Genomic DNA, 72,089 nt, shown 5'->3' on the forward strand with positions numbered 1-72,089 from the left:
AGATTACTCATAAATATAGATAGTCATCATAATAACAAAGCTAGCACTACAACACACTTAACATGTTTATAGATTACTCATAAATATAGAGGAGATACTCTGGTAAGAACATTAGCCCAACTTGAACCTATATCCACAAATGCACTAAAACAACATATGGAGCAAAGTTGATTGTAAAAATGTATAAAACAAACTACATGAGGCAATCTATTGAGAGAATTCTTTAGTACAGATCAAAATTATCCATTGCACACCTTTTTATGCATAATAATTTCTCACATATATTATTTGTTTTGCATGTTTATTATTTATTTCACTTAAAACTATTCTTAACAATGTAATAGGGAATCATAGTTGAAGATCAACATGCATTAAACTGTTTTTATAAAATACTTTTTTCTTATTAAAAATATGTTGCAAAGTTTTCAGCGTGTGCGATTTGAAATTTATCCATCCGCTATATTCTTATAAATTAGCCAACCCGCATATGAATTTAGTTGATATTGTGATTGCATGTCATGGCAAACACTAATACAATTTATTGATTGGTCAACATGAATATGCATTTAAACTAATATTGCAAATTTGTGTTGTATTAAACCTTCCATTATGTCTTGAAATTTATTGCATTCAATGGCATCTTAAGCATGGCAAAATATAAATCTGCCCAATTTTATGAACATATTTAACCCATTATATTCTTTCCACGGATCACACCTAGTCCAATCCACATGAGACTGCTTTGCAAAGACAAAATAGTGTACGACGGGCAAGCATAATATAAGTGAAAACCAACCTGGGTAGGATGACTAGCCCAATCCACATGAGACTGCTTTGCAAAGACAAAATAGTGTACGAGGGGGAAGCATAATATAAGTGAAAACCAACCTGGGTAGGATGAGTAACGACACTGTAAAACCACTCAATAGATCTCATTAAGACATTTTGCAATATATATTGATTTTGTTATTTTAATGGTAAGATATGTTTATGCATTGTTGGTGCTTGATATTAGTAGTTTAAATGGTGCTATTTATGCCATGCACCTTTTATGCATTTACAATATGGCTAGAGATGCAAAGAAATCAAACCTTCTCCAATGTTAAATGATGTCTTGTTAAAATTGGCAACAAGGGCCAAATTTCATGTGGGTCACCTTATTTGTGGATGCTGATATTTTTCCTAGATTCCTCTCGTAGAGAGGTGTAGGATTGACCTAAAGATCATCCAATTCCAACAAGTATTTATGAAGATCTGAATTTATTTTGATTATGGACAAATTGTCAAGGTCAGCCAGCGACTTATGTAAGCTCAAAAGCCCAACAGTCATATCTATTCAACCCCAATGTTTTGCATATAAATACAAGGAGCATTCTCCTCATTTGCACACGTCACTTCTTATCACATTTCTCTCTCTCCTGCGCAGAAAAAAGAGTCTCTTCTCTCTCCTGCGCAGAAAGACTCTCTCTCACACGTGTGAAAAGGAGGACGCAGATTTCTAGGGCTAAAGCTGCAAAAAGGTATTTTGACCAGCGTTGACCAACGAGGACTCCTCTTTGACTGCGAGTTTGGTGTGGCTGATCTTCCCTGGAAAGCCGCAATTTTTGGCACATGAATCAAGGTGATCCGACCTCCGGTTTGACAGATATTGACTGCCCTAGTTTACGGTTGATCCAAGGTTTGCTGCTGTTGATATAAATCAAATTTTTGTACTATTTCTCTCTGTTGAATTATTGAAGATAAAAGAAGATTTGATCAAAGGATTTCCCCATATTGGGGTTTGTCCCTGGCTAGCCGCCACATCTTGTGTCTCTTGTCTTGGCTTGTTTTCTGTTGATCGTTTAAATGTTCTATCTGCACTTTACTTTATTTACATGTGATTGCTAATCTGTGGATAATAATAAGAAAGATAAGTAAACTGCTCTTAGCATAGAACATACCATAATTTAACATGGTATCAAAGTTGAGGTGAAGAGAAAGCCCAAGCAAGAGCAAGAGCAATCACCGAACAGAAAGTTGGCAAGGCTATCTAAAAAGAACTATGGGGTCCTCAACACACTTCCCTGTTGAAGACAAACTCCGTGAAAAGTCTGACTACCACGGATGGAAGATGTCTCTCGATCTAACATTAGAAGAACAAGAAGCGTTGGACCATGTGAGAGGAGGAGTTGTTGAGCCTCCATCAAATGCATCCGCTGCTGCCAGGAACAAATGGACGAAGGGAGAAGTCAAAGCAAAGAAGATCATCCGAAACTCTATCGACAAGCGCTTGGTGGCCTATCTTTCTAAGTTGAACACCTCCAAGGAAATCTACAATAGACTGGTGAGTTTATTTAAAGTTAATGATGCAAATCAAATCATGTTTCTTAGAAATAAGCTAAAAGAAATTAAGAAGGGCAAAGATGAAAATATGCAAGCATATTTCTTAAGGATCACTGAGATCAAGAACGATCTCCTATCTATTGGGGAAGTAATTCCTGACAGGGAAATGGCACTCACAACTCTTGGAGGACTACCATCTCAATGGTATATATTCAAGACTACTCTCCTCAACAATAATGCAATTCCTAGATTTGAGGAATTAATGGCAAGATGCATTCAAGAAGAAGCAAGGATGGAAGAACAAGAAATGCCCACACTTAAAGGTCATCCCGCTGCCTTTTCTTCTCATGCTAAAAGAAAAAACAATTCCGAGGCTAAATCCAAAGGAAACACTGGAGCAAAGGGTGGAAGAAAAGGACGATGTTATCATTGCAATAAACCAGGTTATTATGCAAGGGAGTGTCCTGATAAAAGGAACACACACCGAGATGATGATCAAAATCCCTCTCAAGGCAATCAAAGAAATGGCAGGACAAATGGTCGAAGTAAAAGGAGGGCTGGATGTAGAAATTTCTCATTTCCCACCCCGGTTTTCAGTTTCACCTTATTTCTCCCATATAGTTAAATGCCCTTTCCCATATCCATACATTAAACACGCTGGAAAAATAAATTTTGTTGAAAACACAAATTCTGGAAATTTTACAGAATGCTGAAAAATGCAGAAATAAAAAATCAGCAGGTACAAACAGCCATTTAACACATTTGAACACAGTGATTTTTGGTCAAGATGACCCTGGAAAAACCCCCTACAACTCTTGGAGAAAACCAGTTCGAGAGCTCTTTCTTATTTCTGAAAAAATGCTTTTTACAGTGAGAAATATTCAGCAAGCAAACTTTACAACTTATCTCGTTTTCCATGCCTCACAGCCAACTGAAAACACTAGCAAACAGCAAAACAAGACAGCAATAAATGTTGTACGGCCTCCTCAATTTTCGTGCCCACTTTTAGCCTTAAATGTTGTTGTACATCCTGCAACAAATGCGCTGCACAGACCTCGATTTGCATGTAGAAAAAACAGCAATACGATGTACGGATTTCCTTGGAAAATGTGCCAACAAACTGTTCCTCGATTTTTGTGCAAACAGCGCCTCGATTTCTATGCAAACAGCTGTACGGATTTCTAGAAAATCGTGCCAAAATCTGCCTTTCACTGTGTGCTAAGTCAGCTGTACGGATTTGCTAAACTGCTGCCTTGGAATGTGTGCCAAGCTGCTATCTCTTTCTCCTCCCTGTCCAGAAATCTCCCTTGCTCTCTTGCTCTCCTTCTCTCAATCTGCTCATGAAAGAATTAATGACCTTTTCCTCCTTTTCCTCATTTAATCTAACCCTAAGTGACTTTTGGGTGATCCCTAAATCCAATGGCTGAAATAGATTGAGATCTAGGGCTGAGATTAAATGTTCATTTAAATCTCACTTTCTATTTTTAATTAACCCCACTTTAATAAAGACCCACTTAATCATTTATTTCCAAAGTCACTTTTTCGTTCTAATTTTTCATTGACTTTAATAAAGTCATTTTAAAATTAGACTTTAGTAGCTTTATCACTTAAAGTCACGTTTAAATTAGATTTGACTTTATAAAAATTATAGTCACTTTAGGAGAAAAAATTAAATTCTTTTTGGATACTTTTCCCTAGGCCAAAGATCAAAGCCTTAGGGAACCACCTGTCCTCCAGCACCAAATTTCAACACTCCCTCTTACCGAGGAAGGTGTTCCTCACCACACCCATCTTGTCTCTGAAGTAGTCATGCTTGCCCCGTGGTAAGGCTTTGGTAAGAATATCTGCAACCTGCTCATCAGTGGGAATATACTCAAGCTTCACAACTCCTTTCTGAACACAGTCTCTGATGAAATGATATTTGATCCCGATATGCTTTGACCTGTCATGAAATACTGGATTCTCCGTGAGTTTAATGCAACTCTGATTATCACAGTAAATCACTGAAGGTCTCAACGGCTGACCAAATAAGCCAAACAACATCTTGCGAAGCCAGATGGCCTCACAACTAGCTAGATTGGCTACCATATACTCTGCTTCCGCTGAACTCAATGCTACTGACTGCTGCTTCCGGCTGAACCATGACACTACTGCCGAACCCAACCCAAAAGAGCACCCTGAAGTGCTCTTCCTATCAAAAGCACAACCTGCCCAATAAGAATCAGTATAACCTGCCAATCTCACTCCATCCCCCTGTCTGTAGTCCAGACCATAATCCACTGTCCACTGCAAGTACCGCAAAATGTGTTTTGCAGCCACCCAGTGAACCTTCTTAGGCTCACACATAAATTGACTCATCGTGTTGACTGCAAAACAAATATCTGGTCTAGTGTTGACCAAATACATCAAGAAACCAATCAGCTGCCTATACAATGTGGGATCCACCAACTCGGAATCTGAAGCATGAAGCTTCTTCCAGTTGGTGATCATCGGTGTCGACATGGGTCTACAATCCTCCATGTGAATCTGCCAAGGATGTCCACAATATACTTCCCCTGCCCCAAGAAGAAATGCCCCTCCTCCTGCCACACCTCCAAACCCAAAAAGTAATGCATCAAGCCGATGTCCTTCATCTCAAACTCCGCCGCAAGATCTCTCTTGCAGTGCTCTATGAGTCTCTCTGCACCTGTAATGACCAAGTCATCCACATACAGCACCAGAATGAGAGGCTCCTCGCCTATCACAATAAAGTAAAGGTTCGGATCTGCCTCACTCTTTGTGAAACCCATCCCCTGCAAGTATGTATCTATCCTGGAGTACCAAGCTTTGGGAGCTTGCTTTAGGCCATAAAGGGCCTTCTTCAGTCTGCACACATGGGACTCCTTCTCATGCACCTCAAAGCCCTGTGGCTACTCAATGTACACCTCCTCCTGTATGAAGCCATTGAGAAATGCAGTCTTCACATCCATCTGGTGGATCTTCCAACCCATCTCTGTTGTTATCGATATAATGGAGCGGCTCGAAGTATATCGAGCCACGAGAGCGAAAGTCTCCTCATAATCAACTCCCTCTACCTGGGAGAACCCTCTAGCCACAAACCTCGCTTTGAATTTCTCAATGCTGCCATCTGCAGCATGATTTACCTTGTAAAGCCATCTGGAAGTAACCACGGATTTGCCCTCAGGCCTCATCACCACCTCCCAAACATCATTCTTCATGATAGAAGAATACTCCTCCTACATGGACTCTCTCCAGACCTGCTAGCTAGCTGCCTCCTCAAAGCTAGAAGGCTCAGAGTCAAGGATGCTGGTAACCATTGCCATATAGCTACAAAACCTCTCAGGTGGTCTACTCTCTCTGACCGGCCTCTTAGGCTCAGTGATAGATGTGGCATCTCTCAAGGTGTCCTGAAGCCACTTGGGCTTCCTCTTCCCTGAGTGCACTTCTCCCATAGGAGAATGAAACTCCTCCTCCACATCATCATCAGGAGCCTGAACTCCTGACTGTCTGTCTACTGTCCTCCTGCCTGCACCTGAACCTGTAGAAGCTGAGCTACTGTGTGAACTGTCCATCAGTGGACTCCCTAGTGCACTACTCTGTAGACTGCTCTGCATGTTGCCCGGAGCACCACACCTCTGGCTCGGCGAGCCACAGCTCACTGACGGACCTGACATCCTCATAGATGTACCTCCGGATCCTCCTGATCCCTGCCCACTGGATCCCTGCGATTGACTCAACTGCTGCTGAGGGTCTGGCTGATCCAGATACTCTAACTCCCGTGATCTCCTAAAGCCCTGTCCTCTTCGAACTTCACATCCTGTCTGACAACAACTTTCCTCCTTGCAGGAATGTAAATCCGAAAGGCCTTTGAGGTCTCACTATAGCCCACAAAGATATCCTTCTCTGCGGTGGGCTCTAGTTTGGTCCTCTTCTCCTTGGATATGTGGGAGTATGTAATGCATCCAAAGATATGAAGATGACCAATATCAGGATTCTTCCCAAAAAAATCCTCCTCCGGAGTGATGTGCCCCAAAGCACGATGTGGACTCCTGTTCTGCAAATAAACAGTTGTGTTCCAAGCCTCTGCCCACAAAAACAATGGCAACCCCTGATCATGTAACATGGCTTTGGCAGCCCCTACAATGGATCTGTTCTTCCTCTCCGCAACCCCGTTCTGCAGGGGGTTGTAAGGAACAGTGAACTCCCTCCTAATGCCTGCCTCCGCACAATAGTCAACAAACTCTCCAAGGGTGTACTCTCCTCCATTGTCCGACCTCAGGGACTTGATCTTCCGCCCTGTTTGTGTCTCCACAAGAGCTCTAAACCCCTGAAACCGCTTGAAGACCTCACTCTTGGTCTTCAAGAAATAAATCCAGGTCCTCCTAGAGTGATCATCAATGAATAAAACATAGTACTCATATCCACTCAAGGAAACATGAAACATCCGACCGCTCACATTGGAATGAATCAAATCAAGTATCACAGTCGCTCTGCTGTCACTGCTGGGAAAAGGGGATTTGGCAAACTTGCCCATCGCACATCCTCTGCAAGTATCAAAGTGATCAGTACTGAAATCTGGCACACCTGTAGTGATCTCCCGCAATGTCCTCAAGGCTCCATGATACATATGTCCCATACTGTGGTACCAAATCTCACACAGCTCAGAACTGCTAGCTCTGTTGTTGGAACTAATGCTCAATGCCAAAGGGAACTGGAATGCAAACTTTTACACCTATCACTCTTGCTGAATCAACGGGAGTCCCCCTGGGATACATCAACACCTGTCCTCCCCTGAACAGTACCTCATATCCTCTGTCCTCCAAAGCTGAAACGGATATAAGGTTCTTCCTCATCCCTGGCACATAAAGAACATCTGACACCTTCAAGGGAAGTTTGGACTCCCTCTGAAATGTCAGTGTCCCCACCCCGACTGCTCTAACAACTCTGTCATCACCGAGTACTACCTCAATATCAATGCCAATCTCTGAAAGCTCTGAGAAGTACTCACGGACTTCTGTCATGTGACGTGAAGCCCCACTGTCCACATACCAGATACCCGAAGATGCTCCGCTAATCGAGGGAAAAGCATGCTCCCTCTTAACCTGTGTGGCAGGTGATCCTGCACTAGAGGACTCTTACGCAGTGAACCCAAACTCTCGGTCAAAACGAACTGCAAAGTCCTCAACCTCTACTGAAGCTGCCACGTTCTGGTTCTTCCCTTTCTTCTTCTTCTCCGAACACACAACTGCATAGTGTCCCATCTTTTGACAATTCCAAACTTCACCTTGGAATAGTCCTTCTGTGTGTTACCCTGTTTACATTTACCTTTGCCTTTGCCCCCACCGTTGCTTATGGAAGCCTGCTTCTTCCCTTTGCCTTTCTTGCCCCTGTCGACAGTGCTACATCCTCATCTTGCTCAACTGGCTTGGCTGCCCCAAGCTGACCTTTCTTGATCTCTCTCTGAATGCAATCATCCCAAAACCTCTCCCATGTGGGAAGGGTCTCACGTGCACAAACCCCATCAGCAAAGTTCATCCATGAACGAGGGAGGCCATTCACTGCAATCTGAACCAACTCAGTGGGTGGAATGTCCTCTCCAACTACTGCCAACTCATCTCTCACATTAGTAATTTTTGTGAGATATACAGCTGCACTATCATTACCCACCTTAATAGTCTTCAGCGTCTCCTTCAGGACCATTTTTCGGTTCTCATTGGTACTCTGGTAGAGATTGGACAATGATGTCCACATCTGATGGGCATTTCTCTTTCCTCTCACGTGAGGAATGCAATGGTCTTTGACTCCGTCTAGAATCAGTCTCTTACCCTTGTTGTTCTTTTTATTATACTCAGTCAACTGAGTAGCATCAGTAGGCACAACAACAGGGTTCTGTGTGGTATGCACCATGATGTCTCAGACTTCTGCCTCCTCAAAGATACTCTGCATTCTCTCCTTCCAAACGTTGTAATTGCTATGCCCATCCAACCTATCCTCCACCCTCAATCCCAATGACATCCTGTTGTCCTAAAACTGAAAAATAGCACTACTGTAGTAAAGATAAAACTGTTGTTTGTGAAAAATCAGCGTGCTGGAATTTTCTGAGTGAAAAATCAGCAGGTTGTAATTTTCCTCCTTGCTGTCCCAAACTGCACTTCAGCACTCAAGCTCTGATACCATGTAGAAATTTCTCATTTCCCACCCTTCAACCAGCTAGAAAAATAAATTTTGCTGAAAACACAAATTCTGGAAATTTTACAGAATGCTAGAAAATGCAGAAATAAAAAATCAGCAGGTACAAACAGTCATTTAACACATTTGAACACAATGATTTTTGGTCAAGGTGACCCTGGAAAAACCCCCTACAACTCTTGAAGAAAACCAGTTCGAGAACTCTTTCTTATTTCTGAAAAATGCTTTTTACAGTGAGAAATATTCAGCGAAAAATTCAGCAAGCAAACTTTACAACTTATCTCGTTTTCCATGCCTCACAGCCAACTGAAAACACTAGCAAACAGCAAAACAGAACAGCAATCAATGTTGTACGATCGCCTTGATTTTCGTGCCCACTTTCAGCCTTAAATGCTGATGTACGGCCTGCAATAACTGCGTTGTACGGACCTCGATTTGCGTGCAGAAAAAAACAGTAATACGTTGTATGGATTTCCTTGGAAAATGTGCCAGCAAACTGCTCCTCGATTTTTGTGCAAGCAGCGTCTCGATTACTATGCAAACAGTTGTACGGATTTCTAGAAAATTGTGCCAAAATCTGCCTTTCACTGTGTGCAAACTCAACTGTACGAATTTGCTAAACTGCTGCCATGGAATGTGTGCCGAGCTGCTGTCTCCTTCTCCTCCTTATCCAGAAATCTCCCTTGCTCTCTTGCTCTCCTTCTCTCAATCTGCTCATGAAAGAATGAATGACCTTTTCCTCATTTTCCTCCTTTAATCTAACCCTAAGTGACTTTTGGGTGATCCCTAAATCCAATGGCTGAAATAGATTGAGATCTAGGGCTGAGATTAAATACTCATTTAAATCTCACTTTCTCTTTTTTAATTCACCCCACTTTAATAAAAACCCACTTAGTCATTTATTTCCAAAGTCACTTTTCCTTTCTAATTTTTCATTGACTTTAATAAAATCACTTTAAAATTAGACTTTAGTAACTTTATCACTTAAAGTCACTTTTAAATTAGATTTGACTTTATAAAAATTATAAAGTCACTTTAGGAGAAAAAATGAAATTCTTTTTGGACATTTTTCCCTAGGCCAAAGATCAAAGCCTTAGGGAACCACCTGTCCTCCGGTACCAAATTTCAACACTGGAAATCAAGGAAGAGGACAACCATTCAAGAAGGAAAGAAATTCCAGGTATGAATCTAACATCGTTGACAATAAGCAAGATGAATACTATCTACCAGTTGCTCTATCTACCACTGCTCCCCCGGACTCGCTGGGAAATTGGCTTATTGATAATGGTGCCTCAAGGCACTTCACTGGTTACAAAGAAGCTCTCTATAATCTGGTAGAGAAAGAAACCAACCTGGAAATTGTTCTTGGAGACAATTCAAAATATCCTATGAAAGGCGTAGGGAATGTCACTCTTCAATTGAATCAGGGTAATACCATCCACTTACAAGATGTATTATATGTACTTGATCTCAAAAAGAACCTACTGTCCATTTCGGCAATGGAAGACAAAGGCTACAAGGTGGCTTTCAGCGATGGCAAGGTACGTGTATGGAAAAAGAACTTTAAAGATGCTTTCACTCTTGGGTTTCGAGTTGATTCATTATATCAAGTTGGAGGAAGTCCGTTGGGTGTCATGTCTTGTGACACATCTCTTCAGTCAGAACTATGGCATCGGAGGTTTGCTCACCTTCATTATAAAGCTCTACCTAATGTAAGAAAAATGGTAATTGGGATGCCCGAGTTCAAATTAGAGCAAGAAGGTGTATGTCCAAGATGTGTCGAAGGGAAGCTCAAAAGGGGGCCCTTCCCCTCAAGCCAAAGCAAGACCTTCGATATATTGCAGTTGATTCCCTCAGACATATCTGGTATGATGCTTGTGAACTCCTTGGTAGGATATTTATATTACCTCACCTTTACAGATGATTATTCTCGCAAGACTTGGATATATTTCTTGAAAAAGAAGGATGAAGTGTTCTCCCGGTTTCAACACTTCAAAGCCTTGATCGAGAATCAAACTGAAAAGAAGATCAAGATCCTAAGGACTGATAATGGGACTGAATATGAATCCAATGAGTTCCATGACTTTTGCAAAGAGGTTGGCATTAAGAGGGAGACTACTACACCATATACTCATGAGCAGAATGGTGTGGCAGAAAGGAAGAACCGTACGATTGTGGAAGTTGTCTGTGCTATGCTCCATGATCAAAGACTTCCGAAGTTTCTATGGGCCGAAGCTGCAAACACTGCCGTATATGTACAAAACCGATGCCCTCATCAAGCATTAGGTTCCAAAACTCCTGAAGAAATGTTCACCGATAAGAAACCTGACGTATCTCATTTTAGAATTTTTGGAAGCCTTGTATATTTTCATGTGCCGAAAGAGAAAAGGAATAAATTGGGTGCATCTGGAAAGAAAAGAATCTTTGTGGGTTATAGTGAAAATACTAAGGGATATAGAAATTATGTAGTTGGTCAAAGGGAAGTCGAGATTAGTCATGATGTCACCTTTGATGAAGACAAGACCCTTAGCAAGGTGGACAATCTTCCTACGTTGAGGAGCTCTCAATAAGGTGACATCAGGGAACCGAAAGAAAAAGAAGATGAGACAATGCCCGATGTGGAAGAACCCTTGGATCCTATTGATTCTCCACCACTTGAGCCTTCCTCTTCAATAAAGAGGCCTTCATTGCTTAAGGGGACACTTGATGATGTTGAAGGACACAGCTCCCCGAGGAACCTTCCGTGAAAGTAAGAAACCGAACAGGTATCAAGGATACCTGACCATCATGAGCACGGTCATCCAAAATGAGCCTTCATCATTCACAGATGTCGTCAAGCATAAAGTATGGAAGGATGCTATGACCGAAGAATATGAGTCTATTATGAAGAATGATGTCTGGGATGTGGTCCCCAGACCCCAGGACAAGACAGTTGTCACTTCAAAATGGCTTTACAAGATAAAGCATGCAGCTGATGGAAGTACGGAAAAGTATAAGGCTCGTTTTGTCGCTCGTGGCTTCTCCCAGAAGGAAGGTATAGACTATGACAAGATATTTGCACCTGTTGCCCAATATACCGCCATCCGCTCGATTATAGCCCTTACTACTTCGCAAGGATAGAACCTACATCAGATGGATGTCAAGGCTACATTCTTACATGGTTCGATCAAAGAGGAGGTCTATGTGGAGCAACCCGAAGGATTTGAGATCTATGATCGAAAATCTCATGTGTGCAGGTTGAAGAAGGCCCTCTATGGACTAAAGCAAGCACCCCGAGCATGGTATGAGAGGATCGATAGCTACTTGATGAAAGTTGGGATTCACTAGGAGTGAAGCCGACCCTAACCTTTACTTTAAGGTTATAGATGACAAGCCTCTCATACTGGTGCTTTATGTTGACGACCTCTTTCTAACAGGTGCAGACCCTCTCATTCACAAATGTAAGAGGGAGCTGGCTTCTTAATTAGAGATGAAAGATATAGGACTCATGCACTATCTCCTAGGACTCGAAGTCTAGCAGAAACCAGGGGAGACTTTCCTATCTCAAGGAAAGTATGTGGTGAAGATACTGGAAAGATTCGACATGGTGGACTGTAGGCCCGTAACTACCCCAATGGAGCTTGACTTCAAGAAGTTAAGCGGTAGTGCTACTGGACCTATTTTACGAAATACCACCGAGTATCGTCAACTCGTCGGAGCGTTGATGTTCCTAGTGAACTCTCGTCCAGATATATGCATTGCAGTCAACATGTTGAGTCAACACATGGTTGACCCTCACCACATACATTGGATTGGTGCCAAGAATCTGTTGAGATATCTTCCTGGCACAATTACTTATGAGTTAAGATACATTGTCGGAAACGTGAGACTAATTGGATATACAGATGCCCACTGGGCAGGCAGTGTGGTGGACTGTAAGAGCACTTCTGGGTGCTGTTTCTCTTTGGAATCTGCTTCGATATCCTGGATGAGCAGGAAGTAAAAGTCGGTGACTTTGAGCACTGCTGAGGCAGAGTACATTGCTGCTAGCATGGCCTCTTGTGAGGCAATCTGGTTACGAAAGCTCTTCAATGAGCTATTTGGATTTACATTGGATACCACTGTGATCATGTGTGACAACCAGAGCGGAATTCGTTTATCAGAAAATCCCATATTCCATGATCACTCCAAGCACATCGATATCAGGTACCACTATATTCGAGATATGGTGGAGTGGGGAGCTATAAGGCTCCAACATATCGGTACAATGAACAAGTCGCCAACATTTTGACAAAGCCCCTAGGAAAGGTCAAATTCCTGACTTTCCGAGAACGACTTGGAGTCGTTCAAAGACCCTCTTTTGAGGGTCAAGTATGATGTACTGAGCTCTGGGAGCTCCACGGGGGCACGCGGTACTTCTTGGAGCGACACATGACCACAGGGTGACTCATCATCCCCTGTTGGTGCACTTTGTACAAGGTAAAAGGTTCAACCTTCCGCTGTGACACCCCGTGGTGACAATGGAACAAGATGATTAGTTCTCCTGTGGGCCAGGATGATTCGTTCTCCATGGCGATTGTGGAACAAGATGATTCGTTCTCCTGTAGGCCAAGATGATTAGTTCTCTGTGGCATCCACTGGACAAGATGATTCGTTCTCCTGTGGACAGGATGATTAGTTCCCCTGTCGAGGCATCCTACCCATGCAGTCTGGGACTCATGGGAAGTACCTCTCATCTGATCAATGAGCAGGGAAATGAGGATAGGGACCATAGTAGTTCTATCGATGGATGCATCATCGTATCTATCGTACTCCCTATGCTAGGATGACCTTCATTGATATGGGATCAATGATACTGGTCTGGGACCAGTAAGAGTGGTACACACTCTGAGACTGACTTCGGGTCAGTGGAGGATGGTATGATACATCCTTGATCATTTCTTCTTCTTCATAATTCGAGCAAAGCAGAGCAAAGCAAAACAGAGCAAAGCATAACAAAGCAGAGCAAAGCAAAGCAGAGCAGAGCAAGTAGGGTCAAGCCATACAGGACAGTGCATTTCATGGATGGACAGTAGTGACGATCTCACAGATTGCAGATGAAGTTTTCCCTAGTTAAGAGGGAGTGTTAAAATTGGCAACTAGGGGCAAAATTCATGGGGGTCACCTTATTTGTGGATGCTGATATTTTTCCTAGATTCCTCTCGTCGAGAAGTGTAGGAATGATCTAAAGATCTTCCGATTCCGACAAGTATTTATGAGGATATGAATTTATTTTGATTATGGACAAATTGTCAAGGTCGGCCAACAACTTATGTAGGCTCAAAATCCCAACAGTGATGTCTATTCAACCCCAACGTTTTGCATATAAATACAAGGAACATTCTCCTCATTTGCACACTTCACTTCTCATCACATCTCTATCTCTCCTACGTAGAAAAAGAGTCTCTTCTCTCTCCTGCGTAGAAAGACTCTCTCTCACACGTGTGAAAAGGACGAAGATTTCTAGGGTTGAAGCTGAAGAAAGGTATTTTGACCAGTGTTGACCAGCGAAGACTCCTCTTTGACTGCGAGTTTGGTGTGGCTGATCTTCCTTGGAAAACTGCAATTTTTGGCACATGAATCAAGGTGATCCGACCTTCGGTTTGATAGATATTGACTGCCCTAGTTTAGGGTTGATCTAGGGTTTGTTGTTGCTGATATAAATCAAATTTTTGTACTATTTCTCTCTGCTGAATTATTGAAGATAAAAAAAGATTCGATCAAAGGGTTTCTCCATATCGGGGTTTGTCCCTGGCTAGCCGCCACATCTTGTGTCTCTTGTCTTGGCTTGTTTTCTGTTGATCGTTTAAATGTTCTATCTGCACTTTACTTTATGTACATGTGATTGTTAATCTGTGGATAATAATAAGAAAGATAAGTAAACTGCTCTTAGCATAGAACATACCATAATTTAACATTCCTTGTGTAGTTGCAGTTCAGAAGGCAATCAAAGAAAATTAGCCACCATATTTGTTTGTTATTTGAGAAAAGAAATAAAGAATCTCTATTGACCTTTCAACAATGCTACATTGATATGCTTCATCCCCTGCAAAAGTTCAAGTTTCAAAATCCCCTATCTATAACCTCTTGGATTAAGTATTCATCTTTGCAGTGGACCTCATTAAAACAACCTCTAGAAGGTAAGGGTTGCCATGTCACAACAAGCCAAAAGGCATGGTAATGTCAACAAAATGATGACTATCTAGTATCCTATTTAGGATCTGTTTGATAATGACTATCTAGGATCCTATTTGGGATCTGTTTGATAACAAGATGCTTTAGCATGGATACAATGTTGCATTGTGTCCATACAATATCTTTCGTTGTACCAAATTGTTAATAAGAGCATTGTTGGTGCATTAAAAATATACTACAACATCATTTATTTGTCAAAATGTTTTCGAATTTGAATTTATGAGTGCCTCATTCAAAACTTTGATTGACCACATCTATCTAGTTAGAGTTGACAGATAAGAGATGCAAGTAAGCATTGTGGATACAATCCAATCTCATTTTATTCTTGGCTTAGGAAGTTGATAGACAAAAGAGGCAATCAAGAATTGTGGATACAATCCATTCTTATCTCATTCTTGGTTTAGGATTTTACATTTGCAAGCCAAACTATAATTGTCTAGTTGTTGATTGAAGATGACGAGTAAGAGGGATGCAATATCCTAAACGATATGTCTTTTCTATTGGATATAACGAGTAAAGTGGGATGCAATACCATAAACGATGTCCTTTCTATTACTTTCACAGAAAGCACCTAATTTTTGGCTAGAGGGGGGCCATAACTTGCTTATCGTGAACAAGTGGTTTGAGTTCCATATCTTATATAGACTACATGTTCCAAGTAAACTGCTGTCACCAAGTAATAAAGCTCATTACTGCTCAACCAGCTCTCTTGGATATGTTCAAACCACACTATAGGTTGATCACAGTTAATCCTTGGATGTTCTGCTTCAAGGACTCTTAGGCAGAACGATTACAAGGTCCACTGACACACAGCTACAGAACTAATGAATTCCAGCTGATGTTTTCTTGTATCATGCTTAAGGACCATGAAGCACATATCTATCAAAATGCCAACAAGATTTGCAACGACTGGATGGATCAGATTAGGCTATTAATTTTTTTAGAGACGCAAGTGCAAATGTTAAGGTCCTGAAGTCCTCTGGCAAGGCATGTTAAAAAATCATAGCTTCAACTGCAAATATGTTTTGAAGGAACACGTCATAAGACTGTCAAATACAAGTTGGAAGTTCAATTAGCTGATTAATAAGTATTTTCAATGGAAACTATAACAAGAATTTCATTAAATATAACATCAACATGATTCCTTCAGAAATACTTGGCAGTTAGACCAACTCATGGAATTTACTACCAAAAAAGGCCCTGAAAAATTCCCAACCGGAACTTCACCTTGAACACTCAAATAAAATTAGAGTACGTCAACAACATTACCAATACCTAGCAGAACCATCTAACAGTTGAAATGTAGAAACTATTTCACAATGTCCTCAGATCTGCCAGACTATATCGTGCACATGATTTATTTCCCACTGCAAAATAAGGTGAACAAAACATAGAAGCTTGTAAGTTCGCAATAGCATAAACTAAGCCCTGTCTACTGCATATATGCTGTCAAAATAATAAAGAAAACAATCAATTTTGATTTTTAAAGTGCAAATATGAAGTGCTGAAACAATAAATCTCACGTGCTCATCATTAACGTAATGTTGTCCCCTTTCAAAAGAATTCGTCCTACAAAGCAGATAAAAACGATTAGTTCGCTCCTCTTAAAACAGTTATGCACATCAAATCCACAAATATATAGAAGTGTGTAACAAAATCAATCAACTTAGATCTCTGCATCAACAAGCCTACACAATAATTTAGAAGCGTGCAACAAAATCTATCAATCTGTGTCAACAATCCTTCAAAATATGCTCTACAAATAACATAAATGACTGTAGAAGACAACAATGCAAGATGTAAGATAAGAAAACAAAGATGCATCAGATGATTATAAATTTCTCCATTCCAATTGAAAGATATATGCAAAGAAGTAGACAAATTACCTAATGGTTTGTGTGTCTTTCTCTTGACAGAGATTTCTTCTGCATCTTCCAATACAAGGTTCATGTACTCATCAAATCCCTGACAACAAGGAAACAAACACATAAGAAAATAAGCAATGGCTAAAAATATTTTATTGAACACTATAAATGCCATGCCATTATAATGATTGCTATTGCAGCTGCTATATAAACACAAATTCTTAGGGAGTGATGCTATTGCAGCTGGCTATATAAACACAAATTCTTAGGGAGTGATGCTATTGCCAGCTTAAATTTCAAATCACAGTTTTATGTTTTTACCAGAAGTTGCATGTTTCTCCAATCATTGCAGGTACCTACAGACTATGTCACACGGTTCGGGTTCGAATTCGAGTTCGGCAACGATTAAGTTCGATTCGAATTCGAATTTTCTGATGAGGTTCATATGAAGTTCGACTTTAAGTTCGACTATACATATTTTTCAACATATATATAAATACATATATGTGACATAAAATAATAAAAAATCAAAATCAATCAATAAAGCTATATGAGTAGCAGTGAGCACCCACGAGCCACAAATCACGACCACTATTCACTTCACACTTTAGGTGGTGGGGACAAGCAACATCTAGAAATTGAATTCATGAAATTGCAGAGAATACAACAGGCAACAACAACACTGACCACAATAGAGCGATTACACTCGGACTGAAGTTGGCTTGTGAAAATCTATTGATAGCATGGTAAATAAAGCCAAACTAGTGGCCACCGAGGGAAACTAACTGGTAGGAAGCTCTGTTTTAAAAAACGGCCGTTTCGATACCGAAACGGTCGAGTTGATCTGAGCCGATACCCTCAGCCATGACTCGGCCTTTGAAACGGTACGTTTGGCCGAGTCATTCAATGACTCGGCCGAGTCATGGCTGACTCGGCCAACTCGGCCGTTTCTGTTATGACTCGGCCGAGTCACAAAAAGCCGGCCCAGAACACGTTAAACAGCAATTTAATATTTTTTTAATGGATTTTTAAGGTGATTTCTGATTGGTTTGGACTCCAAGGTGTTATATGAATTTGCTAAATGTCATTTGGGGTCCATTCCCCATCCCAAACCCTATTTAACACACTCAAATGCTCTCTACTATTGATATGCTATTCAAATTTCATGGTAATGTTAAATTCTTAAAGTAAAAGTGACATTCTCCTTAATCTTCATTTTCATCCTTATACTTAAATTTTTAACATTACCATGAAATGACTCAGGATGTTTGAGAGTGGTTTCGACCTCATTGGATTTCATATGGAGAAAGTAGAATTTTAGATTTCATTCAAAATCCAGCAGACTTATCAGTTTTTCAGGATTTCAGGATTGGAGGATTGCAATGTTTCCATTGAATTTTGTCATGTATTAGGGTATGGAACTCTTATTTAATCAAGAGCACCAATCCCTCTATGTACCTTGATGTTAGTGACATTGGTTGTCGAACTCCTTTGGGATTCGCTCCCAAACCAAGAGCTTCTGAAAATGTCGCTCCCGCTCCCATTTTCGCTCCTGCTCCCAAGTAACACAAAGAAGAGAAACCGTTTGGATAAAAAACAGTTAAATGATCTAGTTTATGTCCAATACAACCTCCGGATCAGACGAAACCATTTGCTGAACAAAAGACCTGATTCAGATCTCATTGTGTTGGAAGACATTGATCCAACATGAGATTGGGTAGTGGAGAGTCGTCCAACAGAGTTTGATCTTGATGAGGATCTTGATTTAGATTTAGATATCGAGACATCAATTAAACTTGAACATGCTGTTCAGTTGAATGCAGATCACAATCCACCATCCTCAGTCTCACAGCCAGCAAGGACTCCAGTTGTAGGTGTGTTTGGAAACATGAATGAAAATCTCTAAAATTATGTTTAAAATATTTAAAATTATGTTTTTTTATAAAAAAAAATAAATATTTAATGTATTTTTCACAACGACTGAGTCACTGAAATCGAGCCGGCCGAGTCATTACCGTTTCGGAGTCGGAGTCGGAGTCGGAGTCGATCCTCGGCCGAGTAGGAGTCGGAGTCGGAGTCTTAAAACATTGGTAGGAAGCGAAACAAGAGAAAACCATGTATTGACCATGGTTTTTCTCATAAACCTTGAAACAACTGACAAAAACAGCCCGAACTCTAACCTCAAACGCCAAAAAAAACATTATAATTATAAAATTCATCTTCAGGTTCGTCTTTAGGTTCGTCTTCAGGTTTGAATCCGTTGAGGTTAGAATTTAAGGTTCGACAATCAAGTTCGCTGAACCTGAACGAATTTGAAAAAAAAATTGGGTGAGGTTCGAAATTCAGCGAACCCTGTGACATAGCCTACAGATTGCATTCTTATACCACAATATATTTTGCCAGACAATTGTTCCACCAAAAAACTTTAGACAATAAGCAATTGTTTTTGCAATGAATTTGATTCTGTTCAGTCATTCAAAATGCCAAACCATGTTTCTTTGTTTCTGGCATATTTTATTTTGCATCATGTTTTACATCGGTATACATTTTGCATCTCCTTACGCAAAAGAAGAGGAAATGAACCAAAAAAAACACCTAGTTATAATTTGATATAATATAATCTTTACAGAATATATAAAGAATTTAAAATTAATATATATAAACATTTGTAATGACAAAGCATTGATGCTCAAGGCGCTAAGCATCCCGACAAAGCATTTTGCCAAACCATGTTTCTTTGTTTCTAGCATATTTTATTTTGCATTATGTTTTACAGCAGTATACATTTTGCATCTCCTTACGCAAAAGAAAAGAAAATGAACAAAAAAACACCTAGTTATAATTTGATATAACATAATCTTTACAGAAAATATAAAGAATTTAAAATTAATATATATAAACATTTGTAATGACAAAGCATTGATGCTCAAGGCACTAAGCATCTCAACAAAGCATTTTGCCAAACCATGTTTCTTTGTTTCTGGGATATTTTATTTTGCATTATGTTTTACAGCAGTATACATTTTGCATCTCCTTACACAAAAGAAAAGAAAATGAACAAAAAAAACACCTAGTTATAATTTGATATAACATAATCTTTACAGAATATATAAAGAATTTAAAATTAATATATATATATATATATATACATACATTTGTAATGACAAAGCATTGATGCTCAAGGCGCTAAGCATCCTGACAAAGCATTTCGATGAGGCATTCCTTTCACCATTTCCAAAAACTCATCAACGATTAACCATTCATGAACGGCATGTGCTCTGCTATGAAACTGGATTCGTCCCCCTGGCCCGTCATGTCTCGAATCCGGCGAATCGGACATGATTCAGTCAGATTCGTGTCCGATTGGGACACGATCGTGTCCCAATCGGAAATGATCATGTCCCGATTCTGGGACACAAACCACAAATTTGGGCCCTCCACACAGCATTAAAAGGTCGTTTTGCCTGTTCTTTTTTCACATTCACTTCTTTTGTTTGTTGTGGGTTTGCTGTGGGTGTTTGCCAGCAAAGAGAAAAGGGTGTGAGAGCATTTTCAAGGAGATTCAAGCAACAAGTAAGTGCATTTTATCTATTTTTTGCATTTTTATTACAGCAGTTTGCATGTGCATTTCTTTTACAAATTTGTGCATTTTTTGTTTTTTTTTTTTTACAGCATTCATGGCTCAATCAAGGGCAGCAGGGAAGGGGCAAAGGAAGGGGAAGAATGTCCCCATTGGAGATGCCCCTCTCCCAATTTCATCAGGGTCTGCTGCAAGTGTTCCCTCTATTGCAAGTGGGGCTGCAACAGCAACTTCAAATGTTGAGGGAAGACATCCTCCTCAAGATAACAAATATCCCTTGTGGAAATATGTCACAAGAGAGCAAGGGCCAAGCAACAAGGTGAAGGGAGGAGGCAATGTGAGTTGGAAATGTAGCTATTGCAACACTAATTTCACGAGCACATATTACCATGTGAAAGCTCATTTGTTGGCTTTACCAAGTTGTGGAATTGCAATGTGTACAAAGGTGTCTTTACCAAAGAGGAAAGAATGGAAAGAGAGTCAAATGTTGGTATGGAAAATGTGTCTGCAAAACCTAAAAAAAAAAACAAGAATGATAACCCCCTTCCATTCTTGAGGAAAAGCAACAATAAATTCGCATTTGAGAGTTTTGGTGGGGACAAGCCGCAAAAAGAAAGGCAATTTCACTTGGTCCAATGGACAAGATTTTTCAGAAAAAAAGAAACAGGAAGGGCATGATCTCACCATTGCTTTTTTTTTATCAAAACTTCATATCCTTTAATGTTGCACGCTCATCTCTATTTATTGAGATGTGTCAAGCTCTAACTCAAAGGGCTCCATCAGGGTAGTATGTGCCTTCTAGGTCAAAGAAACTTAGAACCACATTGTTTAAGAAGGCAAAAAAAGAGGTAGAAAAAATACTTGAGCCTATTAAATCAGCATGGCCAACATTTGGGGTTAGCATTGTTTCTGATGGATGGACAGATGCAACACATCACCCACTCATCAACTTCATGGTGTCTTCCTTGAATGGTCCAGTGTTCTTGAAATCAATGAATGCACTTGGACAATACAAGGATGTACAATATATGGGTGAGTTGTTTATTAAAGTTGTTGAAGATGTAGGTGTTGATTCTTGTGTGCAAATCATTACAAATAATACACATGTTTGCAAGGTTGTTGGCATGATTATGGAAGCTAAATATCCACAGGTGTTTTGGACACCTTGCATTGTCCATTCATTGAACTTAGGACTTAAATCTATTGCTTTTGATGTGCTTTGGATTGGAAGCATTATTGAGGATGCATAACATATCCGCAACTTTGTACAAAATCGTACAAATGCCCTCACTATCTACAAGGAGTACACCAATCTATCATGTTGAAGATTGCAGATACACATTTTGCATCTTCATTCATCATGTTGAAGAGGTTGAGGGAGGTCAAGACCGCTCTTGGGGCCATGGTTATTTCAGAGTTTTGGTCTTTTTGGAGAAAGACAGATTAAGCAACCTCTAAAAGAGTGAAGAACACACTATTAGATGATGCTTGGTGGGAGAGGGTAGATCTACTTATTTAGATCATGGACCCTATCATTTCCTTGCTTCGATTTGCATATACAGACCAACCCATCCTAGGAGAGGTTTATGAGGGGTGGGATTCCATGATTGACTCTGTGAGGAGCATTATTTTACAGAGTGAGTGCCCCGAGTATGAGACATCATCAGAGGCCTTCTTCACCATCATACAGGATATTCTTGTCAGCAGATGGGACAAGAATTGCACACTTTACATTGATAGGCTCACTCATTGAACCCAAAATACTACAGCCATGAGTGGCTGAATGGTGGACCTTCCCGCAGATTCCCTTCTCACATGGATGGTGAAATCTCACAAGGGAGGGAAGATGCATTCAGGCGAGTTTTTCAAGATAGAACATCCCTTGATGAGGTGGAGGACGCCTTTGCAGAGTTTTCCACTGGCACTGGTCGATTTGCAGGATATAATCTTATTAGAGACAGGGGGGTTAAGAAGCCTTATTCTTGGTGGGCAAATCATGGGGAAACAAGCCCTCTACAACAGTTAGCCATGAGGCTCCTTGCTCAAGTGACTTCATCCTCTTGTTGCGAAAGGAATTGGAGCACATATGGGAATTTGTATAGTGTCAAGAAGAGTAGGCATGAGCAGACAAGGGGAGAAACAATGGTGTATGTGCACACCAATCTTCGTCTTATTTACAGGTAGAGGGATGAGTGGTTGAAAGGATAGAAAAAGAAGCAGGATGTCTTTCCTGATGATATGGGTCTGGACAGTAGTGTTGTGTTGGCATTGGCCAACTTGGATTTCAACGATCCAGTGCTAGAGCCTGTCACATTTGATGATGGTGATACTGTAGAGGGGTCATCCTCCACACCAGCAGATGCAGAGATGACTTTGGATACAGGGGAGGAGGATGCAACAGAGGAGAGCAGTGGTGACCATGATGATGAGTACAGTGATGTTGATTTTGATGATGAGGATTGATGAATCATGAGCTACCTATTGCCTTGAGGCTTGTATACTTGTAGTTGTTTTGTATTTGTTATTTATATTTGCCATTGGCATTGCACTACCTATGTAACACATTTTGATTTTGATGACTTAATGAAAAAACTACAGTATCTTACTACCTTGTCTTTCTCCTATTGGATCATTGATGAATAGAATATGTATTATGATTTTTCATTTATGTCACAATTGTATTTGTATACATAATGTTACTTTGTAACACTTACATCTAGATAAAAATCTATGTTTGATTCAATGAATTTGTATCATGAATGAGAATTTGTGTAAAAAATATCTATTTTTTAATATATATATATTTTTTTCACAACTAGTTCACGGATACCCATGGTCAGTGGGTCCACTACATCCAGGATCGAACAACGCTAGGGTGGACCCCACCTGAATGGGGTCACACCCCTCGGCCTATTTACTGACCTGGCCCCAAGAGCTTTCAGGTTTCGACCCTGTGACCTCCCATTGGCGAAGCACTTGATTGATTGATTGAGCTAACTCTTGGGGCTATATATATATATATATCTGAACATGTCATATTCCAGGGGGTCAACGTGTTCGTATCCGACACTCGAATCCCTGTGTTCATCGTGTCCCCGTGTCAGGTGACTTAGGTGCTCTCTTGTAAGGGGATATACATTCGACCATTCCAAAAATAATGCACAATCAAGAAGTATTTACTAAGTCACGACTCAGTTCTCATACACGAGTAACACAATTCATTAATATTTAATGAATATAGATGAATTTAATATGGCCATTTTAATTTCCACGCTTTCTACTTCGGAATAATCCAACTATTGAATGGGAAATTGATAATTAATTGCGATCATTGTTGAGTTAGTTCCTCTTTGTATCCAAGATAAAATAATTTTATTGATGTCAAACAAATGACCATGAATAGTTAAATGGGACTGTTACGTATGATAAGTATTAATTCATTGTGGAAATGCAAAGGCTGCTCCCACAAGAACCAAAAGAAGATCTAATTGTGATCAATGTTTGTTTAGTTCCTCTTCATATCCATGATAAGATAATTTTATTAATGGAAAACAAATGACCAAAAATAGGTAAATGGGACTGTTAAGTGTGATAATATCAATACATTGTGGGAGTCTACTCCCATAAGAACCAAAAGCAGATCTAATTTAGACTACTAACAATCCAAATATTGGATGGCAAGTTAATGAGTAACTGTGAATTACCAAACATAAGCCTATTGACATGCAAATGCCTACAAATCACACCGGAATATTCAACATTACAACTAATACTCAATGCCAACGCTGCACTTGTACATGTGATGCCAAGATATTAAATATTACATAGCATTTAATGTCCATTTGCTCATATTTGTGAACAAACAAGAATAACAGCTGCACATTAAGATACACCATTCAAAAACTTAGGAGAAGTTAACTCACCAAGTTGTTTCATCAAATTCATATATACCAATCAAAGAATGTCTAAAAATGAATAGAAAATATGCATTTGAAAAAACTGATAGAAAAGCTAAAATATACCACTAATTTTATCAACACAATAGTTAGCAAGAGAAATGGTTTTTATCAAGTGGGTCTAGCTTGAGGGCTGCAAGGAAATTTGTTATCCTCCCCTAGGTTCAAATCCCATATTATCGTCATGGATATCACAATCATTATGGTCCCTTTTGGCCATTTGATGAATATCATGATCATAAGACTATTGACAAACCCTCAAGCTTTCTGCAGAATCCTGTTTACCCTGGGTATTCAAGCTTTCTGTAGAATCCAGTTTACCCTGGTATTCAAGCTTTCCGAGGGAGTGTGCCTGAGGAGTTTCCCCCAAGATTTATAATTCAAGTAAAAAACAAGAAAGAGACATGCTTATTTGCTTAAGCAAAAATGCAATAATAAATATCAGCAAGATATTTGGCAAGCATCTTGCATCAGAGCATGCACCAGAAACAACTATGGCTAAAAATTGACACATCAAATCTTCTTATCTACACTGGCATGTATCATATAAATACCACTCTTAGAATCCCCACAAGTTCTAAGAACTAGCACTAAGACTGTTTTTTACGAGCTGTGAATTTTTTGCCTGTAGATAGTAGATTAGGAACAGGCCTCACATCCATTCCATCTTTCATTGGCAACAGTAAATCAACTGCAGAGATGGAGCAACAGTTGGAGGGTTTCAAAACTAAATTTCAGATTTGGGATTTTGAGATAGATCTCAAAGATGGCATCAGCTAGCCTCAAATTTGAGGACAGATTAGATGATGCCTCAAATCGCTTATCATGGCATCAGCTAGCCTTCCCGGTTCCATACGGTCGTGGTTCCATTGAAATGTGCTACATTCACACTTTATGCTATGAGCTTTGCATTAGGAACAGACCCCACATCCATTCCATCTTCCATTGGCACTCATTAGCATGGCCTTCACACTTCTGTGATCTAAGAAGTATGTCAAGTAAAGAAAGAAAAGACAGACTTACTAACACTTCATCTCTCCTGAGATAAGAGTGCAGAATGTAAATGTTGCCTAAAACCTAGAAGCAAATCTAACAGCTGCCTGCCAACTAATCTATTCAGAAAATCTCAAATCTGAAAATACTGCTGCTGTTGCTATAAACTGAAGACAGAATGCAGAGGACAGAAGTCCAGCAAAAGTCCTATCCAAAACTGAGACAGAAGGGAGAAGGGTCAAAGGCCAAAAGCCAGCCATTATCTCGTGTATTATTGTATTTATGGGTTGCATGGAATATTCTAACACATGGATATTCTCTCAGTATCTTCTAAATAATTTAGTTATGTAGTTATCTCATGATCAGTCAACTTTTCACTAACGGATAATCTTGTTAGTCTGGTATATTCTTTGTTAGAAGTTTTTTTCTCCAGGTTGTTTTGTTGTGCTATCTTCTCACTTCCTGTTATGCTGCCCTCTAACCCATGGATTCTTAGGGTATCTTGGTCATTGCTCCCTCTTCTCCCTCCGCCAACAGAAATAAATCTTTGCTGGAATAATTCATTCTTTTTATTCTTGTTGGACTGTAACAGTAAAAGGGACACTTGCATATCTTATTTGAAAATAAATTCTCTGCACTATGATTTTGTATAGTGGACAACAACATTTGGCTCCATATCGAGGGATATATGGCTGGTCAAAGCCAAATATATTAAACTTTTCTTGGTGTTTCTGCTAGTGGTGCAGTGTTTATTGCATGTCATGACTCCTCCACCAGTGCAACTTCCCAAAACATTGCAGATCTCCTATTGCAATCAATCAAAGACGTTGGTCCTAATAATGTGGTTCAAGTGATCACTAATAATGCAGCAAATTGTAAGGCAGCAAGAAAAATTATTGACCGCACTAATCAACACATATTTGGTTTGGGTGTTTGGTGCACACATTGAACCTTTTGATGGATGATACTGTGAGGCATAAAGAATGAGGATGGATTAATGAGCTTTACAAGAGAGGGAAGCAACTCATTAAATTTATCACAGGGCATACAAGGGTAAACTACTTTTATGGCACTTACTCCAAGTTGCAGTTGCTTAAACTTGCAAAAACAAGATTTGCAAGTTATTACCTCACCTTTAGGCGGCTAGTGAAGGTGAGACAAGCTTTAACTAATATGGTGACCTTTGAATCATGGGAGGACATTAACACTGATAGTGATTGTGCTAATGTAGCCAAGGAAACTATTCTTGACAATGACTTTTGGTCACGAATTAAATATGTTTTACAATTCACCAAACCAATTTATTACATGATCAAATTTAAAGATTCAGATCGGCCAATAATTGGGGAGGTGTATGCGCAAATGGATAGCATGTTGGGGCAGATTAAAAACATTGTTGAGCCTAGAGATATCACCTTGTACAATTATATTCGTGCAAAGGCAGAAAAATGATGAGGATATGATAAACATTCCATTGCATACCTTAGCATATGTTCTGACACCTAAATACTATCATCCATCATGGCTTTCAACACCAGCACCTGGAGGGGAGGGGAGGGGGGCGAGTATGAGAAAACCACACCTAGATACAAAGGTTCTATCTGGTTATATGAAAGCATTGGATAAATTAGTCCTTGATGAGGAGTCGTCTGCCATGCTATGGCAACATTTGAGCAACTATACCCTTAGCACTGGTCCACTCCTACAAACTTCGACATTTCGGGTGCTATCACAAGAGGTAAACACTTCTTCCACAGAGAGGTGTTCAAGCTCTTATTCTTTCATTGACAGTGTTAAAAGGAACATGTTAAATTTAGACTGGGAAAAGAGCTTCGTTTATGTTCACTACAACTTGCGATTGTTGTCCCTTTATTGTGATGATGCAAAGACTAATAAAGACCTTAAGGTTTGAGACAAAAGTCCAGAGGAGCCCAATTTGGAGGATGGAGTGTTGCGATTAGAGCAATTGGAAGATGCTCTTATTCAGGATGACGATTATCAAGATGAGATGCCACCCCCATCCGGGCCCTTGGTTACCAGGTTCCATGCTTCAACACCAACAGCAAGGGCTTCATCTTCATCAGTTCCACTGCCACAACTTCTAGAGCCACCATTTTCTTCATTGCCACCACATGGAGGCTCACGTCCTATTCGTGGTGAAAGGAGGAGAGGTTAGTAGATATATTCACAATTTACTACTTTTGTCATAAATTAGACTTGTAGTCTTGTTGTGAATTTGAACTTTTTTGTCTTACTCTTCCTAGTTCAATGTGTACTTGAGTCTTGGTGGTGGCCAAGTGGCTTATTTTGTAAACATTATTATTTGAATTTTGGACATGACTCATGTTGACAATTGCTCACTTGCTAGATAAGTTACTTGAATGTTTGATGATTTTATCTTCTAAATATTTCATGTTTTGTGATATGCTTATAAATTTGATGTATGTTTGTAATTGCTAGAATCTAGATGGTCGATGCTCAAATAATTAATTATTGATGTACAATGGAATAATGGATGCCATATCTATCTTGATTTATGTAAAAATATGCATGTTTGCATGTCTTCTACGTCTAATTCGGTATTTGGATTTTTTTAATATAAATACAAAAAAATATAATATTTATATATAGTAGACGCTTCACTTCCTAGATTTTTGGGAAATGACGCTTTTGTATCCACGCTTCGTGCAACAATGTTCAAGTTATCCGAAATCCTGTAATGTTTTCTAGACCTCTGGTAAATTAAGGTTGGGTTCTTGGCAAAGGTTGAGTTTTGAGTGTAAAAAATTCATGCTTAAAATGTTATCACAGTGCGAGTTTGTTAATTTTAGATAACAATGGTATGTTCTATGCTTAAAAGCAATTTACTTCAATTTTCTTATTAGCCCAATATCAATTTCCAAATTAGGAATCACATTAGCATGACAGTAAATGCAGAGAGAACATAAATAAAAACAGTGGATGACAAGCCAAGACAAGAGGACACAATATTTGGCAGATGCAAGGGAAAAACCCCAATGTGGGGAAACCCTTTGATCAAGTCTTCTTATTATTTTTCAAAAGTTCAGCATAGAGAGAGTACAATATACAAAATTCACTTGCCCAATTACAGTCAAATTTGTCCAGTCAAATTGCAGTTAACAAGATGCCCTAACCAGAAAGTCAATGTGGTATAATATCTCCTCCAAATTAGCTCGGTCAAACCCAGTCAACTCGACCTCCAGGGGCAATCTAAATCAGCCCAAAACAGTCCTAAAAATATCAATCAAACTTGGTCAACGCAAAGTCAAACATGCGGTCAACACTGGTCAAAAAGCTCTAATTGCCTCAATTTTTGTGCCCAAAAATGTGGCATGCCTGTTGACCACTACCGGTCAACTGCCCATAGCAGTACCCCCCCCCCTTTTCTTCGCAAAAAGGGGGTAGCGGTTGATCGACATGTCTGTGCCATTCTGCAGTGATCGACATCTTGATCAATTTATGTTGTAAACCCAGTCTGCATGTATAAATTGTAAATAATCTTAGCAGATATGAGTCATGTTTGTCAATTGCCTAGGTGGACCTAATTTTCTAAGTGATAATCTACGTCCCGGAAGGTTTTTCGTCTCACCGATCCATGATCGACAGAGTTTTCCTTCAGCCTAACCCCAAAGCCGGGATGGATTTTGTCACTAGAATTTTAGGAGAATCCTAGTGTGTTAATCTGCTAGATTATAGTTGTGTCGCAGAACTGGGTGGTTTATGAGGGTCTATGTCAAATGGGTTTTCCCCCTTAAGATGTAAAGTTGTAAAAGTCATGATGTAAGGTGTCTTGAGGGTTAGAAAATGTTTTAATCCCCTCATAAGTCTTAAGTCCTAGGTCCTAGGTGATTTTTCCAAAGGCTAAGTTCGAGGATCCATTTAAAAATAAATTAAAAATTAAAAAATAAAATAAAATAAAATAAATAAATAAATAAAAATAAAAATAAAAATAATAAAATAAAACAAAAACCCTAAAAATAATAATATTTTTGAGTAAATAAATGCAAATTTTCATTTTTTTAATGAATTAACTAATTCGACGGATGAGATTAAGAGATATCTTGATTCTCATCGACGGTCGAGATCATTTCAACATGGATCACTCGAACTAGCCGTTGGGATTTTTTCCTTTAAATAGGGTGCTAGGGGTCATTTGAGATCAGATAAGATCTGTGAGTCTTGTGCTGAAGAAGCTCTCTTGTAGATCATTTTTTTGTGCAATAAAGAAGACTTTGGGGTTAAAAATCTTGCTGGTGTTACTCTTCTGAAAATGCTGTAAGATTGTTCTATTTTTTTTCTGCATAATTTTATTTTCAGCCATTGATGATAGCTTAATGAAGATTGATCTAGGCACAAGTATCTTGTCTGATCTTTGGGGTTTGAATGGTAGTTTAGATTCTGAAATATAGTGGCAGGTATCTCCATTTGATCAGGGTTTCACTACTGTTTTCTCCTTCTATGTTAATGGTTGATTTTAAGCTGTGCAGGAAATCATTTTTTTCAGATTACCGGGCATTAGGGGAAGTTCTCGGCTGAACCAGCCAACTCCTGGGTTGTGTTTTCTGAAAGAGCCCAGCCGGTCCTTGATCCCAGGCTTATCATTCAAAATATTTTTATGAATGCATGCAGGGTTTTCTGAAGCATTTTACATTAAAATTAAATTCTGATAATATTACTGTGATTATTAATAAATCTGGCTTCTTAAGAGCTTTCGGTTTGTAAATACTGTAATTCTTTTGCTGGATCTAGGGTTTTGATTTTGTTTACTGCACATATTATTTTTGGCGATTTTTTTTTTACTACAGGTTGCAGGGTTTTCTGGAGATCTCTGAGGATTTATCTGCGCCGTTTTTGCTGTCCAACGGTTTCAGATATCAGTTGTTTTCAGATCCATTTGCAGGAAGTTTATTTTTAGTTGTTCCCCATCAAATTCCAACTCCTGTACGCTACCCCCTCCATTTGCTACAACATTTTTTTTACAGTCCTCCCACGCTCTTCCTATTCACCTGAATGTGCATCCCTGCTCCAAACCTGCAAACAACCTACATCCTGCAGATTCCATTTCTCTCCACGTCATCGCCCAAATCTATTCTTCAACGCAGATCGGTCACCACAATCAATCCTGCAATCACATTAAGCCAACAAAATTCGATTTCTTGGGTCAGCAAGTGAGTTTGTCTGCATATTTGCTCACAGCACGTGGAGATTACTCGCATGAGGCTTTCTACGCATCGGCTCTTCATTGCCTTCACCAGGGCTACTGTGGGCCTCCACGCAGCTCTAGTCTTGCACGCAGTCACGTTTTTTTGCCTCTCTTGTTGCTGTCGGGTTAACAAACGCAATAGAAAAAAGAGGGAAGGAGCAGTAAAATCGTGACAATATCTGGTGCGTTGAAATATTTTATCCCTGCCGCGTCTATCTGTCAGTTGATCTTTCAAGTCGCACTGCAATCATATGCATGAAGGCCAGCGTCAATCTGCCTACGTTCTTGGGGTCTCAGCGTGGCTTTCTCCCACGCCGTCGGCGTTTGCTGCCTTCTACCCACTGAAAACAATCTCCAAACCTGCGTGTGGGCATCAGATTCAGTCCTGCCATCGAGGGAGCTCCAAATCTGCTAACACTGGAGCGTTTACCTACGTCCCTCTTCACCTGCATTTGATTTATGTTCACCGTCGAAATGCTCTGCAGACAAAACGCGTTTATTCTACCTACCTATCACTGCGTCCAGCGTGAAAGATTTTCAAGTGAACCAGCGTTGGGTATTTTGCGTGGGGGGTTCAGGTGAGAAAGACATCGACGGAAGCCTTTCAGCGTAATCCAGGTAATAACCCGCAAGCTTAAGCTGTCCGCCGTCTTCATTCTCGGGCCAGGTAATTTCTTTGTAAGTCTGCGTATCGTTTTGGGTCCTCAGCGTGAGTTGAGCATTTTTTTTATTTGATTGTATTTCATTGTAGTTTAGAGCTTTAATTTGAGTTTTTAGTTTGATCTTTTTATTATATGGTTAGATTTTAGATTTTAATTTTAGATTAAGGTTTAGTCTAGGGTTTTAGAAATGGAGGGTTAGATATTTTTTGATTTTAGATTTTAATTTAAATGGTAGGCTTTATTTAACTTAGTTTTATGTTTAGATTTGTTTTCTTTTAAATAAAAAATATAACAAAAAAAGGTTAGACTTGTCTTTGTTTTATTTAGATTTGGTTTTATTTTTTTTCATTAGTTTAGCTTAGATTTAATTTCTGGTTTAAGTTTTGATTTTAAAAATAATATCAAAAAAATATATATAAAATATAAATATCATAAAATTTCATAAAAAAATTTCTTGTGGTATTAGATTTAATTAAAGCTTCCCTTAGTCTTTAATTTTTAATTAAAAATATTTAAAAAAAAAAATTGCAATTTCAGTCTTAGCTCAGGAAATTTTTAGGTTTCATCTTTTATGCTAAGGCTAAAATTTTGATGTGGAAGTTAATGTTTGATATGATTTAATGTTCATCTGAAGATTAGCTGCATGAATAGGATATCTGGTTATTGTTCATAATTGCGTGGTTGTCTAAAGTATTTATCTTTCAAAATTTTATTTTTTTTGCTGGATATCTTGCATCGTTCAAAGTGACAGCCCCCGGTCTAAGCCTTGTCGTGACAATCTGTGCGACAACATTAATCATCATATACATTAAGCACAGGAAAGATAAAAGCTCTTCATTTATTAACTATCTAGTAACATGAAAAGTAAATCTAATCCTAAAACAGAAATGAAAACGCTGAAAAAATAAGGAGTAGGGTTAGAAATACAGCGGATGCCCCTGGCATCAGATGTGTTCAATATAGTGTATACTGAGCATTTGCCTGCTTTCAAGCAAATCTGTCGGCTGCTTGTCGGATGTGCCATGTCCAATTATGCATATGGTAGGACTTTTTCCTATCCAAAAATCAAGCTGCTCGCGGCCGTCTGATGCATCAAATCTTCTTCTCATTTTCTTTCTCTTGCGTTTTTTGTCTGTCAGGCTGTATTACTGATGACGTGGAACTTTCTGTTTCAAAGCTATCAAATGAAGTATGTAAGATATGCGTGACATGTCTTTCTTCATCCTGCATCTGATCTTTATCGTTTTTAATTTTATCTGGATCACCTTCAATTAACCACCTTTCAATCGAACCAATGACCTCCTCATAATAAGATGGAGCTTGTTGCAACAAATGAGAAGGCTCCTGATCTATTGATGTCTCGTGGTTTCTCTCATCCTCTAACCATTGTTGAAGTTTTTGAACCTGTATTTTAATGCCATTTATCTGATTAGAGTGTTCAACCTTTATAGCACTGATTTCCCTGACATGGTCTTCTTCCATATCTTTTATTACTTTATCATTTTTTTCCTTTACGTTCATCAAGCAATACTGCATAGAGTTTATTTCTTCTTTATGATTTGCTTGCATGGTAGCTAACTGATTATTATGATTGAACGTCATGATAGTCATTTCTTCATCCATAGTTAATAACTTGTTCTGCATAGAATTAATTTCCCTATCATGATCAGCTTTCATGGTCGTCATATTTTCCTCTAAGCCTGACATCTTGCTTTGCATGAATCTAATTTCTGTGTCATGATTAATCTTCATGGCTTCAATTTCCTTACTATGTTGATTTTGCATGATCTCCATCTCCCTATTACGCTTTTCCAGGTGAGTGCATAAAGTTCTCACATCATTGGCGTAATTAGTTTGATTTATCTCCATATTTCTTACCAGTAACAATAGATCTTGTATAATTTGCTTATGATCTTCCTTTTCATTGTCAACACTACTATGATCTGCAATGGTATAAGTGAATGGCACATTCTGATATGAAGCATTGTCTTGAAATCTTTCTTCGACAGCTGAACCTTTTATAAGATTACTTTCATTCTGTTGCACGATTTTAGGGGCACACGGCCAGCTATCTGGATCACCATATCTATCTTTAAAAGCATCGACAATGTCTTGCAAAGAAATGAAGGAATCTTCAGGACAACTATTAAACCAGTTCAAAGCATCACCCTTTAAAGAATGGACAAATAGACGCATCTTGACATCTCCATGATTATATTGAGGAGGTCTACAATATATGATCATTACACAAGTAAACCTGTTTAAATGTTGTCTAACAGCGACTGAATCACCACCTGAGAACTTAAATAATTTAGAAATGGCCTCTTTCGGAAAATCATGGAGATTATCAGTAAAATGACATGGTTTAAATGAATAATCCATGATGAATAATAAGAGATCAAATGGATGATAGAAAGAGATTTCTGCTCAAAAAAATTAAGATATGAGAGAAGTGGAGTCGCCACTTGAACAATGAATCTAATTCTAGGATCCAAAAAACAACAAACAAGCAGATGTGAGAGAGGCTTCTTGTCTGGGAAAAATAAGAAAATGGAGTCGCCACCCAAACAAGAAACAAATCGAAAGATAAGGTGATGAAAGAGATCCAAATGATGCCAAAAAAATGTTGAATCTGCCAGCTCAAATGCGAGATGAGAAAGAATGATGAGAAATGAGAATATGAATGTCGTTGAAACGCCAGGGACAGAAAAACTCTTTCCCTGGCAACGGCGCCAAAAAATGTTGGCGTTGCCGGCTCAAATGAATGATAGAAAGATGAACGATGAATGATGAAAAGTCGTTGAAACACCGAGAATAAAGTATCCCCGGCAACGGCGCAAGAGAGAACATAAATAAAAACAGTGGATGACAAGCCAAGACAAGAGGACACAATATTTGGCAGATGCAAGGGAAAAACCCAATGTGGGGAAACCCTTTGATCAAGTCTTCTTATTATTTTTCAAAAGTTCAGCATAGAGAGAGTACAATATACAAAATTCACTTGCCCAATTACAGTCAAATTTGTCCAGTCAAATTGCAATTAACAAGATGCCCTAACCAGAAAGTCAATGTGGCATAATATCTCCTCCAAATTAGCTCGGTCAAACCCAGTCAACTCGGCCGCCAAGGGCAGTCTGAATTAGCCCAAAACAGTCCTAAAAATATCAATCAAACTTGGTCAACGCAAAGTCAAACCTGCGGTCAACACTGGTCAAAAAGCTCTGACTGCCTCAATTTCTGTGCCCAAAAATGTGGCATGCCCAAACAGAATATTCCCCAAAGAAAACGGAGTCAAACTAGGTCAATTGTTGCTTGGTCAAGGCTGGTCAAACCCTCCTACAATTCGGTCAACGCCCAAAATAGAAAAATGCAAAAGTGCAAGAGAGGCCACCCAGAAATTCGTATGCCCAATCAAATGAGAGAGAGAGATGTGTGAGTGATGAGAGTACAAATGAGGTAGATGCTCCTTCAATTATGCAATGTTGAGGATAAATAGACGTGTCTTTTGGGCTTCTGAGCCTACATTAGATTGTCGGCCGACCTTGACAATTTGTCCATAAACGAAATAAATTCATAATTCCATTTGTACATGTCAGAATGAGATGATCTTTAGATCAATCCTACACCTCTCGGAAAGAGGAATCCAATAAAAATATCAATTGCATCATATGAGTTAATTGCCAAATTTAACAGAGTTCAAGCCTGAAGTTCTGAAGGAAATCATGCTTGATGATCATGACAAGTTTAAAAAACAAATCTGAAGTTGCAAAATCAAGGATCTATGCATAATTTTGTGTTCGTGTTAAACGGCAAGATAAAGACTAAAGTCCAAGCTCACTCATGAAATCAAATGGAGATTCTAAGATCGAGCCTATGTGGCATACGAAAGGCATCAGAATATATATATATATATATAAACCAAAAATTTAAAGCATCCAAGCTCTGTAGCACTATTGTATATTTTTTTGTTAGTGGTAGTATTGTAAAGCCATCCAAGATCTATGAAGAGTCAAGTACAAGAACTGAGCCAAATTAATTTCTATTCGAGTTTGTAGAGTACGTTTGTCATCTTGAAAATTAAAGTTCGAAGATTTGTGACTGAATAGAAGCCCATTGTCTCTGTGTTTGAGAACAAGTTCGAAAAAGATCATACTCTGATTGTAATGCTCACCTAAGGTACTACACGAAGTTTGAGGTATGATGAAAAATTTGCGAAGTTGAGCTTGAGAACGAGTTTTGAAACATTGATGTTAGCCCTATCCTATTCATAGAAGAAGGACGATGGATATTTCTAGAAGACGACTCTTTAAAAAGAAAGACCCTCTAGTCAAAATCTCTATGATTTCTGAGAAGTATTATCCTATAGCAACAAAGTTTGTCACATCCAAATTAGGTGTGCCACATCTCTTTGATCTTCTAGCTCAGTCTCCAAATGGAAGTCGAAGGAGTCATGTGTTGAAAATCTAAGATACGGCACAACCCACAGGTCTTTGAAGATTTGAATATCAAAGAAAGAATCATATCTAACAAAAGGCATTTTGATTTGCAATCATTGTTGACGATTTTACTAAAGGGTTTCCAAAATTGGAGATAATGCACAATGAACATTAGATATCTAGGGTTTTATGACCTCTGTTTTTGAAGGGTTTGGGACTTGAATGTTGAAGGGTTTCCTAGTTAAAAATCTCTAAGATTGCCAATATGTGTTGCTCTTATAGAGTTTGTAAACTTTAGATCAATCCTAAAATATCATTAGAGTTTGAAGTTAAAACCCTAGCAAATCGATAGGTAACTCTAGGGTTGTTAATGAAAGTTTAATGCACTAATTGCGTCCGCTTAAGAAGATCTGACATCTTGATGATGAGATTGATTTGCAACTTGATAAGTCTAAAGATTAAGAGGGAGTTATCATGAGCTCAAAAGATAAGTATCTTATATTTCTTTTATTGTTTTAATCATTAATAATATTGGATTGTTTATGGTAGGGCTTGGAGATGAAAATGTAACAAATCCTAGAACTAATTATGTTCGTTTGAAAGAAGAAACCCTAACTTCTTGATGTTGATACGAACTTCTTATGGAAGCTGATATGGAATTCTTGATATTGATATGAACTTCTTATGGACGCTGATATGGACTTCTTGATGTTGATAAGAACTTCTTATGAATATTGATATGGACTTCTTAATGTTGATATGAACTTCTTATGAATGTTGATATGGACTTCTTGATGTTGATATGATCTCTTAATACTGATATGAACCCGTTGATGGTGTTGATGATGATCATCTAGACTCGTTGATGATGTCTGAGATAATGATGTGGACTCGTTAATGATGTAGACTCCTTGATAATGATGTCAACGTCTTGTTGAGGATGTGGATACATTGATGATGTGGATTCCTTGATGACATATGAACTTCTTATGATGAACTCCTTGATGATGTGAACTCCTTCACGATGTGGATGTAAACTCTTTGATGCTAATATGGACTTCAAGATGATGTGGATTTCTTGATGATGATATGGACTCCTTGAGGATGTTGATGTCGACTCCTTAATGATGATGAAGTGGACTCATTGATGTGGACTCCTTGCGACGATGTGGATTGGACTCCTTAACAAGGAAAATTTTAGGGGCTAATATTCGCAAGTGGGCTAATATTCCATGCTTTTTCCAACAACAACAAAAAATCGCCAATTTCCATTTTTCTAAAGATGAATTCGCCAAAAATTTATATTATAAGATTATTTTACCATAAAAATCGCCAATATTATATATTGTCTAATATAAAATAATTAGAAATCTAAACATTTTTACAAAATTATCATCAATCATTTTAAAATTTGGATATTAGGGACTAGCAAGATTCGCCAAGGTTGCTAAAATTTAAGATAAACTTCCATCCTTAAAATTTTCTCTGTCCTTAATGATATGAATGATGATATAGACTCCTTGATGATATATGTACTACTTGATGACTTCTTGATGTTGACGTAGATTTTGTGCTATGGTGATGATATGGTCAAATTCTTGATGATGATATAGACGAGGTCAACTTCTTGATGATGATATGATGATGCACAAGGTCCACTTCTTAATGAAGACACTCTGTGATGATATGATGATGATGATAATGTGGATTCCTTGACGATGTGGACTCTTTGATGATGATGATGATGTGGACAAGATTAACTCTTTGATTAATTCAATGAGGTTAATTGGAAGAATAAGATCAAGAGGGAGCTGACACACTCTTACAAGATAAGTACTTTCTTGCTTGTCTTTATTAATATTTCATTATGAGTCTCTTGCCTATGTATGTCCTACTTGGTTGTATCTATTCTTCCATGGCCTCCCAATAAGAATTGCAGGTACATAATGAAGACTACCAAGGTGTGGCAAAATCGTTGGATGGACGTGTGACAAGAAGACTCGTGATTGGATGAGCTCTGTACTTAGAGGGGACAAACAAGATCAGCCTGATTGAAGCACGTTCTTGATCTATGAAGGTGGCTAGAAGTTTTAAAGACCAATGTTGATCTAAATATGCTAAAGATTAACCCATGATTTTTTCTACTATATAGAGGAATTTTGTGTAAGAGGGAGTTGCTTTTGTAAAGGCATGAGCTTGGTGATATATTTGGCACAATGGACTGCAGGTCCATCGACATCTCCCTGATGAATGATTTGAAGAAGTTGCAAGACAATGATATTAACTTGGTTGATTCTCTGATTGGTTCATTGATCTATCTGATGATGTTTGTTGCTGCCAAAGTCTACTGTGATCTGTTGGATTCTACTATGGTTGTTGATGCCTGCTTCTATGAGAAGCCACTTATTATTTGATGGATTCGATTATGGTCTGCTAGATTCTACTATGGTCATTGATGTCGTCTTTTGTGAGAAGCCACTTATTATTTGTTGGATTCGATTATGGTCTGTTGGTGCCTACTTCTGAGAGAAGCCATTTATTATCTACTAGATTCAACTATGAATATTGGTATTCGCTTATGTGGTTGTTGATGGTTGTTTCTGTGGAAAGCAACTACTAAAGTCTATTATTGTCTGTTGATAATTGTTGATGTTTGCTTCTGAGAGAAGCCCCGGTTGAAGTTGGATGAACAGCTAAATGTTCTTTGCTACAATGTTTGAGATCCACCATGGCTACAAAAAAAAAAATATGTTGAGTTGGTTGCTAATGTTTATGTGAATAAACTAGAATGAATGAGAATTCCTTTGGAGAGGGAGCATTGATTACGTAGCATCCTAAATCTTCCTTAGGATGCAGTTGTGAGACCAATGGATTGGTAGGGAAGATTGTAACTCTCGTAGCTTGTGTGTTGTGAAACCTTGTGGTCTGGGAGGTGCTTTGATGATTTCTCCTGTAGGTTGTGTGCTGTGAGACCTTATGGTCCGGGAGATGTATTGATTTGATGATTCCTCCTATAGGTTGTTTGCTATGAGACCTTGTGGTCTGGGAGATGTATTGATTTAATGATTCCTCATGTACGTTGTGTGTTGTGAGACCTTGTGGTCTGAGAGATGTATTGATTTAATGATTCCTCCTATAGGTTGTGTTGTGAGACCTTATGGTCCGGGAGATCCATTGACTTGATGATTCCACCCTTAGGTTGTGCGCTGTGAGAACTTGTGGTCAAGGAGACACATTGAGATGAGTTGGATGTTATGTATCTTTCCTTATGATGAGACTAATGATCTCTCCCTTATGTTGTGAGTTGTGAGACCTATGATTGGTCGGGGAGATTGATCCTAATAAAGAAAGAGATTTGTATTTGTGATCTCTTCTTTAGGTCATGGGTTGTTAGACCTATGATTGGTCGGAAAGATTGATCTTGAGGGAGAGAACGAAAAAGACCTCTCTGGCTATGACGGAGTGTTGGAAAATATGGTAGCCATGGTCGGTATTTTCATCTAGAAAAAGTAATTGGAAATTTGAATATTTAAATTTGCCTCAAAATTTATTTCAAATCGGCCTCGTGATGTTTTAAGTCAATTGGGCCCCTAAGAGGCACCCATTTGATGCCCACTTGAAGGCTACATAAAGGAGATCATTTCTCCTCATTTGGACACATCAATTTTTTGTCTCATACATCTCTGATCCAGCAAAATTAAAAGAGGGCCGAAGTTTCAAGAGGAGGTTGAAATTCTAGGGAGGGCTGAAATTTCAAGAACTTGGTTTTTGACATGGCACTTGATCATGATCTTGGTTATTGGTTTGACTATTATTTTGTAATGGTTATTTCTATTGTATTGGTGAATCTGGAACTCTCTCTCTCTCTCTCTCTCATAAGGAAAACATTTATGGGTTTCCCCTTGTGGATTTTGTCTTGACCTCAAGCCTAATTTTTGTGTCTCTTGTCTCATTGTTACTTTATTGCTATTCCATGTTTATTAGTTGATGTTTTTTTCTATGTAGTTGCATAAACGATATTGAATTTAATACCATATGAAATTAATGTTTAATTGATCATTGAAGTAGTTATTTGTTGAAGAAAAACTTAATTCTAGCATGTGCCCTAGAAAAGCACCAGGGACAACTTGCCATGTGATTTTTCAAAGAGGCTTTTTTGAAAAATTGAATGATAATGTAAAAGTTGCCATAAGCTTTGTAGATGTGTCTAGTCTCGAACCTACTTGGGACTATCAGGATCAAATTGCCTAGATTCCCATATTTTCTTTTGCATAATGTTCTCTATTTTGCAAATTTGTGAAGGAACTTGATGTCTTTTATACACATTCAACAACAAGGCCATTCCATTCACATGTTTGATGGAAAAGTTGAAATTAGGAGGTCTTCTAACAACATGGTCCTTGAAAAGTAAAAGTAGCATTCTCCTTTATCTTTCATTTTCATCTTTTACTTAATTTTTTAACATTGCCATGAAATGACTCAGGGTGTTTGAGAGTGGTTCTAACTTCTAACCTCATTGGATTTCATATGGAGAGACTAGAATTTTAGATCTCATTCAAAATCCAGCAGACTTAACAATTTACCAGCATTTCAAGATTGGGGGGATTGAAACGCTCCATTGGATTTTTTCATGTACGAGAGTATGGAATTAGTATTTAATCAAGAGCACCAAGCCCTCTATGTACCTTGATGTTAGTGGGATTGGTTGTCGAACTCCTCTATCATGAACCTACTGAAAAAAAGTAACCATCACTCAAAGAAAATTTTTACTTGATATGCTATGCTTTTTCTATCTTATTTTAATGCTTAGAGGGTGATATTGATGACAAAGATCCCAATATAGGCAATGATTTGAAGATATGAGGTATTTGTTGTGGCATGATTCTAAAGGCCATGTGGAGCTTGTTTATCGATGTATTTTCAGTTCAAAGATGGATTACACTCGGTGCTATTTTGGTTATGTGCACCCTTGCATGCTAAATAAAGGATAATTTTTGCTTATGTGTATAAATGGTTTGGATTCATGTGGATGCACATGAATATATATGTTTTTCTTTAAAATTTGAATATTTTATGTGTTTTTGGTTGACCGGTTTTTTGGTCCAGTATTTTTACCAGTTCCCGGTCCAAGGGGTCTAACAATTCAATGACTGGTCCGGTTCTGATAACAATGGTCATGAGCATGGTCACTATGCATCATAGTGTCTGGTGAAAACAATGGGTAAAGGGCAACAACAATAGGAACAGGTAACAGCCTCTACAAAAACTCCAATGAACTCAACTTGAGAAGGATTTCTCAATGATATCTTGCCTTTCCACCAGCATAATTTCGAGGGATGTGTGCTATGTGGACAGTGGGGTGACTCAATGTATCACATCAGCCTGACAATTATTTTCTAGTATGAAGAAACAAGACTCAAGGGTATGGGTTGAGCTTGCTGATGATGCCAAGTACCTGGTAACAGGAGTTGGTACTAGTCCTTTCCAACCAAGTCAAGTAATTTTTTAGATTTTGAGGATGTCTTATTTGTGCCAAGTCTCAAGAAGAACTTGCTTTCAGTTTCTGTCATGGAGAATAAGGGCTTTGCAGTGAAGTTCAAGAACTAGCAAGTCAGCATCGGGCCAAAGGATTCCAGCCCAGATACAACTCAGGTAATAGGTGTTAGAGAAGGCAATTTGTACAGGTTGCAAGGTAAACCTATTCAAGTCTCAGCACAGAACAGTAACAGTGACAGCTTGTACAAGCTGTGGCACAAGAGGACAGAACACCTGCATCACAGGGCATTGCTTATTATGACCCCTCAAGTCCCAGCTATGAAAAGGATTCCTCCAGCTAAGATTATCAATGATGGAAGCAGAGAAGCTCAACAGTGAGAAGTTCTGCATTTCCTTTGTCTACAGTTCGTAAAATCCAGAAAAAATGGTCTATTTGGTCGGCTACTTCTACTAGTCTACGTGGATGCACTTTACAGTTACGGTATTTTTTGGAGATTATACTCTATGTTGTCAGTTTGTGATATGGTACAGTTTGCAACTATCATCCTTACCATACAGGTTTATGTCCTCTGATCATTGTCATGCTCTGCCCATACGAGCTATTTACAAGCATATTTAATTTTACCACTTAATACAATGAGTCATCTTACTGATAAAGGAGGGTATACCTTCTTAAACCCTTTAAAAATTCCACTATAAGCAACTGAACCAGTTTTGCAAGACAAGCTTCCGGTAGTGATTTAAGACAAAAATTCCCTCGAAAACCTAAACCCTCAGAAATATTCAATAAAATGAAATGTAAACACTTCTAGAACCCTCAACCGTAAAGATGGCGATTTCAAAGAAAAAACCAAAAGATGAAGAAATAAGTTTAACTTACGATGATGCGGCCTTCGATTCTCATATCCTTTTGTTCAAACAGCCAAATCTGAATGCGAGCTTTCTGCATTTGACAACCAAAAGCCAAAAATTACGTGGAACTAAACTAAGCTGCCCCCATTTTGCACCATCAGAAAACCCTAATCTATCTATATTTCTGCTGAAGCCCCCGCTCCTAACAAAACCTTGATGAAAAAAAACGCTATTTTGACGGAACAAAATTAAAAGATAGATATGGGGATAGCTTACGCTTTGCAGGAAGCGAAAAATCAGATTCTGTACACGGAAAAAACAAACAAGCATCAAGTAAGTGAAATGAAATGAGCAAAATATTAACTTCATTTCTAATGAACGAAAAGATAAGAAAGACTACTTACGATGGGCTGGGTCATAATCCTCTGCACTCGGGTAGTCGCCATGGCTGCTCTGCTTTGGGGTGGATCTACTGTTTGCTCGCAGTGAGGATAACTTGAAAAGACCGATTAACTTCCCCCTCTAGTTTGCTGAGATAAACAGAGAAAGAATTTCGCTCGGTTTGGGTTTTCTTCTCTTCGCGGTATTGGATTCTGAACTTTCTTGTTACCAAAAAAAATTGGTTTCCTCACGCTTGCGCATATGGACAAAGGTTTTGGAGGGTTCTTGGGTACATCTTTCTATTTTTATTTTAATAGAAGGATTTTTTGGGATTACATTTTGATTGTAATCTAAGTGTTTCAAAGTGTTATAATATATGATATATAATGTTATATATATTAAAACAAACAAACAAAAATTAGGTAGATAGTTTAATCTTAAGGGTGTCGATGAGAATTGACATGTGATTTTTTATTAGCCAAGTGCTTTAGTGACAAGAATTTGACCAATTAAACTAACCTCGAGGATTAGTTTTTAATTTGTAAGTTAAATTAATTTGATTTTAAATATATGAATTTTTACAAAGTTTTATACTATATTGTATTTATTCAATAAATTTTAATAATATTTATTTAATTTTATAATTGGTGTAGAAGATTTTTAATGGGATATAAATGCTTGAAGTAGTGGTTCTAATTATTGGAATTTAAAAATAAAATAAATAAATAAATTTTCCGAAACTTCACCTTATCGTGATGTTAAATATGGTTTGACACAAAGGATTTAAGAGTGATGTGGATTGTAACTCTAAATACAAGGATCATCTAGCAAGGCAATCTCATTTAGGTAATGCCCATGACCTACCACTTTAGCAAAGCTTCCACTATGTCAACACTTCATTAAAAAAATATTTAGGGTCCTTGGGTTATGGATGCACACTAATAGAAATGGGTATTCATATGGACATCCTTTAATAGAAAATATTTTGGCTCAATGTTGCAAAGGGTCCATAAACTTTTGATGGCCATTGTTTGATTAGCCTAACAACTCCACTTTGACATTGAACTTGGGTTTTATCAAAGACATCCCCAAAAATCTTTAGGGGCTAAAGATGCATTGTAGTCTAGTAGTGGTATAGATTAAAAAACATAGGCAAAGCAATTTCTTTAGAGCATGGAATTGGTCTAACAATGCTATACAATAATTAGGGTTTGTTGTTACTCCTCAAATCAAGTCTGATTTCTCATTACCTATGGTAGTGGGTAATGATGCTAATATTTGGCAAACGTTTTCCTAGTGATGTGAAACTCTCGCATAAAAGGGGTTTTGATCTTAATATTTACAATGAATGGAAAAGCTCAAAGAAACAAGAGCAAAAAAACGTTGTCAAAATTTAACCTTCTTCATTCCGATGATTATTTTAAAAATTATAGACTTTTCTGGCTATATCGTTGTGTTCTAGTGATAACAACATTTGATTTTGGTGTTTTTGTTTCCTCTAACAAAAGAAAGTTTGTTTGTGATTGCAAACACCATTTGTAGTTTTGTTGTGCTTAACATGTGATTGAATTTCAATTTTGTTATAAGTAATCCTTCTAAGTATTTAGTGGATTTTACTAGTATGTGTTGGGAGCTTGACCACACGGGGTGGGGGGCGGGTGTGTGGATAAATCAATATTGTGCACAATGGATCATATATTTACACTTTTTGCATACACATAAAGATATACACGACTTTCCTAAAACCAACACTCATATGTATGCTCTGTTCTCACACACAAACAACTTATATATTGGAAAACTATGTTTTCTTTACTCTGTTTCAATTCAACAGTTATTTGAGGCATTAATTAATCAACAACACAATATATGAACAGTAGATGCATATAAGTAATCAAAATATATCACATGAGTAGCAAATGATAAATGCACAAGTAGTAAACCATAAGAGCAACACATAAACCATGAGAACACCAGGAATTAGGTGGAAACCCTTCCGAGAGAAGAAACATTGAACTCTATCTTCTTCTTCTTATTATTTCAAAAACTTCTTTACATAATATATTAGTCGCCACCAGTGTGCAAGCCCCAAATTGCAATGTATGTGAGCAACCACCCGCTTCAGACCATTACCTAACGGAAGCCACCACTTCTGCAACTATGTAAGACCCAACCTCCAATGGTTTCTTAGGCCACCACCTGAAGGAAGCCACCACTTATCATTGAAGGGCCCAACCTTCAAACCCTTGTGGACCACCTCTCATGCATTTTCAAACTGGGCCCACGAAACTCTATACGAAACAATATGGACCTTATTTCATCGATTTTCATACTATACACACATAGTCTCTTTGCATTCAATAACAATACATTGCCTCTGCAATAGGAAACCTCCATGCTACTCAAACCCTTGCAATAATACATAATAACAATAGCAAAAATATACATACTCAATCATCAAACTCTAGCAGCACATGCACTCAAAAACTTTAACTGAACAATACATAGCAGCAACATATTTTAACTACTTCAACATTCAACCATCTTCTCAACACACAACAACAAATACATAAGTATGACAGCTATAGGTACTCTGTCCATGGCATAACAACAACAACACAATAATAGTCATCAAGTGAAACACATTACTTCGAATCTAATTTCTAAACCTTCTGCACATTCCCATGACCTTCATATCTACTACTTCATTTATTCTTTGCACTAGCAAACACACTCTACCAATCTCTCCTCTTTATACGTATGCAGCCTCTTTGATCTCTCTCTAACATTCTAATGCTTTGTCTCACAGTATGATCATTGTTACATAGATATTGGTGTATGCATTCGACCTCTAAAACACATAGTAACAAACCTTGATTAATCCATGACAACACCATGTAAACTAACTTACCTAATCAACTAAATCAACATGCATTCATTACATTCCATCATTGTTTATCATCTTCTACCAGATCAACGTGAAACAAGTCAAGACGTTGAGGACCGGATCAATCGACCAGTTGCCTCCAAATACCATGGGAAAATACCCTAGGAAAGCCCATGGTTTTTTTTAGTTTGTGTGCACAAGGTCATGTACTCAACTCTTCTTCGAGACATATGTGTGTGTATGCGAGTTTTTCACATAGAAGTCGTGTATGGATTACAAAACTCATAATTTTGCAATTTACTCCAACCATGTCTACCAACACCTGCATCATATCACCTACAAACATCATATACATCACCAGAACACTTCAAACTTGCATGAACATCCAGTTGACATCAATGTCGACACACAACTAACTCAGTTGTTAACATCAATGCCAACACCATGTTGCCAACAATATGTATGTCATTGCTAAAATATTTTTCATGTTTAGTGAAAAGGCTCTAGCTTTACCATAATGTTAATCTTATTTTTGTTATTATGGATTGTGAGTTGCTCTTTGACATTTACATTTGACCTTAGTGCCAATTAGTCTCGAGTTATTTATTTTGATCCTCCTCTTTGGCTAGAAAACATTTTAGATTGTGAAAAGAATAAACGGGTGATGGAGTATGGTATTAGCAAGTTATGGTAATGGAGTTTACTTGTGTTATTTTTGTTAATGTAAATCTCATGGGTTTGTAAATTTACCAAGCTTTGCATATTTCTCTACCACAAGTCATATTTTATTATTAGTTGGATTCTCACCAACTAATGCCTAGAAAACTCACAACCTTTACACTTACATTAATTTTCCATAGCTTGCTTCTTGCTCCATAGCCTCCATCCTTTATTGGAAACATTGTTTAAAATATATATACAACCACCACAACGTAGAGAGATTTTGAGTGGTGTTGTTTGCTTCCTAATCAGTTTGTTACAAATTGCATACAAAGTCTATTAAGCCCTACATAAGCCTCATGTTAACCCTAAAACCCCTTATTAAATGTTAGATATCGAGTGATTATATTTCTATTGTTTATTGCTATGTAGGTTATAACCTCTCATGGTCCCATTTTATTATAAGTGTACCCCTTGTCTCGTATATATATATACTAAGGAGATATAGTCTTAGGATCATTAAATATTGTCTTATACATTGTATTCATTGCAAAAGGGGATTGCCCCTCAAATAGGACTATAGTTATGGTTTTTTATCATTTTTAAGGCATAAGGTTCATAACATTTGGTATTAGAGCTCATGATCCTAAGGTTTTGTTACTTCAAATAAGTTATCTTGGAATTTTAGTTATAATATTTTTTTTGGAGGTTTCAGATAGTAAAACATGGAACATATTGAGGGGAAATTATAGAGAAAATCTAGTTCAAATTCCAAATCTTGGTTTGATATATTTTAAGAGATGTGCTTTAAGGAAGTTAGGGTTCCTCGATGCTCCTAAAATCAATTTCAAACAAGTCAATTTCTCATTTTCTCTATAACTTTTTTCTAGAAGGTTTCAGACAGTAAAACTTAGACCATATTGAGGAGGAAGGTTAAGGAATTTCTGGTTCAAGTTTCAGATATTGGTTCACCATACTTTCGAATATATCCTCTAAGGAATATAGGGTTCATGAATGCTTCTAAAATTAGTTTCAAACATGTCCCTTTGGCATTTTCACTATAAGTTTTTTTCTCAGAGGTTTTAGACTATGAAACTTGGAAAATATTGAGGAGAAACATCAAGGAACACCTTATTCAAATTTTAGAGTTTGTTTTTCTATTCTTTCAAAGATATACTTTCGGGAAGTTAAGGTTTGTGAATGATCTTGAAATCAATTTCAAATAGGCTATCTTGGTATTTTTGGTATAACCTTTTTTTTTTTTTGGGAGGCTTTTTAGACTATGAAATCTTTAAGGATATCAAAGACATATAGAAGTACCTCAAGGACAAATTTCATAATTATATTTGAATAATTGGACATGCGGTATACTATAAGAGTTTGCCTATGGAAAGAGGCCAAAAATTAACAAGTTTTGGCAAAGCTGACATAACTTTCACCTGGCACATCAAATTCTTTTCAAACCTACGGAATTATAGAGAAGACATATCAGAGTATTACGAACCAAAGTTTTAGATTCATAAGGGCTGAAATCTTAGATATATATCAAGAAAAAAATTAGCTATTTCGATCATCTATAAATTAATATTTTTATGGTAAGTAACTCACAAGTGACCTAACTTTTGCTTAGTCACTAAACTATTTGATAAAGAAGAGTGTTATTGTTATTTTCCAACATGACTCCAAAGAAAGCTATTACACCGATTAAAATTCTTAAAGATTCATCCTGAACTCATGAAGAAAGTGAAGACTTAAAATTTAGGCTCTCCTAATCAGAGAAAAAAGTTAATGAAATGGATGGTAGTATATTGAAAAAGTTTGTTTTGTAAGGTTCTAAAGAAAAAAAATTGAAAGGAAAATTATGGATGAAATGGAAAAAAAGTTGAATTCCATTCAAAAGCTTCTCTTGGAGAGGCTTCTTAAAAGGGATGTCGAGATCCAAGGAAATCATGAAAATAAGGAGAACCAGTATGCCATAACTCAATAACCTATTGGAATTATTTTATCACAATTGGAAAGCACAAATACTTAATCATAAGCAAGTCAATCATCTTGAAAGTAGGAATTTGAAGTACAATGTCTATGACTAGGATATCTCGAAGGTTCTATATAGCTCAAGTTATGAAATGTATTTTTACAAAATTCTGGTGGAAATGGGAGAGGATGATGGAGATTCAAAGATCACAAAGTTATCAAAAAATAGCCATGCTTTGTTACCACTTTCAACCCGATGTGGATTAACTCCACACATTAATATTTATTAAAATGAGACATATGTATACATAGAAATGAGCTCTAGTTCATTTTCCCACATGTCCAAGAATGGTTGTTCCTATTCACCTAGATGACTCTTAATTTTTCCTAGGACAACTATTTACAATACCATACTCCCAAGGATTAGCTATTTGACATAAATATATAGATGTTTTACATTGCTACAATCAACTGGTATATTTGTTCAAATGACACAACATGTCAATGTAATGCTTATATCCAAATGCAATGATTAAATATAAAATCGATATTATTTAAAATTTTGTTTTTTAGGGGTGGCAAGGGGAGGAGGGATTCTCTTAAATCCCGATGGAATACAGAGAGTAAATTATTCTTAGGGACTTGGTAAAAAATGAATAATATTGTTGAAATACATGGGCTTCATCTTGAACTACAATTGGCCAAATATTGAGATATTTCTTCAATTGTAATCATGAGGGACTCCCTCATCACAATTAAACACCTTGAAATGGGTTGAATTTCAAAGAACAATTACCTCTCCAATCTCCTTACTAGAATAAAAAAAACACCCTTGATTCCTTCTCTCGCAAAGAGTTTTTCCACTTCTAGCAAGGCCAAAACAAAGAAGTTGTTAAACTGACACACAAATAATGAACAAGACATGAAATATAATCAGGAGATGCATATCATTCGCACATGTATACATTTATACAATGGCTAATGACCCTAAGGTTTCATATTCAAAGTGGTCTCTTGGACTCCATCAACCTTTCACATTCCACACAATAACCCTTAGCGGATTAGGTGTCCAACATCTCCCCCTTAATCTGAAGGGGTATATTCGAGTCCAAGAAGAGATTTGCAATACAAAAGTGGCAACCAATGGTTAAATGTGCTATATGAAAAGATGGCATAAGGTGGGAGAACTCTATGTCTCAACCAATGGTGGTTTAAGGATGACCACCAACACTGGAACGCTTTGTGTGGTTCCTGGAAGTCTTCCAAATCTGGCAAGAAGTTGAAGTCATATGTTAGAGGAAGTGCTCCTTGTTGTTTAGAAAATGGAGACCACTAGGGTCTCAACCTGGAACACTTTAGTGCAGTTCCCATAACTCTTCCAAATATGGCAGGAAGTTGTTAATCTTATGTTAGAGGAAGTGTCCCTAATGTTATGAAAAGGTAGACCATCAACCTGGAAAAGGGAGGTCTTAACTTATGGAAAAAGGGAGAACCTCAACCTAAAAAGGGAGGTATCAACCTATGGCGGTTTAAGGAAGGCCACCAACAAAAATACATGTTCATGGGCTTCATTATCTATGGCTACAACTCTGAATCTAGGTATGGTTGTCTTTGCATGATCCGAATTGGATCCATGAAAATTATCGGAGTTCTATGACTATATCAAATCATGACAGACTTCAGAAACTTGTGAACAATGAGCTATCAGAAAAGACCTCTGGACAGTGGCAGTTTATAGCCAGCACAGAATGACGAGGACCTCGATCAAAGCGCGCTAACCGAGGCCCATGGAGACCGCACAGTGGCGCAAATTGGCAATTGGGAAATCCAGATCAGAAAACAGAGGCCATTTTTTATGCGCGATTAGCCCAATCGCTGGGCAAAACCCCTCGAGAAGGAAAAGCCCCGAGCGCACGGTCAAAAGGGAAACGGAGAACCGTCGGAAAAGCGCTAAAACTGAAGGTGGGTCCCGCGCTCCAAAAACTGACGGAATATCGGAAGCATTTTGAGCGATAAGTGGGTTTGTTAGGAGAACAAGTGATTCCATACATTGGACGACACGTGTCTGGTGGAGGAGAGAGAAAATCGCTCTCATCGCAGGCTAACGTCCGAACAAGTCAACCGCGTGATAAGAGTGATAACCTTAGGATCTAGAGGCCCCAGATCTAACAACGAAGATTGCGCCCGATGGGAAACCGGATTCGAAAGGAGAAAATAAGCTACAGTGCATAAGGTTTGAAGTCCGATTCAACCGTTGACCTGGCGGGTGAATCATTTCACAAGGTAACCGAAGTACCGAACCGTTTGAGGAAGAGTTGGCGCTCAGTTCGTGAAGGGACAAGTGGCCACCTCCCTGTGAGACGTTACATAGTGGCGATGACGCAAAGGCAGGGAATTCTAAGCGGACAACAGCAGGCGATCCGAGGAGGTGGAAGAGGAAGCGAACAATCATGGGATGGACTGGCTTTAAGCCATGAACAGACAGAGAAGAGAAGAGAGAGAGAAAAAAGGAAGAAGGAGACAGTGAGACAGAGAAAACAAAAAGCGAAGCAGAGAACAAAGTGTCGAGCTGACCTGCAGAGTTAAGGCAACATCGAGCAAACAAAACCAGGCTTGAGAGGTTCAAGCAATCCCTGTGAGGATATCTGTCGGGGAACTGAGTACCAAATTGGAATCATCCCATTAAGACCAGTTGAGGGCGAGACTTGGTAAGGAAGAGTTTGTGCACTCTAGTGGCTTGGGGAATCCAAGAACCACCCTACTAAGCATCATCTATTCCAGGAGACTCAAATTGAGCTCCTCATTGTAAAAATCTACTTAAAGACACAATAAAAGAAGGCCACCACTAAAAGTTGGACTGGAGACATAGCCCTGGATGATAGGGTGAACTCCTTATTAAATTTTGTTGTGTTTTGCATTTTTCTTGTTGTGTTTCTCTTACTGTTTTCCAGTGTCTGTGTATTTTGCAATCTTATCGATCCGTTGTCTAAGATAACATAGACACACACCAGCACATGAGTCTGTAATACCTTCATTAATTAATTAACTGAGATCACTTACGAGTGATTTTCAGATTAAGTGGTATTAGAGCTCATAGGTTGCTAAGGTTAAACAAGCTTGTGCTGGATTTAGTTGTTAAATGCTAACTAGATCAAAGCTCAAATTAGGAGAAGGAGAGTTGGTTGAAACTAATCCTGAGATTGGAAGAGTCTATCCTCAAAAGACAATGTCGGAGGAAGGTTCTGTGGGGCCAGACTCTCAATTCATAGATAGTTTCCTGGCCATAAGGTCCATGGTAGAGGAAATGTATAAGGATTTTAGGAAACATAAGGATGAAGACTCATCAGGCTCTAAACAAGATAAAAGAGAAGAAGAGTCTTTCCTCCATGACCAATCAAAAGGCAAAGGGAAAGAGGAAAGCTTTCTCACACCTCCTAATAGCCCTAAATATAAAAAGAAGACATCTTTGATTAAACTAGATGTTAAATTTGATTTACCAATATATGATGGAGAGTTGAATGCAGAAAAGCTGGACAATTAGATTAGACAAATTGATGTTTATTGCAGAGTGCGGAGTATCGATTTAGATAAGAGAAAGATTCAACTGGCAAGCCTACGCCTTGGAGGCACTGCCTTGGTTTGGTGGGAAGGCAGGACCCAAGCTGGCATGAAGATACATGGTAAGACTCTTTTTGTCTGGAGTGAATTTGTTTCTGCAATCAAAAAGCAGTTCTATCCACTGACCTACATGCAACAAGCCATGATGAGCTGGCAAACTCTTCGACAATTGAAAGGGAAAAGTGTACAAGGTTACACCCAAGAATTTAGGAAGAGAGCATTGATTCTAGGAATCTCATTAGACTCACTTGAAACTCTGTTGAAGTACATCGGTGGTCTACACAGCTACATGAGGCACACTATCCTCATGTTTAATCCCACTAGTATAGATGAGGTATCTGTTCAAGCTACGCATCTAGAAGCTAGAGGAAAGAATGAAAACCCAAAAGTTGGGGGATCATCCCAACCCACTACAAGCAAGAATAAGGAGAAAAGAAATCAGAAGTGGAAAGCAAGGAAGACCAACACTGCACAAAAGAGCAAGTCTTCATGCACTCACTGTAAGAAGGATGGGCATGATGATGAGCACTGTTGGATTCTGCATCTGGAGCTGAGACCTAAGAAGTTTGAGGGCAAGAAGAAGAAGACTGCTGCAGCTATTGAGAAAGATTTGGGGTCGGACTTAGGAGATGAAACAATCATTGCAGCCATAGGTATAAAATGTAGGAATTTTGAAGCATCTACTAGTAATTCTGCACAATCTACTATTGATGAAGAAAATGAGAGAAAAAGACATGAGCTTTTCCATATTCGAGTTATTTCCAAAAATCAAAAGATTGATATTATATTTGATAGTGGCTCACAAGTAAATTTAATTTCTGAAGCAATTGTAAAGAAGTTGGGATTACTGACTACACCTCACAAGAAACCATACCCATCAGGATGGTTAAGTGATAAAGCACAACTACAAGTGACTAGACAATGCAAACTCAAGTTTTGTTTTGGGTTAGCATTTGTAGATGAGGCTGAGTTAGACATAATTCCTTTGGATATATGTAGAATTGTTTTAGGAAGCCCTTACTTGTATGACAGAAAAGCTATTTTCTATAGAGCTGAGAACAAGTATCTACTCATTAAAGATGAAATCGAATACTTTGTAAGAGCTCATAAGCTCAAGAATAATTATACTCCCATAAACTCAGGGCAGATGTAATGAATGATAAACTCATGCAAACAATTTTTACTGATGGTTGTAAAGGAAAAGAAACCTGATAAAACCAATGTATTTGAGGGTTGTGATGCTAAACAGCAAGCTGATTTAGAAAAAGTTGTTTCAGAGTATGATATCTTATTTCAAAAACCTAAAGGTCTGCCACCCAAAAAGGAAATAGTGCATGAAATTAATTTGCAGCAAGATGCTCCATTGCCTAACATTGGAATGTACAGGTTGTCCGCTTTAGAGAATGCTGAAATCGAGAAGCAGGTGCAGGAGTTGCTCGAGAAGGGGTTCATCAGACCTAGCACATCACCATGTGGATCTCCAATTGTTTTGGTGAGAAAGAAAGATGGCTTGTGGAGAATGTGCATTGATTACTGAGCACTGAATAAGATAACAATCAAAAATCGTTATCCCCTTCCTCGCATAGATGATCTTTTAGATCAATTGAAAGAAGCTGTTTATTTTTCCAAGTTAGACTTGCATAGTGGATATCATCAGGTCAGAGTTATTGAACAAGATGCATGGAAGACTGCTTTCAAAACAAAGCAGGGATTGTATGAGTGGTTGGTTATGCCTTTTGGCTTAACTAATGTTCCTGCTACTTTCATGAGAATAATGAATGATTTTCTTAGACCTTTTCTTGGTGATTTTGTTATTGTATATCTGGATGACATTATGATATTTAGCAAAACATGGGAAGACCATTTAAAGCATGTTAAGCAGACACTAGATATTTTGAAAAGATAAAAACTTTCCGTTAAACTCTCAAAATGTGATTTTGGAAAAACATCTTTGAATTATTTGGGACATATAGTTAGGGGGTGGTGAATTGAAGATAGATCCCTCTAAGGTGGCAGTCATTGTAAATTGGCCTAAACCCAAATCTGCTACAGAAGTTAGGAGCTTCTTAGGAGAAGCACAATATTGGAGAAAGTTCATTTCTAAATTTTCCTTAATTGCAGCTCCCTTACATGCTTTAACAGGATTGAACAAGGTGTTTCAGTGGGGAGGCAAACAACAGAAAGCCTTCGACACCTTGAAAGAAAAGATTAGTACAACACCAGTACTAGCACTGCCTGATCTTCAAAGACCATTTGAAATCCAAACGGATGCCAGTGACTATGCCATGGGAGCAGTGTTGATACATTACAGTAAACCCATATGTTATCATTATGAGACATTTAATTCTGCAGTAGTTAACTATCCTACATATGATAAAGAACTGTATGCATTAGTACAGAGTGTGAAAAAGTGGAAACATTACTTAATGGGCAAAGAGACAATAATGCATACTAATCATCAACCACTTCAATATCTACACTCCCAAACTAAGTTGCAACAATCAAGACACTATAGATGGATGGGTTTTCTACAACAGTTTCATTTAGTCCTCATATATAAAAAGGGCATACAAAATAAAGTTGCAGACATGTTATCTAGACCTAGTATAAATGCATCTACTATACTTAAGCATAATTCTATGTTACCTGAGAGCTACATTGAACAATATGCTCAAGATATAGACTTTAAAGATGTATATGCAACTTTAAGTCAAGGCAAACAAGTAGAAGAATTGGACTATCATATTAAGGACCGACTCCTATATCATTGTGGGAAGCTATGCATTCCACAAACTGAAAGAGTAAAGATAATTCAAGAAGCACACACTTCTCTAATATCAGGTCACTTTGGGGTAAGTAAAACAGTTGCACAGCTGCAAAGATTTTGTTATTGGCCAAAAATGAATGAGACAATTTCTAGATATGTAAGAGGGTATACTATGTGTGCTAAAAGCAAGCCCAACAATAGAAAACTAGGCTTGTACACTCCATTACCAATACCTTCTTATATGTGGGAAAGTGTTTCTATGGACTTTGTTGGAGGACTACCTAAATCTAGGAAAGGTCATGATTATCTGTATGTTTTTGTGGATAGGTTCAACAAAATGTGTATTTTGATACCTTGTAATAAACATATTACAGCTGAACAAACTGCAAAGTTGTTCTTTCAACATGTATGGGTTTATTTTGGACTACCCACTTCCATTATATTTGATCGAGACACCCGATTTGTGGGAAAGTTTTGGTCGAGTCTGTGGGAACTGATGGACACCAAACTAAAGAAAAGCACAGCTTTCCATCCACAAACTGATGGCCAAACAGAAGTAGTCAACAGGACAGTAATCTAGTTACTCAGAGGATATTGCAGTAAGCATCCTAAGCTTTGGGATGAACATTTGTGTTATGTGCAACATGCTTACAATAGAGCCAAACACTCTTCTACACAGAGATCTCCTTTTGAGACCTGTTTTGATTTCACACCAAGGTCTCCTTTGGATTTTGTCTTTGGTAAAGACACCACAATTGATGGACACAGTGATGTGGACAAGGCAACTAGGTTCATTGAACAAATCCAAGAGATCCACCAGGTAGTACAGGAATAGCTGGAAAAGAGCCAAGCCAAATACAAGGCAAGGCATGACAAGCATCAGATGGAGCATAGTTTCCAAGTTGGTGATCAAGTCTGGTTGTATATCAGCAAGGACAGAATGCAAGGTGAAGGTAAAAAGCTAAAGTCTATTAGGTATGGACCTTTCAAGATACTCGAGAAAATCGGTGAGAATGCTTTTCGCCTTAATATACCAGCGTACATGCACATCTACTCAGTCGTAAATGCAGAAAACTTGAAATTATTTGAACCTTCACTAATTGAGGATCCCCAAGAGCAGAGTCAATTACCTTCTATTGATGACCTGCTACCTGAATATCTTAATGAATTATAGGAAGACACAGTTCTGGACAAGAAGGTGAGAACGATGCACAGGGGATATGTTGAGCACCTCAGAATTGGGCTCAGGGGTTCAAAGCCAAGCAGTGCAAAATGGATAGAGATTAGACAGGTGAGAAAGTTGTATCCTCACTTAGTCGATGCTTGAAAACCAACTTTTGGTGGTCCAAAAGCTTTTTTAGTGAGAAGGCTGTGATCTGAATTGGATCCATGAAAATTATCAGAGTTCTATGACTGTACCAAATCATGACAGACTTCAAAAACTTGTGAACAATGAGCTATCATGAAAGACCTTTGGATAGTGGCAGTCTGTAGCCAGCACAGAACGACGAGGACCTCGGTCAAAGCGCACTGGCCAAGGCCCATGGAGACCACGCAGTGGCACAAACTGGTAATTGGGAAATCCATATAAGAAAACAAAGGTCGTTTTTGATGCGCGATTAGCGCATCGTTGGGCAAAACCTCTCGAGAAGGAAAATCCTTGAGCGCATGGTCACAAGGGAAGCCGGAGAACCGTGGGAAAAGCGCTAAAACCGAAGGCGGGTCTTGCGCTCCAAAAACCGGCGGAATATCGGAGGCGTTTCGGGCGGTAAGCGGGTTTGTCAAGAGAACAAGCGATTCCATACATAAGACGATGTGTGTTCGGCGGAGGAGAGTGAAAACCACTCTCATCACGGGCTAACGTCCGAACAAGTCAACCGCGCGATAAGAGCGATAACCGTAGGATCTGGAGGCCCCAAATCTAACGACGGAGATTGCACCTGATGGGAAACTAGATTCGAAAGGAGAAAATAAGCTACAACGCATAAGGTTTGTGTAGGTTTTAACCTCGTACAGAAATTACCTGCATACGAATTTTAAAACACAAAAAATAAATAATGCGAGAGCAAAACACATAAAACACATATACACAGAGATTTTCCCCTGGATCAAAAAATCGAGACTACCAGCTTGATTTTTCATTAAGTTCCTTTCAATTTTATATTACATATTTATACATGTCGAAACATCTAATACCATGGACCGAAAACCATCGCGTCCAATACCATGGACTGAAAACCATCGCGTCCAAAAAACAAGTGCAAAAAATCATGCACAAAACCATAGGTGGGTCTGCCCAACCTAAAATAGGGTCCAAAACCAAAATTTTCCGGGGCGCTCCCCGGATCCCATGAAGTGGGGTTACGGGTGCCCCTCAAACCCCCTGTTAACTACGTGGAAAGAATATAACACAACCCAACATTCTCCCACTTGTTGTTTTCTTTCCACGGGAGGCCACAAGAGAGCTTAGTCATTTTTCCAGCCCTGAAATGCCCATTGTCTCTCTACACCAAGAGAACTTCTCAGAGCTCACAGATTTTTTCAATGCATCTGCAGTATTCTTCAAAGTGTCCACCTTTACCAGCAACACCTTTTTGTCTTCTATCATATCCCTCACAAAGTGATACTGAACATCAATGTGCTTTGTCTTTGAATGATATGCGGGGTTCTTTGCCAAGAAAATTACACTTTGGTTGTCACAGTCTATCCTTATAGCTTCTTGTACTAACCCCATACTTGAACACAATCTCTACAACCAAAATGCTTCCTTGCTTGCATGAGTGGCTGCCATGTATTCTGCCTCTGTAATTGACAGTGCCACTACAAATTGTTTCTTACTCAGCCAACTTACTGCACCTCCAAATAGGTTAAACACATACCCACTTGTAGATAGTCTCTGATCCAGATCTCCAGCCCAGTGTGCATCAACAAAGCCATGAATATCCAACACTCTGTCCAATCCTGGTCTTCCTTGGTAGCACAAACCATAATCACTAGTGCCATGCAAATACCTGAAAACTCGCTTCACTGTTGTTCAGTGCTCCTTCCCTAGTTTTGACATAAACCTGCTCAATACTCCCACTGCATGTGCAATGTCTGGTTTAGTACAGACCATTTCATACATCAGGCTACGGACTACACTTGCATATGGAATACGGGACATGTCCTCTTCCTCTTCTTGTGTCTTGGGACACTGTTCAGCAGATAACCTCACACCTACAAGAATAGGATCCTTCGCCGGTTTACTATCCTACATATTAAACCTCTGCAATATTGTCTCATCGTACTTCCTTTGGTTTAACCAGAGCTTCCTCTTTGCCTAATCTCTTTTAATTTCCATGCCCAAAATATTGTTTGCAGCACCAAGATCTTTCATGTCGAATTTGGAGGACAATTGGGTCTTCAAATCCTGGATAACTTCTTTGTCATTTCCAACCAACAACATATCATCCACATATAAAACCAGATAAATAACACGGTCACCAATTAATTTAAAATACACACAGTGATCTGCTTTGCTTTTGGTGAAGCCAAGTCCCCGTATAAATGTATCAAATTTATGATACCACATCCTTGGTGACTGTTTTAACCCATATAGGGACTTCTTTAACTTACATACCAATTCTTTCTTACCCTTCACCGCAAAGCCTTCAGGTTACCCTTCACATCCATCTGTTCTACCTCAAAATCAAAAGCAGCAGCAACAGATAAAAGTAGTCTAATGGAAGTTACCTTGGCAATAGGAGAAAAAATATCACCAAAATCAATTCTCGACACCTGGGAATAACCTTTTGCTACTAACTGAGCTTTGTATTTCTCCACTTTTCCTTCTGCATTTGTCTTCTTTTTGAACACCCATTTGCTGCCAATGGGTTTCCTTCCAGCCGGCAACTCCACCAGATCCCAAGCCTCATTTTTGTGCAAAGATGCCATTTCATCAACCATGGCCTCTTTCCTGAGTTTTCCATCCTCTGAATCCACTGCTTCCTTCACAGTTCTGGGATCATCATCAATAACAGACAAAGCAAAATTTGAACAGGAAGCAGATGAACTATACCTTTTTGGCTGCCTTCTTTCTTGAATTGATCTTCTCACAGCCGGAGTTTGTGGCTCTTCATCTTCTGATTCCTCCTCTGCTGTAGAGTCTGATTCTTCCTCCTTTAGCTCAAACTCTATCTTCTCAGGTTCCTTTGGTTGGACTTCATGTTTAATAACATCTTTCACCTCTCTGAACACCACATCTCAGTTGTACATAACCTTCGTTGTTACTGGGTTCCAAAGCTTATAACCCTTTAGACCATCCTTATACCCAATAAAGATGCACTTTTCAGATTTACTATCCAACTTTGTTCTTTTCTCCTTTGGAACATGTACATATGCATCACATCCAAATACCCTCAGATGTGAAAGAGAGGGTTTCTTACTAGTCCATACCTCTTGTGGAGTCTTATCCTCCAACGCTGATGAAGGTGACCTGTTGACCAGGTAACATGCAGTATTCACTGCCTCTGCCCAGAATTCCTGTCCTAACCTGACACCACTGAGCTTGCTTCTTGCCCTTTCCATCAACGTCTTGTTCATTCTTTCTGCCACTCCATTTTGCTGAGGTGTATATGGAGTAGTCTTCTACTGTGCTATACCACACTTCTTGCAAAATTCTTCAAATTCCTTACTGCAAAACTCTCCACCATTATCGGTCCTCAGCACCTTTATCTTCTTCTCTGTCTGGTTTTCCACTAAAGCCTTAAATTCTTTAAACCTATCAAAGACTTCATATTTCTTCTTAAGGAAATATATCCATGTATTCCTTGAGAAGTCATCTATAAATGATACATAATACACAGACTTACCTAGTGATGGAACCTTCACAGGTCCAAACACATCACTGTGCACAAGCTCTAATATATGTTTCGCTCTCTTACCACCAGAGGGGAAACTCACCCAATTGTGCTTCTCGTATACACAATTTTCACAGAAATCAAAATCCAGAGAGCTATTACCCATACCTTCTACCATACCTTTACCATGAAGTATTTGAAGGCCCTTCTCTCCAATATGTCCAAGCCTTTGATGCCACAGCATGGTCTTTTCTCCAGAGACCACTAGATTTTCTGCTCCACTTTCAGGAACCATGGAACTGTTGCACCCATCAACAACAATGCTACCTTGCAGCTTGTACAGAGTTCTAATCCGAACTCACCGCATCAATACCAATGCTCCCCAACCATCTTGCAGGTATCCTTCTCGAACACTGTTTTTAAACCTACATCATCCAGCTTACTAATAGAAATTAGATTTCTGGCTAATGTAGGAATATGCAAAACACCCGGAAGTGTTCTAACCCTTCCACCTTGCAGCTTCAACTTTAATTTTCCACGACCAATTATTCTAGCCTTCCTGTCATCCCCCAAGAAGACATCACCACCATTATATTTCTCATACTCACATAACCACTCTCTATGGAGAGTGAAGTGAAAGGATGCACCTCATTCATTCAACCATGCCTCATGATCTACATGTGTACTTGAAGAAGCCAAGTACACATCCCCACCTTCATCTGAGGTGGTTTTCGCCTCTGCAGAAGGAGCCTCATCAGATCCCTTTCCTTTGTCAGGAGCTTTAGATTTACAGTCTCTTTTGAAGTGGCCTTCCTTTCCGCATTTCCATCACACCACCTTTACAGGTTTTCCTGGAGATTTAGATCTCCCTTTAGATTTAGATCTCCCACTCGTTGACTTATTTTTGTTTCTGTTCTAGGACCGTCCTCGTGCAGACAAGGCATCACCATTTTGGCTCTCCATATTTTTCCGTCTCATCTCCTCCGTCAGCAAGGCTGAGACTATTTCATCAAACTGCAAGGCAGTTGCATTGCTACCTGTTGCAATAACCAGACTATCCCATGAATCTAGTAGAGAACACAACAAACTAATGCACTTATCTTCATCTGAAATTTTAATATCAACAGATGCTAACTGACTTACCACAGTATTAAATGTGTTCAGATGCTCTGTCACTGAGTCTCCATCTTTCATCCTCAGGTTATACAACTTTTTCCGTAGGAACAGTTTATTCACCAGAGACTTAGATTGGTACAAAGACCCTAACTTGTCCCACAAAGCCTTTGTTGTAGCTTCCCCTGATACATTCAGCAAAAATGAATCTGAGACACACAATTAATGTGCTCTTTGCCTTCCGATCCAACTTCTTCCATTCTTCATCGGACACTTCTATTGGTTTAGTACCTAGATCTACCGCGATCCACTGGTCTTTATCCACCAACAGATCCTCCATCTTGAGTTTCCACAACTCAAAACTCTGACCATTAAATTTCTCGATCTATATCTTTCCACTGCTCACCATCTTCTTTCACCACCAGAATCGATCTCGCAGATCTCCCACTGAACAGGGTCTACCACAGGCCCGAGCGAAACCCCTCAGTAACAAAGGCATCCCCTTGAAGTCAAATATGCTATGATACCAAATGTAGGTTTTATCCCTGTACAGAAATTACCTGCATACGAATTCTAAAACACATAAAATAAATAATGCGAGAGTAGAACACATAAAACACATATACACAGAGATTTTCCCCTGGATCCCAAAACCGGGACTACCAGCTTGATTTTTCATTATGTTCCTTTTAATGTATAATACATACTTATACATGCCAAAGCATCCAATACCATGGACCGAAAACTATTGCATCCAATACTATGGACTGAAAACCATCGCGTCCAAAAAACACATGCACAAAACCATAGGTGGGTCCGCCCAACCTAACATAGGGTCCAAAACCAAAATTTTCCGGGGTGCTCCCCTAGACCCCATAAAGTGGAGTTACGGGTGCCCCTCAAACCCCCTATTAACTACGTGGAAAGAATATAACACAACCCAATGGTTTGAATTCTGATTCGACTACTAACCTGGCGAGTGAATCATTTCACAAGGTAACTGAAATATTGAACCATTTGAGGAAGAGCTAGCACTCAATTCGTGAAGGGACAAGTGGCCACCTCCCTGTGAGACGTTACACAGTGGCGATGACGCAGAGGCAGGGAATTCCAAGCGGACAGCAACAGGTGATCCGAAGAGGCAGAAGAGGAAGCGAACAGTCAAGGGATGGACTAGCTTTAAGCCATGAACAGACAGAGAACATAAGAGAGAGAAAAAAAAAGGAAGAAGGAGATAGTGAGACAGAGAAAACAGAAAGTGAAGCAGAGAACAGAGAGCCGAGCTGACCTGCAGAGCTAAGGCAGCATCGAGCAGACAGAACCAGGCTTGAGAGGTTCAAGCAATCCCTGTGAGGATATCTGTCGGGGAACTGAGTACCAAATTGGACTCATCCCATTAAGACCAGTTGAGGTCGAGACTTGGTAAGGAAGAGTCTGTGCACTCTAGTGGCTTGGGGAATCCAAGAACCACCCTACTAAGCATCATCTATTCCAGGAGACTCAAATTGAGCTCCTCATTGTAAAACTCTGCTTAAAGACACAATAAAAGAAGGCCACCATTGAAAGCTGGATCGGAGACTTAGCCCTGGAGGATACGGTGAACTCCTTATTGAATTTTGTTGTGTTTTGCATTTTGCTTGCTGTGTTTCGCTTACTATTTTCTTATTGATCCGTTGCCTAAGATGTGCGAGCAGGTGTGGACGAAGCGGAAGCGAGAATGTCGGCTTGAGTAACGCAAACATTGGTGAGAATCCAATGCCCCGAAAACCTAAGGGTTCCTCCGCAAGGTTCGTCCACGGAGGGTGAGTCAGGGCCTAAGATCAGGCCGAAAGGCGAACATAGACACACACCAGCACATGAGTCTACAATACCTTCATTAATTAATTAACTGAGATCACTCACGAGCGATTTTCAGATCACTGGATGTAGGCTCAGGCAGCAAGTTTAGGTTGTGGCCCGAGCTCGCTTGATGTATCTACGAATCTTGTAGATGATAATCAATTCCCCCCTATCAGATACAAGGTGAGAAGATGAAGAAAACTTGATTGTAATAATTTTCAATACTCCGAAACAAATTATATGATATGATCAGAATATCTTCTTCGCGGTTGAAGCCCATTTCCAAGAAGCTATCCATCCAAGATGAATCTTTATTCTTGTAGTATGCTTGTTTTTGAAGAATTTGTTTGAATGATGCGTGTGTTGACCACAATGCTCACATGGATGAAGATCATATTAGTGATCTTTCACATGACCAACTCTATCACAATGTTGGCATTTTATAACTTTTGGTTGTTGTGGAAGAGGTATTGAGAAATCTAGGGCAGCTATATTAGGTGATTTCTCTTACTTTGATAACTGCTTGTGATGTATTTTTTACTTAACTTGATTAGCTTCTTCTTTCACTTGATTATTATTAGTATTCTCTTCATTAAATAGCTACCAAACCATAAAGAACAATGAGACAAAGGACACAAGATATAGGTGATCAGCTAGGGCCAGAACCTCTCCAACTGAGAGGAAAATCCACAAGAATTCTTCTCTTCTTATAGAACTTCAATTGATGAATTCCAAGACCTGTGATCCTTGACCAGGATCCTCCAAGACCAAGTTAACCCTTTCTTTCTTCCTAGCAAGTTCTGTAATTTCGATCCTTAGTAGCTTCTTCTGCAACTTTGACCTGCCCAACAAATTATTTTACAACTTCGACCTGCCCAACAAATTCTTCTAGAAATTTGACTTGCCTAGCAAATTCTTCTGCAACTTCTACCTGCCCAACAAATTCTTTTGCAGCTTCGACCTGCCTAGCAATTTTTTCTGCAACTTCGACCTACCCAAAAAAATTCTTCTAGAACTTCAACCTACCTAGCAAATTCTTATGGACCTTCGACATTGTAGTTTCTACTCGACACTTTGACTTGCCCAACAACATTTCGACTTTCCCAACAACGCTTTGACTTGCCCAACAACACTCTGACTTTCCCAGCAACACTTTGACCTGCCCAACAAATTCTTCTAGAACTTTGACCTGCCCAACAATTTCTTCTAGAAATTTAACCTCCCCAACAAATTCTTATGGAACTTCTACATCGCAGTTTCTACTCAACACTTTGACTTTCCCAACAACACTTTGACTTTCCCAGCAACACTTCAACTTGCCCAACAACACTTCGACCTGCCCAACAACTATTAAAACCCTAACACAAGAGAGAGAGAGAGAGGCCCAAAAACTCTCATCTTGCTTTTCTTCTTCTTTTTCATCCTTTTCCAACTTTTATCTTTTGGAGATTGAACTTGCTTGAGAGTGTGTCCAAATGAGGTCGAGTTCCTTCTTATATATAGGCGTTTGACGGGTACAAATTGCTATATTTAGGCAGACTTGTCCCTTCATGTAGGCTGACTTGAACTTTGCATCATGACAATATCTTGGACGTTCTTCGAATTTATATTTAACTCAAATAATTTTTCTTTTCAATATGTAACATGCCTAAAAGGGTCTTTCACACATGACAATGACTCAATTGACTTGTAGACTCAATTACAAGCCCTAGAAGCACTCAATGGGTGCTTTCCCTAAAAATAAATTTCCCTTGAGCATGAAACACATGTCTGAAGAATAACAATAATAAAATTGTTTTTTCTCTTTTCATTACATACATAAAATCATGATTACATATGTCATTATGAATACTGAACCTAGTTACATATTTCAACACTCCCTCTTAACTAGGGAGGTATTCATAATCCATACAAGGTACTTGGACATTCTCAATCTGAAGAATTCTCGTAAGAAGAGTCAGATTGGTAACCCATCTGTTTAGCATCATATCATCCAGCATTGCCACATAGCAAGGCCTTGACTAACAACTTTATCCCTCCATAAGATCAGAGCACAATGTTGGCGATACCAATGACTTACCGACACCATCATCATTGTCTCTCAAGGTACATACCCCACCCGGGTATTTACAGAATATGTCCTTCTAGGACTATTCTTATCTTAGATTCTCAATCCTCAAAGAATATCGATCCTCTTCAACTACTCTTATCTCAGATGCCCTACCTCATCCTCAAAGAGTATCTGATGTCAGATGGTTACCTTATCCTCCATTCTTTCTTCCCAAAGTGAAGACAAGAATGAGGTGTCTATATCTCCCTCTCAACTAGGGAGGACATACCCATTCCTATAAAGGAATGTACCCAAGCACCCTCTTGTCCAAGCTCCCTCTTAACCAAGGACTTGCTTCGAGCAACTTTCTGCTCTAGGTGGAGATCATGGGACTATCAGCTACTTGCGGGGCTCCTTCTTTTGATGTCACGAAGTTCATCATTTTCACAATGAAGCCTTTATCAGTCGTAGGGCATCTGTCATCCATCACTTTCCTTCATGAGCTACATCAGTCATGTCATCCTTCTCTTCGTAAGAAAGTGATCTTCTAGTCCACATTTAGCTTTTCTTCATACTGATGCCTCTTATAAGTAGTGCTTCCTTTAGGATCTTCTATCCAACCACATGAGTGCTAGTTGTAGATGACATCTACAACCTTATTTTGGTAACCCTGTATCAAACCATCTAGATGTTGTTCAAAAATTAAATATGAACATCAAATAATAGTTACCTTTTGTGATGGCCTTTGATCGTGACATCTTGCTTGCCTGCAACAGCCTGCATATTCACAAACACATATCCAAGACTTCATATGTCAAGAGTCTCCTTTCTTTACATACCTTATCATGGTCTTCTTCTCTATGGAGATGCCATGATCAATTGTTCTAGTCATTGGATGTTGACTTCCTGTGAATGTAGTTGCATCTTTCACGATCTCTTATTTCTTTCTTCACACATTGCTTCCGAGGAACTCATAGTTCCTTCATCTTTGTCAATCACCTCATATTCCATATGAAGACATATTATGTTGATCAATATGTGAATCATGCCTCCATGCATATTTCCAAAGAAAGAGATCTTTTTTCTTTGATCATGCTCACGAGGTAGAGAATTTATCCATACAATCTACAACCATAAGATGACATGATATTATCTTATCTATTATAGTATGCATATCTTTCCTTTCGCTTGGTCATCTAGACTTCCTTCTCGCGACTTCCTTTCCTGGCTTGAAGAAGAATGTTCTTCAACCATGTTGCACTTCGTTGTCATCATACCATCTCTTTCTAAACAATGAATTCCACACAAGGTGAAATGATCAGCGAGACACTTGCTTTTTCCAAGAGAGGTGAATTTTTAATGAATATTCCAATGGAGGATCTCGATTATCCTCATTTCGAAAATGCTCCTTTCTTATGATGATGATGTATGATGAATTACTTTTATCATGCTAGATTACTTTATTCTAACCATATGTACTATATATTTTTTAAATGCGGTTATCAAGAGCTAGTTCCTTGTTACATGCATGTAGACTTCTACTTCAGTTATTCTTTCAAGCTTCTCTAATGATGTCATGAGATCTTGCTTCAACAATATGCTCCTAGTATGATGTCATCTTCTACTAAGATGCATTTCGTTATGATGCTTCTCATATTAACTGCCATGGTGGAGGTCTTTTCCCCTCCTACTTCTCTTAGCTATGCATTGGAGAAACCCTAATAGTGAAGATATATCCCTTTGGATTTCTTCTCATTAGGCTCTTCCACTTCTTTGGTGATATTAGCTTCTTTTCTTCTTTCCTCTTGTTGTCCTTCTTGAATTTCAAACAATATCTCTTGTAATGCCCATATTCCTAACAACCATAACATTGGATCTTTGACATATCCTTCTTCTTCTTTTTCTGAGGACCAAATTTTCAAAACTTTCCTTGCCTCCTAGCCATGGCAGAAAATACTTGAACTTGATCATTTGATCCTACATCGCTTTTTTCCTTCAACCTGGTTTCTTCAATATTACACAATGACCAAAGCACTAAATGGGGTAGCTTCCTTCTTTCCATAGATGCTTGATGTAAAGTTGCCCCATTCCTCTCACAGTGCATTGAGCACTATGGTGGTCTCAAACATTATTTCTCCCAACTCTTGTAGTTGGTCTTTTATTTTTGATGCCCTCATAAAGTATGAGGTTATTCCATCTTACTTTGAGTTATTCATCTTGTATAACTTGTTTCTCAAAGATATCACTTCAACAACAATATGTACGAAGAGCAATTCTACTAGCTTCTCATATATTTCTTTTCATGTTTCTAACTTTGCTACATACGGAATGACAAGATCTTTGATGGATTTTATGAGAATCCTTTGAGCCTTTTTTCCATTTTCATATACTTTTCTAGAGCTTGAGCTTCTTCCTTTAGAGGCTTAATGATTAATCTATTAACATGTTCAACGACTTCATTTTCTATGAGGATCAAATCTATCCTCTTCTTCCATGCAAGAACGTTTGATGACCTAACCAATTTGTTGCTTTCCTTGTAAAATGAAGTCATTTTGATAGCAATTTCAGTCATAAATATAGAGGTACTTACTTGTCAAGTGAATATGCTTATTGATGACATTATCTTCAACTTGATGCCTTCTTATTTTTTATGATGATGTTGATAATAGAAGATGTCTTCTTAATGGAGATGTATTTCTTCAAAAGTGATCCTTCAAGGAGAGGGAGATCACCTTGATTCCTTGATGATGATGACAATGCCTCTTCTTGCTTCCCTTTGATGTATAGACTTCAAGATGCTTCAATGAGCAATCCTTATTTAAGTAGAGGTAGGGTCTTAAAGCTATTTTCCTTAAGACTGCATCAAGTGTGTAACCCTTCTTTGGATGAGTTAGGGTTTTGAGGTCTTCTTTCTTTGAGATGCGATGATCCTTGAGATGAACGATGATCTTGATGTTCTTCTAGTGTTTTTCCCCTTGAATGTCCTTCTTTAAGCTGCCTTTCCTTGTCTTATCACGTTTGGTCTTATACCATGTTGAAAAATCTAGGGAAGCTAGGTTAGGTGATTTCTCTTACTTTGATAACTGCTTGTGATGTATTTTTACTTAACTTGATTAGCTTCTTCTTTCACTTGATTATTATTCATATTCTCTTCATCAAATAACTACCAAACCATAAAGAACAATGATAATCAATTGTGCTATAGGAATTTGATCTTCAAACTACCGTGGACATTCCACTAGAAAGTTCATCACAACAAATAAGATAAAATATATTTAAAATACGAAATCTATAATATGAGGGTTATTTTTCCTTAGTTTTATGGATTTATTAAATTAATGATTCTGCTTATGCATGCAGTATGAAATATGGAAAATAGAGAAAAGTGAAAAAAAGAACACTCATGTTGGGCTGTCGAATTGTCACATTTTTCACTATTATAAACAACCATTTTAGGTCATTTATTGCACTTTTTTGTTTGTTTATCACCCATCTTGATGTCTTTCTTCATGAATGTGCCACATTAAGCTTACATGTTAAAGTAGATAATTATTGTTATTTTCCTTTATTTTTGATGAATTAGAAAGGACTGTTGTTGGTTTTGTTGATGATGGTTTTCCTAGTGCTATTCTAGTGGTTCCTATGTAATAACAATAACAACCTCCAAGGTTAGCATACGTATGCAGTTCTAGGAGAAATTATGGAGTATGGGTTTTGTTCCTAGGGATGTTGACATGTATTTATGTTATCAAATTCATACCAAGGTCAACTCCATTAGTCTCTAGCACATGATCTATAGGTCGGACATCTCACGCTGAGTAGAATCAGGTAACTAACTTTGGACGCGATTTGTGGACAAAGAGATGAATATGGAAAATTTGTGACATGGTTTTTTCTCATAATATCCCAATTACGTGACTTGCGAGTGGTTTCTCCAAAAAGTTCATGGATTGGGCAATACATGTGCTTCTTGTAAGCACATCTTTCTTGTTGTGACTGTTGACAGACTACATCCCAAACAGAGCAACCAATTATCAACTGAAACAGGTCCAGCCTATTCTAAGATGGATTTTATGCTTAATCAATCCTACGTAATCATATGTTTAGCCAAGAATACATAAAAGACAATATTTTATGAATTTGTCCATGATTAACAACCTAGTCTTGGGGGAATTAGTTCTAATCCACCCCCTAATATTTTCTTGTATAAATGTATGGGTAGAGAGCAGACTGAGTTAGCATTAGGCTAAGAGGGGGTTAGAATCATAATTCTCGTAACATTGCATCTTGTAAATTCATTTCCAAGGTAATGCAATCTCTGCAAGTTGGTGGCTTATTTTTGAGCTGCGAGTTTGTGAGTTGTGAATCACCAACCCCTTTTTAGGGAGAAAGGGCCCTCCTCTTTAGCAGGGATTGTGGTGTAACCCAATTACCAATCAAACGAGAATTGAGTAGAGTTCTCACTTTTTTAGAGGTAGCAAAAAATCATCCGATTTTGAAAAGTGTTGATTCAGAATACACCCTTTTTTGGAGCATGTTTTTTATACTTTAATTTTTTTTGCACATTTTTTTAAAATGTTAGTGACTTTCATGCCAATTTTGAAAATGTTGATGCAACATCAACCCCTTTTTTTGGGCTTCTTTTTGACACTTGAATTTCGTGATATATTAAGTATAGATCATTTTTAAATGTTGTTGTTTTTCATATGATTTTGAAAAACATCAACCTTTTTGAAAGACATCTTTTTGACATTTTTTTTTTTTTTTATATCTTAAGTATGCATTTTTTTTTTAATATTTGTTACTTAATCAATTATACAAAAAAGAAAAGAAAAAAAGGTATTTACAAAAACAAAGAAAAAACAAAAAAAGAACCCATAAAACAATGAAAATTCAAACATAAAAAAATAAGAAAAAAACAAAAATATTAAAAAAGATAAAAATAAAATAAAATATATATATATATATATATATATATAGAAAATAATAAATGAGATCAGCCTGCCACCCTCGCAGGTGGGAGCCCTGGTCTGCAACCCCTTGGCCGTTGAGTGGGGATGGGACAGGTGGGCACCCCACTCAATGGCCAAGGCGCTGCAGACTAGGGTGCCTGCCTTGGCTCGCGGCCCTTTGGTAGTTAAGTTGGGGTGGTAGGCCGGTTATGCATATATTATTTAATTTGTTTGTTTTTTTAATACATTTTTTTGGTCTTTTTTAATATATATTTTTTGTTCTTTCATATTTTTTTTTTTTTCCATTTTCAACCTTTTTTTTTTCATTGTTTTAACTCATTTTATTTTATTCTTTACTTATTTTTATGTTATAATTTAATTTAATTTTTTAAATTTTATTGAATTTTTTTTAGGGATTGTGACGATGTTCGATTATCAACTTGACCTTAATAAGTGTTAAATTGATAGTTTATTTTTTAGTTTTTGTTACAATGGGTCAAGTTCACCTCCACTACGTGTTAATTTGATGGTTGATTTTTAAGTTTCAATTGTAATGGGTCAAGCATGCCCCCACTATGTGTCAATTTGATGGTTGATTTTTAGTTTTCGTTGCAATGTGCCAAGTTGCCTTAGGCTAAGATTTTAAAAGAGCTATATTTTTAGCATTTGGTATAATGACTTTTTGATTTAGGTATTTATTTTTAAGGTTTAATTTAGTCATGATATTTGATCTTGAAATATGTTGAAAATCTAAGGTTTGTTATAGTCATGATATTTGTTTTTAATTCTATGATCGAAAATTGTTGGAAATTTTAGGTTTTTTGGAGTCGTGATATTTCATCTTCAATGTATTGTTGAAAACTATTGGAATTTTAATGATTTTTGTAGTCATGGTATTTTGTTTTTTATGTCATTGCTAAAAAAGTTAGAATTTTAGTGAATAAAAAAAACATTTATGCCAACATCAACATTTTTTTATTTCGCGGTGTTTTTTGTGCAAAAAAAAAGGTTGGTTTTTACTGTCACTTTTAAAAATTGTTGAAAATTTACCCCCCAAAATTCAACGTCGTTCCAGCATATACACTTTTCGTTTTTGGATTTTTTTCATGTTTTTTGGGGATTTTTTGGCTAGAGTCCTCATTTTGAGATTACAGTTCCGGTTTGATTGGTTACCTTGTTATGTCAGCAAAGGTAAACATTTGTTTCATATTTTATTTGCAGCATATGTTAATTCAATTCTTAATATAATTTCATTATTATTGTTACAGATTCTTACTAATACATTGTTGCTATTGTTGGTTAATTTAAATTGCATAATATTAATGTAGACTTCTCATTTGTCATCATAGTTACTCTAGGATTGATCCTTTTTTTTTTTCACAAGAACGGTTATGGATTGTATTAATTGAATGGCCTAAATACTAGACTTCTGATTACAATGGGGGTGAGCCCGATCCAAAAAGAATCGACCTTCTGAGGTACTGTGGGGCTTGTGTTCCCCTTCCAGCTCTTATTGGGTTCAACAATGTAGTTGATTTCTGCAATTTGCCCAAGCTTGAATATACAAACAAACTGATTTAAAATCAAACAATAAAACATATCAGCTGAGATGAGTTATGGAATTGGATCCCATGTTTCGTCTCCATTTCTTATCATTGCCCTAGCAGAGAGAAGAGCAACATTATTAGCTTCAAGATCTGCTTCTTTGTTGTTATCTCTCAGAACATGAAAGTAATTCAGTTTTTGGAACAACTTCGCCACGCTTCTGATTCTATGTATCAGCCTTGCTAATCTTAAGTCCCGAGGAGTAGAATTGGTCACCGTGAGTTTTATAATCTCTTGGGAGTCCCCAAAAATATTTGCCTCCTTGATTTCCAGTTTCAAGAGCGACTTGAGACCTTGGTAAAGGGCCAATGCTTCAGCTTGAATGCTAGAGTTGATCCCCAGACCCCAGGCAAAGTTGTGGATCGATATGCCTTCAGTGTTTTTAACAGTTCCTCCTGCCCCAGCCTTGCCAGTATTTCCTTTTGCTGCCCCGTCGAAGAAGAGAGAGTGCACCTTTTGTTTGGAGATCCAGTCTTGAAAATCCTCCTTATTTTTTTCCCCTTATTTGCCATTCCTCGGGAGAGAACATGCTTCTGACGGCTTGATGAAATTGCAGGTTCAAGGAGGTTCCCCAATTAGTGTCTAGCTGACTGAGATTCGAGTCGTCTTTTTGATCTACCAGGCATTATTTTAACTGGAGCTTTACCTTGGCCGCAACCACCTTGGCATCATGTTGGATGCTTCTGAAAATTTTGTTGTTTCGCTCTAGCCAGATTTGCCAGCAGCAAATTTTGAGGAGAGAAGACCAAGCCGCTTTAATCACTTTGTTTTTTTTTTTGGGGGGGGGGGGACCGGGATAGCTGTTCTGCCAATTAGCGAACAGATCAGTTATGGAGGCAGGGAGCTCAATTTTGGGGTTCCAATGGTCCATCAGCTCTCTCCAGACCTGCACAGCGAAGCTGCATTTTAAGACGAGGTGTGTGGCACATTCCACATACTCTTTGCACAGGGAACACCTGGACGGGCCATAGAATCCACGCCTCTGTAGATTGTCATCAGTTAGAATTTTTCTGTGGCATAGGAGCCAACAGAAAATGTCGATTTTGGGCAGCGAGGGGATGCCCCAAACAGCCTTCCACGGAGCCGGATCAGGTGGAACGTTTGGAATTAAGGCGAGTTTCGCGTATCCTTGGGCAACTGTGAAACCTGCCGAAAGAGTGCCCCAGCCACGCCTGTCTTTTCTGCGGATGTGCGAGGGGGCAATCCCATTCAGCAAATTGCGGAGGTGGATGGAATCCTGGAGGAGATCCGAAGGCAGGTCGATCAAGCTCCAGCCAGCCCAATGCGTCCCATCCCACGAGGATATATCCCACAACGTGGTTTTCCCTGAAGCCGTCAGCCAATCTCTCAGCGCCTTCACAGATGGACAATCACCAATTGGATCGCGGTCCATGATGCGATCGGTCCAGATATTAATTTTTTCCCATTTCCAGGGATCCAGTAAGCCTTGGATTAGATCAAAGGGGCAACTTTGGAGTAGAGACTAGAAAATGGATAAACGCCTTGGGGGAGAGGCCATCCAAACATCTAGTCCGCTCGCCTTTGAAGTATTTCCTCCAAAGCACTAGTTGAGCCCAGCCAGGCTTGGGCGCGATAATTCTCCAGAGGAGCTTGGCT

At 38.4% G+C, this 72,089-nt stretch overlaps 1 protein-coding gene across 2 annotated transcripts; it reads right to left on the reverse strand.

Annotated features, from left to right (window-relative positions):
- Positions 1–15,767: 15,767 nt before the first annotated feature.
- On the reverse strand, positions 15,768–42,460 carry LOC149147529 (uncharacterized). Of its 2 annotated transcripts, XM_089440829.1 has the most exons (6): positions 42,193–42,456; positions 42,065–42,091; positions 41,817–41,879; positions 16,611–16,689; positions 16,248–16,293; positions 15,768–16,091 (listed from the first exon to the last, which is right to left on the reverse strand). In XM_089440829.1, exons 1-6 carry the CDS (start codon positions 42,232–42,234, stop codon positions 16,082–16,084), a joined length of 267 nt encoding a protein of 88 aa, XP_089296955.1. In that variant the 5' UTR covers positions 42,235–42,456; the 3' UTR covers positions 15,768–16,081. The 2 variants fall into 2 exon arrangements, with proteins under 2 accessions (XP_089296955.1, XP_089296956.1); XM_089440830.1 differs by lacking the exon at positions 15,768–16,091 and having other exon boundaries at positions 16,244–16,293; positions 42,193–42,460.
- Between the last annotated feature and the right edge of the window lie 29,629 nt (positions 42,461–72,089).

This window comes from Pinus tabuliformis, chromosome 9 (genome assembly GCF_031772625.1).
Source record: "Pinus tabuliformis cultivar Carrire ecotype Pingquan chromosome 9, CPIR1, whole genome shotgun sequence".
Taxonomy (NCBI): Eukaryota; Viridiplantae; Streptophyta; class Pinopsida; order Pinales; family Pinaceae; genus Pinus; species Pinus tabuliformis.

What these genes read in the sequence shown, in the direction of transcription:
- LOC149147529 (XM_089440829.1), bottom strand. Translation starts at nt 42,234, where the DNA reads ATGGCGACTACCCGAGTGCAGAGGATTATGACCCAGCCCATC. An exon ending in GGATTATGACCCAGCCCATC is followed by an intron (nt 42,092 to 42,192) that starts GTAAGTAGTCTT and finishes TTCCGTGTACAG; the next exon opens with AATCTGATTTTTCGCTTCCT. An exon ending in AAAGACACACAAACCATTAG is followed by an intron (nt 16,294 to 16,610) that starts GTAATTTGTCTA and finishes TCTGCTTTGTAG; the next exon opens with GACGAATTCTTTTGAAAGGG.